Here is a 72,089-nt window from a genome sequence, read left to right as displayed (position 1 = left end):
AGAGCTAGGACAGTTATTGTATGAGGTCTACCCAATGCTAGATGCAGAGGCGCATAATAGATCGATATGAACATCATGAGTTGTCCCGTAATAAAACCAGTTATTGCCGATACCTTCTTCTCGGTTCCTTCTTCCATAACTAGAGCTCAGAGTAGGAAGAGATAAGAGGGCCCTATGGAGAATGTGGTCAGAAATCCATAATAGAGTCCGACCACAATGACCGAATTAAGTGCGGCTAATCCCTTTTACACATATGGATGAAGTGAGGGATTCGTCCATACTCTAGGTAAAGTTGGAAGACCATGACTGATCCTGAAAGGGAATGAATGGTAAAAATAGCATGTCGTATCAATGAAAAGTTCTGAGAATATTTCATTGTTCCTAGATGGGTATAAAACCGTGTTAAAATTCTTGGAACAGAACAAAATAAAGTTGGGTCGAATGAATAAATGGATAGGGCTGCGACTTCAATTAAATTATTAGGTAAGAAAAAACAACGAGCTTTTGTTCTTAATTTGAATGATTCCCGATCTAATTAGACGTTAAAAATTTATTAGAGCCTGATGCGGGCAGGGTTTCTTGTCCCATGAGTGGATTCTCAAATTTTTAATGAATCCTAACTATTACCATTTTCTATTATGGAGATGTGTGTGTAGAAGAAACACTATATTGATAAAGAAAGTTTTTTCCGAAGTCAAAAGAGCGATTAGGTTGAAAAAATAAATGATTTCTAACCATCTTATTATCCTATAACACAATAACATAAACCAATTAAACGAAACGAAAAAAAGAGATGATAGATAATCCGTTGAGAAGTTTACCTGTATCCAAGGTATCTATTCTTACTATAATACCTTGTTTTAACTCTATCGCACTGTGTATCATTTGATAACCCTCAAAATCTTCCATCTTTGGTTCAAATCATTTCAAATGGAAGAAATCCAAAGATATTTACAGCTGGTAGCCCTTCTGGCTATATTTTTTTTACTCCACCCATTTCATAAAGTATTCGACCCGGTTTAACAACAACTATCTAATATTCAGGGGATCCTTTTCCTGAACCCATACGTTTTTCTGCGGGTCTTAGTGTAACTGGTTTGTCTGGAAATATACGTACCCATATTTTTCCACCACGATGTGTATTTCGTGTCATTGCTCGTTGGCCTACTTCTATTTGTCTAGATGTAATCCAAGCAGGTTCAAGTGCCTGAAGAGCATATTTACCGAAAGAAATATGATTACCTCGATGAAATATTACCTTCATTCTTCCTCTATGTTGTTTATGGAATTTGGTTCTTTTGGGGTTATAGTTGATGGTTGTTTCTGAATTCCATCACTACTACAGAATCGGACGTGAGAGTTTCTTCTCATCCAGCTCCTCACGAATAAAAGGATTCAAAAAATTTAATTTGAATTAATCTGGAATAGTCAATCTTAAGTTAAGATATATATGTATTTACTGAGTAATACCTTGAGCGTGTGATTCTTTGAGATTTCATTCAATCTAGTAGTAATTTGTATATCTTGTTTGAATAGAAAACTAAACTTTTTAGTTTTATAAATAGAAATCTAAAAACAAAATTGTATTATTATACCAAATCCTTATTTTGTCCTTTATTGTATTTTCCTAAATTTTGCAATAAAAAAGGTTTTCGCGGGCGAATATTGACTCTTTCAATCCCTATTTCATTTGTAGGGTTAACTAGTGACTTCTCAGATCTCCGAATACATGAATTAATCTCTGGTTCGTTCAGCCATCCCGACCAGTGAATCATTAAGATTCATTTTCCAATAGAATCTTTTGCATTCACAAGTTCCGTCGTTCCCATCACTTCTTACTTAATGGTTAGGTTCGAATCTAAAATGGAGCTCAGAATGAAATTGGTTCTTGAGTCAATCTTTTCAGTCTTTATTGGCTCGAAGCTCTTGATTTTTTGTTCTATTTCTATAAGAAGATTCATTTTATTATGGTATGAAGGCGTATTGATGCTTTATTACACTGCCTTTTATGAGATTACTCATAGACCTTACATATTGGAATTCTATATCATTGGTATTCTTTTTCTCTCTTTCTCTCATCCATAGGAGGCTCAAGGGTAAGGCAACACAAGCAATGGCTTAGGGCCTCCAAATTTTGGGGGCCCCACTTTCCCTTGGTAGTAATTTTAATTTTTTTTTATATAAATTGAGTATCTTAATGTTAAAAAGTAAATAACTTAATACAAAAAGGAAAAGAAAATTTTAATTTGTGACTAGCGCTGATAGTTGAGATTTTAATAATTTAAAGGGTATAAAGATATCTTTAATTTTTTTATTTAGTGGGTAAAATTTGATTTTTTATTTAAAGGGTATAAAGATATCTTTTATTTTTGACAAGAGTGGGTTGCTTTAGTGGTGAGCACCCTCCACTTCCAACCAAGAGATTATGAGTTCGAGTTACCCCAAGAGCAAGGGTGGGGAGTTCTTGGAGGGTGGGAGCCGACGTTAAAGAAAATATAACAAGTAGAAGATAATACTCTGATCCGTATACTCAATAAGATAACAAGAATTAATTTTTGTTAAATACCTATCCTATAATAATTTTGCATTAGGATCAATAATGTATTAGGAGAATCTAAATGGATCGGATTAGCTATATTATCATTTAAAAAAGTTAAAAAAATATGCTTTATTACACTGCCTTTTATGAGATTACTCATAGACCTTACATATTGGAATTTTATATCATTGGTATTCTTTTTCTCTCTTTCTCTCATCCTTCCATTTATCCACATCTTTTTTGTCTATTTTGCTTTACAACTTAGAATCAGATTTCCTTTTTTGTTTATGCAAAAGATTTCAGTTGCTACAAAGATATGACCTATATATCATATCTTGACTGGTTCTTTAGATCCAGATAATGCGAAGTGATGGGTTGGTTATTAGTTCTATAGTTTTTAGTTCATACTATGTGGGCTGGTCTTTTTTAATCCTAACCCTAAAAAACCAACGAGTCACACACTAAGCATAGCAATTATATCAAATGGTCAATCGAATTTTTATTCAACCTTATAGAATTAAGAATTAGAAATGTTTCCCTTGATTGATTAGAAAAAGAATGAATTTGTCTTTTTTTGTTCAATCATTGGATAGAAGGGAAAGACAAGTAGTAAAATTATTCCTCGTCTAGAAATATCCAAATTTTGATGCCCAATACTCCATAGATAGTTCGAACTGTATAAGAGCAATAATCAATTTTCGCTCGAATCGTTTGTAGGGGAACCCTACCTTCTCTGATCCATTCGACACGTGCAATTTCTTTTCCGTCGATACGCCCCGCAATTTGTATTTGAATTCCTTTTGTATCTGCTTGTTCTGTTAATTCAATAGCCTTTTTCATTGCTTTTCGAAAGGAAACTCTATTCTTTAATTGTCCAGCTATAAATTCTGCAAGAATATTAGGGTTTCCATAAGGTTTTGCAATTCTTGTGACAGCAATGTTCAGTTTTCGGTTTACACAATGAAATTCTTTTTGTAAGGTCGTTTGTAATTCTTCGATTCCGCGCGGTCGACTTTCTATTAATAATTTTGGGAATCCCATAAAGATTATGACCTGGATCAGATCGATTCTTTTTTGAATCTCTATACGTGCAATTCCCTCGACGCCAGAGGACGTTCTCATATTCTTTTGTACATAATTCTTGATACAATCTCTTATTTTTTGATCTTCTTGTAAACCTTCAGAATAATTTTTTGGTTGTGAAAACCAAAGGGAATGATGACCTTGGGTTGTACCCAGTCTGAAACCAAGTGGATTTATTTTTTGTCCCATAATCCCCCACTATTATACATATCACGATACGGCATAGCTGTAGATTTTTTTTTCCATCTCGTTTTTTTTAACGAATACATCTCTACATATTCATCATCTAAAGATATATCTTTCATTACAATAGTTATATGACAGGTCGATCTTTTTATTGGAAAACTACGTCCTCGAGCTCGAGGTTTCAATTTCTTCACAGTAGTACCTCCATTGACTTCGGCTTTACTAATGACTAAATTGGCTTCGCTGGAACCCATATTGTAACTAGCATTTGCTGCTGCAGAATAAATCAATTTCAAAATGGGATAACATGCTCGATAGGGCATGAGTTCTAGTATCATAAGCGTTTCCTCATAGGAACGGCCGCGAATTTGATTAATTACTCTTCGTGCTTTGTCAGCAGACATAGATATATGTTCACCTAAAGCATATACTTCTGTTTTTTTCTTCTTTAGCATAAGGTTTGCCTCCTACTACTGAATCATAAGCATCTAGATTTTTTTTATTAATATTAACGACGAGATCTATTATCGCTTTTTGCATGTCCTCTAAAATTTAATGTAGGTGCAAATTCTCCCAATTTGTGGCCTACCATACTATCCGTTATATAAATAGGCAAATGCTCTTTTCCATTATGGATAGCAATCGTATGACCGATCATTGTGGGTATAATGGTAGATGCCCGGGACCAAGTTACTATTATTTCTTTTTCTGCTTTTGTGTTAAGCTTATCAATTTTTTTTAATAAATGATTGGCTACAAAGGGATTTTTTTTTAGTGAACGTGTCACAAGCTTACTCCTATTTTTTTTTTTTTTGTAAAAACGAAGAATTTAATTCGATTTTCTCTCCTATTTACTACGGCGACGAAGAATCAAATTATCACTATATTTATTCCTTTTTCTACTTCTTCTTCCAAGTGCAGGATAACCCCAAGGGGTTGTGGGTTTTTTTCTACCAATTGGGGCTCTCCCTTCACCACCCCCATGGGGATGGTCTACAGGGTTCATAACTACTCCTCTTACTACAGGACGCTTACCTAGCCAACGCTTAGATCCGGCTCTACCCAAACTTTTCTGGTTCACCCCAACATTCCCCACTTGTCCGACTGTTGCTGAGAGAGTAGCTCCATAGGGTGATTCTGGAGTTGGGAGCGCGATTGGAAGTGAATTCAGAGGTCCGTAGGTCATTTTGAAGTCATTTGGCTAAAGATAGAAATTTGAAGGTTTTTGAGAAGTTTGACCGGAAGTGGACTTTTTGATATCGGGGTTGGAATCAGAAAGTTGGAGTAGACCCGTAATGTCGAATAAGACTTGTGTGCAAAATTTGAAGTTGATCGGACGTGATTTGATAGGTTTTGGCATCGAATGTAGAAGTTTGAAATTCTAAAGGTCATAAAGCTCGGATTGGAGGTCGATTCGTGGTTTTAGCGTTGTTTGATATGATTTGAGGCCTCAAGGAAGTCCATAATGTATTTTGGGATTGTTTGGTATGATTGGTTGGGGTCTCGGGGGCCTCAGGTGGATTCCGGGTGGTTAACGGATCGAAAATGGAATTTTTGGAAGGCTGAAGTTGCTGGTATAACCACACCTGCGAGAATTAGGCCGCAGGTGCGAAGCCACAGAAACGGTCAGAGGAGCCGCAGATGTGGTTTGGGCCAACAGTGAAGGGAACCGCAGATGCGGTCGGGCAGCCGTAGAAGCGAAATTGCACCTGCGGCAGTTGAATCGCACAAGCGAAACGGAGGGCCTGGTGAGATATCCGCATAAGTGGTAGAAGTGTCACACCTGCGGAACCGCAGAAGCGGTCAAGGGACTGCAGGTGCAGAAGTGCTGGAGGTAGAATGGGTCTTTTATAAATCGGGGTTTTGGCCATTTTCTCTCATGTTTTCTTTGCTTGGGCGATTCTTTGAGGGTTTCAAGAGAGGATTTTCATCATTAACGATAAGGTAATCTATCCCCATCTATTTTGAGTTAAATACATTGATTATGTTCAGATTTGAGCATGAAATTTGTAGAAACTTGGGGTTTGAGGGAAAACCTAGAAAATTGATATTCTTAAAATTTGACCACAATTTTGGGTATGAAATTGAGAGTAAATTATATATTTGAGTTCGTGGGGTTATGAGTAAAGTTTATCTTCGGAAATTTTTGAAATCTGGGCACGTGGGCCTGAGGGCGTATTTGTCAACTTTTTGATCGGGGTTAAGAATTGCTATAGATTGAATTGTAGTGAGCAATTGAGCATATATTAATGGATTTGCATAATTATTGGCTAGTTTTGGAGCATTGTGCATCGATTCAAGTCTTTGGAAGGGTGTGGAATGCCGATTATGGATCTTCAGAGCGAGGTGATTCTCCTTTCTAACCTTGTAAGAGGGAATTGTCCCCATAGGTGAAATAACTGGTTATGTGCTCCTATTTGTGGGGGCTACGTACGCACGAGATGACGAGAGTCCGTGCGTAGCTACTATCCTGTTTAAGTCTGGGTAGTCTAGGACCCAAAAGCATGCTATACTCGAAATATTTATAATATCACTGACATTTGAATTGCTTAAATTCTATCAAATTGGTAAATGAATTTCTAAAAGGATTAAACTTTATTTTCCTTAAATCATTAAAAGATAATTGGCTTTTATTGGAATAAACATCCCCCGATAAACTCTTAATTGGCTGTTTGACTGTGTGTACCTATGTGTGCTGCGTCACATGTATGGTTCGTGATCGGGGTATTTGTTTATTTATGTTGACCGCGTCTCATGTATGGTTCGCGAGCGGGGTAATAGATGCATCTATGGTTCGCGCCGTTCGACCCTCGGCAGTGCACATTTTACATTTATATTGGATCGAGCCATACGACCTTAGCATGATTTGCGCATGCTTGTATTGCTTACCTTGAAACCTATTGAAGTTGTTAATGCCTCTTCCCGGCTTGAGAATATACATGTAAATGATGGCAAGGAACTTGGAAATTTTCTATAAAAGAAAGAATTGTTTACTTGCTTAATATAAATCATGTTTATAAAAATCCATGATTTAATACATTATTGATATGCCATTATTGGACCATTAGTAAGTATCGAAGTCGATCTCTCGTCTCTAATTCTTCGAGATTAGACGGGATACCCATTGTGTACACGTTGTTTTCGTACTCATACTACACTTACGTGCATTTTTGTTGCATAGACACATACATTTCTAGTGTCCTAGTAAGCATAGCAGCATGGTTGACACGGAGACTTAGGTTAGTTGCATTTCCGAGACGACCTGCACCCAGCAAGTCTCTTTCAGATTACTGTATTTATTTTCTGTCCAATATTGTATTCCGGACAGTTTTTGTAATACATTATTTCTTAGAAATTGCTCATGCACTTGTGACATCGGGTTCTCGGATGGTTATATGATTTTTCAATATTAAATTTGGTTAAAGACATTTCCTTATTTCAATGAATTTCATTACTTGTTGTTTAAATATATAAAAGGAACGATTTCAATAAGTTTTAAAACAAGAAGTTTCTAGTTATTTGTTATTGGCTTGCCTTGACAATGGTGTTCGACGCCATCACGACCCTTAGTGGATTTTGGGTCATGACAACATGGTATCAGAGCACTAGGTTCCCTTAGGTCTCACGAGTCATGAGCAAGTCTAGTAGAGTCTCGCAGATTGGTACGGAGACGTCTGTACTTATCTTCGGAAGGGTACAAGGCTGTTAGGAGTACTTCCTTTCTTGATTCCTCATCGTACGATTTGATTCCTTGAGGCTTATGTCCTTGTTTCCTTTCTACTCAATCTTACGCAGCGCGAACCGCTTGTTAAAAATCGAGAATTTAAGGATTGTAATAGTACTACAAATGTGGTGCGAGGTGTTTCTCCCTGCGGGGTTGTTTGAGCTGATATCGTCGCCTTGTGGAAGGATATTCTATTGTTTCATCCCAATAGCGGTACTTCTGAGAGCTCTGAGGCTAGGCACAGGTTGCTATGATGCCTATGAATGATTGTTCCGCAGTATTGATATGATAGTAGGATGTTTGCCTACTTGTCAGGCAGTGAATGACTTGAAGGGAGGTTTACTCAGTGCATGATCTAGAGATTTGGTATTTTATTCCTGGCAGGGGAAAGTCAATCGAGTTAAGAATGTTCAGATTTGGGCTGACGTGGTGTCGTTGTCCTTATTGAATGTACTAAGTTCGCCGGTGTTAGGATCTTCTACAATTTCCTTTGGAGCAGGATATTGCGGGTCATCATTGAAGAAGCGATGGTCAGAGATTGTGGGGTGCGGTGGTTTAGGATAAAATCGGTGTTGCTAGTGTTGACGGCTTGAGAAAGATGATCTTCAGAAATGTTTAAAGTTAGTAGCGATTGTGGGTTCAAGTGCTACGAAGATAGATTTTATTTAAGGTAACAATTGAGCAGCAAAGTATGGGGAAGGACATGTGGGCAGTGTCAGGAAGTGGCTAAAATTTCTTAGAAGGCCAAGTATAAGAAGCAAATGTCGAGTAGTCGATTAAAGGGATGAGTTTCGCCAAAGGGGGAGAGTGGCGGAGTTGAAAATGGGCATTGTGGTAAAATGACTACACACCTTAAGGAGAGTTTGGAATGATTTGAGAATTTTAGAGATTAGTGATTGGGGTCTAAGGAGTTAATTTGAAGTATGGGCTATTATGCGGCAGGAGATTTGATATAACGGGAAGGAGCTACTTAAATGAAGAAGGATACAACATAACTTTGAATTGGGAGGATGTTGCTGCACATTTAATTGATGTCCACGAAGGGTGAATGGACTTGTGCAGCTGGAGAGTGAGCTCAGACTCAGGATGGGTTATTATGTCATAGTGATTGTACCCCGTGCAACAACGTTGGAAGATGTCAGGAAGTGATTTCCACAGGTGGGTTATTCCCTGTGAGCAGGTTAGCGGTCGCATGGTTGGCGAGGCTTCTGCGAAGAATTCTATTGGTTATACCGCGAAGAGATCGGTCGTGCAAATGTGGTTGATGATTTAGAGTATAACATGAGAGTTTTTACAGAAGTATTCTGAAAATTTTTGGCAGTTGATTGCGCAAAGTTATGTCAATAAGATATGAAGAAGCCTGTTGAATTCCAGAGTTGTGTAATAGTGGCTTCAAGCTAAGTGGGAGAGTCCCAGTGCCTATGATTTGGTTTCATGGTTAACTACTTGCGAGGTTTCCGATTATTAGCATGTTGATGGGTCATTTTAGCTACGGGAAAAGGACATAAGTGGTAATTTGAGCAAAGGAATTGTGAAAGATGTGCTATGGATGACCTTATTGGCTCATGTTCAGACTTGGGGAAGGATTCAGGATCAATACCTTGTATATAAGAGGGTTTAAAGGGGAGTGATTATGTCGGGTGCTCCGTCGAGGGTATGCTTGTGCTAGAAAAATCATGGAGTTGATTATATTCGGGCCAAGTTATAGCGGGCGGCTCTCAACAATGGTCCTAGTGAATTCAAAAGTTAAAGTGTGGTGCCTAATGATTTCGAGCCTATAGGCACGGTTAAGAATCAAGCTTTTGTAGCAGCTTATGAGAAGAGGCCCAGAACATTCTATGATGTTTTGACTTACAGTGTAGCATTTGGGAGGAAAATGAGGAAAGACTTCAAATTCGTAGAGGGATTATCAAAATGGGCATGCCAGTTGGGGATGCGAATGAGCATGCAAGGGAGGTATGAAATGATTCGTGAGCTTTGCGACAACATGGTCTTGTGACTCAAGGTCACTCGGGATGAGTGCGGATAGAGTGTGGTAAGTGTTGAATGGAGTTATTATTGCTTCTATGGAAATCAAGGATAAATTGGTCGAAGATGGATTGGCTAGCCATGGTTGAATTGGCATATTGATCGTAGTGATCAGTTCCTTCAGCGTGATCAAGTTATGCAAGTGATTTGTGAAGGTATGTGTGAGGCTTGTCGGCCACCGTAATTGATGTTATTCAGAAGTATTCTTCTGTTATGGCATGTTATGTGTAGGCGGGTCCCGAAAGGGCTATGGTGTCTTAAACCACTTCTTAGAGATTTCCATATCCTATGGTTACGAGAATTCACCTGTTTGTTGTTAGGGTCCCCCTGAAGTGAGTTAAGTGAAAAGTTTTTGTATGACTAAGTGTTAATCTATTAGTGGTCCCGGAGTTATGATGAAAAACGTGTTCTATCGTATATTGTCCTGTTGGGTGCAGTGAATATTATGGAATTTGAAGTGAAGATCAAGGTTGCAGTTTGGTGTTGGCAAGGATGTCACGATCTCGGATGAGCAGAAAGGGAGTTTCAGTGTTTAAGGTAAGTTGGTATTGTCTTCAGTGTCACTTGAGATCAGTGTTTTGAGAAAAAGGCTTTGCATCCTGGTTAAGGATTCTTGATCGCTTTGCAGCATTAGTGCAGCCAGTGGTTTGGGTGTACAGACCTGTTATCCATTACGAAAGGTTGTGGGAGTGTGCCCCATGGGAAGGTGGTATAAGTGTGGCATGTAGTCACTTGATCGATTGAAGAGTTAAACCAAGTATGAAGATTGTAATGATATCATTGAATTGAGAATTGATGCTTGGAGGGCATTCGGTTTATTGGGTTGTGGACTATGGAGGATTATTCCAGTTATCATGGTTGATCTTGCGTGTTGTGAGAATAGGGGGGTCATTATGGACCTTTGAAGGGTTATTAGACTAGTTCAATGTGATCAGAATTTTCTTGAGGTCTATGGATGGATCTAAATGTGAATATGAGCTCTATATCAGGCCAGATGTGTTCATTTCACCGATGCGCTCCTTATGGAAGAGTAGTCGGGGTATTATTTTGTCGTCAGCTATTTTATGTAATGATATATTGCGGCGTATGAGTTGCGAGATGGCTTGGTGAATTTCTTATGTATTGAGGTTCCACGCAGAAAATGATGTTATATGAGCAAGATGGCTCTCGAGATTCAGATCGTATATCGCACCCCAGTTGTGCTTGAGTTTTTGTATCCTATGGAACTACAGGTCTCCCCAGGGGTGGAATTATGCACTTAGCGTGCTTGTGGCCAATATTCGACATTTTATGGTAAGGAGCAATCTAGCTCAGTGTGTATCTCCTTATGTGAATGTTATGTGTCGATTGGGTGGCACACCGCCATGGTTATGTTGTTTGGATCGGGTTGCACGCCTCAACAGTGTGATGCTCAGTACAGTTCCCAGTATCTGTTTTTATGTGTTTTATTTCCTATTTTTCAGAGGAAAACTCATATTAGCTGTGTGCCCACGTCGCATGTATGATTTACGAGCGAGGTGTTTGTTTAATTATGTTGACCGCATCGCATGTATGATTCGCGAGCGGGGTAATTGAATTCCCTTTTCAGAGTTCGTTTTCCTTTTGTATCGCATTCGAATTGGTAGCCTATTGGCACATTGTGGCATCATATGAGACTTTTGATCATGTCGGGGTGGCTTAGTGCCTGAGCAGTTCGTCTTGGGTAATACAAGATCATTGGATTTGGTATCAGTGCAATCTGATTATATGAAGTATATTAAGGTACTAAGACCATTATTTAGTTCAGGATGAGGTGATGGTTCTTGTCAGGAGTATAGACCCAATGATTTGTTGATCCGACAGTTGGTTATGAATTTCTGCACATCTCCTCCATCATGGCGGTATTGTAAGAGTTAGAGCAAGACCTATGTATGTCATGAGGTGCAATGGGAGCATCAGATTCGTGGAATTTCGACTATTGTGTTTAGAGGATGTTATTGTGGTCCTGTGAATAAAGCGGTGCAAGGTATGAATTCAGCAAAGGTATGCAGTCATGTTCTGGTACATCGTGTGGTGATTGATATGGTGTTTGTATGTTGGAAATAGGCATGGCGGAGAATTCCGGATGTTGGAATTGGGGTCTGCATGAGGCTAATCCTTGCCTCCATATTTGCATGAGGCTAATCCTTGCCTCCATACCTGCATGAGGCTAATCCTTGCCTCCCTATTTACATGAGGCTAATCCTTGCCTCCCCATTTACATGAGGCTAATATGTGCCTTTATATTTGCATGAGGCTAATCTTTGCCTCCGTATGTTGCATGAGGCTAATCCTTGCCTCCCTATTTACATGAGGCTAATCCTTGCCTCCATATTTGCATGAGGCTAATCCTTGCCTCCGTATCTTGGATGAGGATAATCCTTGCCTCCATACCTGCATGAGGCTAATCCTTGCCTCCACATCTGCATGAGGCTAATTCCTGCCTCCATATTTGCATGAGGCTAATCCTTGCCTCCATATCTACATGAGGCTAATACTTGCCTCCATATCTGCATGAGGCTAATCCCTGCCTCCCTACATGCATGAGGCTAATCCCTGCCTCCACATTTTCATGAGGCTAATCCCTTCCTCCCCACCTGCATGAGGCTAATCCTTGCCTCTATATTTGCATGAGGCTAACCCCCGCCTCCATATTTGCATGAGGCTAATCCTTGCCTCCATACCCGCATGAGGCTAATCCTTGCCTCCACACCTGCATGAGGCTAATTCCTATCTCCACATTTGCATGGGACTAAGCATTGTCCCTCCTTATATAAACATTACTCTATTCTAATACTATCTATTTGCTTTTCAATTGGGCTAAGCTCTGCCCTTCATTTCACAAGACTAAACCTTGTCTTGGTAACACCATATTACCGCATCTCATGAGCTAAAATATCGCTAATCTATCCAAAGGCTTCATAGTCTAAAAGGCATCATCCTCATAGCCGGAAGACACCATGTCATTGCCTGAGGATCTCTCAAATTCGCATATCATTATTCAAAGGTGTCATGGTTCGAAAGCACCATATGCATGGCCCGAGAACATCATTTCATGGCCTACGAATCCCTCACTAAACAATTCATGGCCCAGGGCATCATGGTCCGAGGACGTCATCTTTAACCGTCCGAAGACAACTTTCATGGTCCAAAGGGAATCTGCATCATGTTTAAATTTTCACACAAATACATGTTCGTAGTATCTCTTTATCTGCAGGTGACAAGCAAGCAACCACTATTCTAGCAGGAGTGGCCTCGCTCCAGTTCTTTCAACTATCTCAAACCTGGACCGTCCACCATAACCACTCTTGTGTCCGCTCCAAAATCTCGCGTCCGTTCTTGTAACGACTTCATCGGTATATCCCGCCAATGAATCCAGAAATACACGTGGCCTGATTCCTATAAAACCAGGGATATGTAGGCAGCTCAAAGACCAGAGTCCGGCCTCTGACTTTCAAAACATCCTATCCGGTCAAAATTGGCCATCATTTCTTTACCCGAAAACTCTTTCATCCTTCCTGGGTAAAGAGGGGCAGCTGTTGATACCCAATTTATCCCATAATATTTTCAAAACTATACTCGGGCATCAATTAGTATTTTTCATAAAATTTTTGTATTTTTAAATATTTTTAACTAATTTCTCCCAGCATTTATTTAATAAAACAATCATTAGATTACATCACAAAATAGTTTTAATAATTTTGTGGCTTAATTTTATCATTTGCATTCGAATTAAGTCTCAGTTATTGCACAAATAGCCATATATGTATTTTTAGGATACAATTGCAATTACTTTGCAATTATAGCCTATGCATGCATTATTATATTATTTTATCATAAAATGGTCTTTTATATTTTTTAAATATTAAGAAATTACTTTAAAATAATTCCATGCATTAAAATCATTTTTTATAATTTATTAACCATTATTAAAATTATTTTAGCAATTAATTACGTATTTAACAAATAGCCCTTTTATTTAAAACTTAGCCTATTAACTAAGCCCAATTTTAACCCCTTAAACCATGCCCAATACCCATCTGAGCCTAACAAATCTACCCGACCCGACTCTTGTTAGATCCTGGTCGTTGATCATTTTGATCAACGGTCCATATCTCCCCTTACCTGAAATAAACTAACCTATAACCCCAAAACCCTAATCATTTTCCTCCTAACCTATACGAAGCCTCTACTTGTCTCTTATCCTCTTGGATGTTCGATTATGTGGTTTTTGTGGAAGAACCTTGAAGAGACCTGGTCCAGATCTCATTCAAAGCTCTTCAAGGGTTCGTCCATGGTTTGCGAGTAATTTCTACTGAAGTTTCATGGTTCAAATCTCTGGTTCAAAACCAGGTTCTTATTACTCCCCTTTCTCCTCAAAACCCTAATCTTTGGACATAAATCCATAATGATCTCTATAGATCGGGAAGGATTATGAGTTTGTTAGTAACTTTTCTTTAAAGATCTCTTGTTTCTTTACTGTCAACCGATTTAGCACTATATCTTGGGTTCTTTGTTGTCTACTGTTTGAATCTCTGCATACTTGAAATGTTTTTCAAATTTTTGTGATTTTTCTTTAAGTTCCTCTTATTCCTCTACTACTAAGTAATATTAAACACTACAATACTTCAGGTTTTGATTTCTATGACTAGGGTTTCCCGAAATTTTCTTTCTCCAAAACGTTTGATGATTTTGAGTGTTTAATCTTCTTTTTCTTGTGTGTTTAACCGATTTCATGAAGATTGCTTTAACCCTAACTTGTTTATACTAAAAGCCCAAATTTTTTGACATTATTATTTGGATTCTGAGTTTTTCTGGGTTACTTGGGTACTGACTTTGTCCTATGATTTGGTTTCTATGATTCTTCTTAGCCTAATTCGATGTCTTTTGATCCTAATGTGCCTCTATTGATGTTCTTAGTTCGACTCTTCTACTGATTCTATATGTCTATGTTCATGTTTTACCTATTCATGGTAAACCTATACTTTTCTCCTTAAATCAGTGACTGATTTGGATTCATGATTTATCAGTTTGTTTGGTTAAGACCTATTCCAGACTATTTCCTTATTTACAATCTTAAGTAGCTTTCTTACCTTGTTTGATTAATTGTGATATTTACTGATTCCTCAACAATCATTTCCTTCATTAAAATTCTATCTATTTACCCCTAATTGCTCGTTTGATTTTCTTTCCTTAAATGTATTTTGCCTTTATCGTTGGTTGATTACCTTTAATTAAGGGAGAATAATACTAACTGATGTATGATTGATTCTATGGATTCCTTCTTGAGGAGTCTGTGTATTTGTTTTCCATCACTAAGATTCATTCTAGTGTCCCCCTATCCCTTTCTCCTTGTGTGAAGTCTGTTCTGAAACTATGTGTTCTGTGACCTGTTCTCTGATTTCAAAAAAAATGTTCTTCATGTTTTCTCAAATTGTTTTTCCACTCAAACTAGTACAAGTTTCAGAAAGCTCTTTTCTTTCCTAAGACCTTCTTTATACTATTTGCCAAATTCTTTCAAATCATTATGCACTCTCACGTTACTCCTAGATTGCTAAGTTCTGCCGCTCTGATATGTGTGCTGCCTTGAAACCCTTGAGATTTCTCTGAACTCTGGCATATTAGGGCTGTCACTTCCATGCTGCACATAATCAATATATGTTTGAGCAAAGTCTGGGTGTGAGCACTGCTCGGGATCCTTGAGGTCTTTAGGGAACTCTAACACACCTAGACATGAATTGGACTATGGAGTTGTGGGCATTTGAGACTAGTAAAGGCTTGGTACACCTGATTTGTGTTGGGCCTGCTTCAAGCTCCCTATAGTTTAACTTCCACTCTATTTATATAAGTTATATTCATTTCTTGATCCGTAATAATTATTGTAAACAAACAGTGGGGTGATTAGTGAAAAGGGAGGATAGTTATATATTATGGGTAAAATTGGGTAGATACCATGCCTATAGGGTCCATGTTGATTCAAATGTGTTTGTTAGATAATATGCCTATAGGATCTACTTTGGTTTGAATAAATTCTGCATGTTTTACTTTCACACAAATAGAAGCCATGCATATAGGATCTAAATCAGCTTTATAATTAGATATCATGCCTATAGGGTGTAAAGTAATCGAAGTTCAGTTTCCATTACAACATGTATTCAAATTCGTCTCCTTAGAAATTATGCATATATGATTGAAATCAGTTTTAATAGAAATCATGCCTATAGGATCAGTTTAGTTAGATCTAAAATCAGTTTAACTCTAAACTTATACTGGTAAGTTTTGAATCAGTTTAATTAAATAACCTACTATTTTCGTGTTACTCAATATCACTAGAAAGCATGCATATAAGACCCAAATTGCCCGTTCAAAAAATTGTTTACTGTTTTGCTGCATTTCTAATCACTAATAGATACCCTGCTCATAGGACATCACTGTTATATGCCTAGGCGAGCCTATAGGACGATTAAAAGTTCTATAACTGTAAAACTGTGTTCTGTTATCTGTGATTGCTCATAATCAACAAGTCTAAAATCAGTAGGCAAGCTAAATAGGTCTTTGACACTTTGGTCCTAATTCAGTACTGAATAATCTCTGCTCACCTAGATATCGTGTCCTAAGGTTTTCTCTTAAATAATTGAAACTGTTGTTTGAGACGTGCACTTACTTATTATGTTTTGTGGAGGTAAATGTGAGCCTTTAATTGTTCCCTCTTTAAATGTAGTCTTAATTATTTTGATTGACGCCTAGATTTTTCTCCTTTAAGTACTTTAGGATGGTCTAGAGCTACCAAAATAAGAGGTCCTAAATACATCCAGGGACACCAGGAAGGGACGGGTAGTGCACGCATAGGATATCATTCAAGGCTGCTAGAACGCTTTAGGCTATGACCAAGGAAGGGAATTGGGTAGTAAGGATATTATGACTACGCGCTAATGTCACGTGTAGCCCCTCATTGAGGAGTGATTATCGAGCATTGTGTGGGTATGATCCTGTAGGCTAACCAACCTAGGACCCCTTTTCCAACTCCCGTTGTTTAAATGAATTTACTTTCTTTACATATGTGCAAATTGTTTAAACCCTTTTCCCTTACTTATATTACTTGAATCATACATGTACATGGAATGTCAAAAACATACCTTTATTTGCAAATAGGTGTTACTAATGTTTATTTGTTAAAATGACTAATTCACATAGTTTAAGTTTGGTCGGGACCCACCGTTGTGGACCGTGAGGGGTGCCTAACACCTTCTCCTCAAGGTTATTTCGAGCCCTTACCCTAAATCTCTCGTAATTCAAACTAGTCCAAGAGTTAATTGCTCAAGGTGCCCTAACACACCATAAATCCGTTAGGTGGCGACTCTTCGAATACCCAATTCCCAAAAAGAAATGAGTTATTTCTCCCATGAATATCAAAATCCGGACTTTCCCATCAAAAAGGAAAAAAAGGGGGTGCGACAATGACACGCCTTCCCAAACACCAATTTGTATGGCGACATGCCAATTGGAGTTTGTCGCGCCCCCTTTTTTTCCTTTTTGACGGGGAAGTCCGGGTTTCGACATTCATGGGGGAACAACTCGTTTCCTTTTGGTAATTGGGTATTTGGAGAGTCGCCACCTAACGGATTATGGTGTGTTAGGGCACCTAGAGCAATTAACTCACGTAACTAGTTTACATTATCAGAGATTAGGGTAAGGGCTCGAAATAACCTTGAGGGAAGGTGTTAGCCACCCCTCGCGGTCCACAACGGTGGGTTCCGACCGAATTTAAACTATGTGAATTAGTTTACAAGTAAATAATTTCAACATATATTTGCAAATAAAGTCATGTTTTCATATTCTAAACATATGTATGATTCATATAATGTGGGCACCTAGTCATGTATGTTTTCATATATATGATTCATATATATATATATATGTAAAGAAAAGGAAGTTTATAAAATTTAAACACATAGGAATTGGGAAAGAGGAGTCCTAGGTTGGTTAGCCTACAGGATCATACCCACGCAATGCCTGGTAATCACTTCTCAATGAGGGGCTACACGTGACATTAGCGTGCAGTCATCATATCCTTTACTACCCAATTTCCTCCCCTTAGTCATAGCCTAAAGTGTTCTAGCAACCTTAAGATATCCTATGTGTGCACTACCCGTCCCTTCCTTATGGCCCTAGATGTATTTAAGACCTCTAATTTAGGTAGTTCTAGACCATCTTAGGTACTTAAAGGAGAAAAATCTAGGCGACAACCAAAACAATTAAGACTGAACTAAAGAGAGAACAATTAAAGGCTCACGTTTTACCTCTACGAACAGAACAAGTAAGTGCACGTCTCAAACAACAGTTTTCAGATGTTTAAGAGAAACTCTAGAACATGATATCTAGGTGAGTAGAGAATATGCAGTATTGAGTTAAAACCAAAGTGTAAAAGAACTTAATCCATTTGTCTACTGCTTTTAAACCTGTTGAATATGAGCAATCAAAAATAACAAGGCGTAGTTTTACAGTTCGCAGAATTTTAGTCGCCCTACGGGCTTGTCTAGGCGTATAATAGTGATATCCTATGAGCATGGTATCTAATCATTGATCCGGAATGCAATAAACCAGTAAATTGATGACATCATAGAATTTATGATTTTCAATAACCATTAACCTTCCATAATATTGTGGATCCTGTGCTCTGACAAAGAACTTGTTCATCTGTTCCTCGTCCAAAGATGGCCTGACTTTGGCTGCTTCTGACCTCCAATGAGTAGCGTACTTGCAGAAAGTTTCGGTGGGCTTTTTCTTAAGGTTCTGAATGTAGAAAACATCTGGTACATTTTCTGTGTTGAACCTGAATCGGTTCATGAAGTCAGACGCCATACTCACCCAGTTGGACCATTTCTTAGGATCATGGCTGATGTACCAGGACAAAGCATCTTCCGTAAGACTTCTCATAAAGAGCTTCATCTTTCATCCTTTCGGACCCCAACAAGCTGATAACTGCGATTTCTGCATGTTTTTTATACCCATTCTTACCTGAGCTTTGTGCATTTATTGCCATATAATAGTCCCAAAATGCTTACAAATGACACTTGATTGCAGGTTTGAGCGACAAGATGACAAATACTAAAGATCGGCTCAAAAAGGAGTGAAATCTGCCAAGTGTCAAGAGATAACTGAAAGGGGAGATCAAAAGGCCCTGCGCGGTCCGCACTGTTCTGCCACTAGGCCGCGCAGGAGAGTTCAGAAGCTGGGTATATCCAAGTTCAACCTGCGCGGACTGCACTATTTTGCCACGCGGCCGCGCAGGAAAGTTCAGAGGCCATGATGTTTTTAAGATAAGCTGCGCGGCCCGCGCCCAGTTCCAACGCGGTCCGCGTCCCTTTTTGTGCGGTCCGCGTGGATGAAATTCATGCGGCCGCACGTCACTTTTGTGCGGTCCGCGCTCCCCAGTACCAGATGCAAGTAATGAAGACCCAGAGCCCTACGCGGCCGCGCGTCATTTGTGCGCGGTCCGCGCCAGACCCTCAGGGGTATTTTTGTCCATTTTTTCCTGTGAAGTATAAATAGAACATTTCACTTTTTAGCAGAGGGGGAGGGAGAGCGGTTCGAGGGCAGAGAGCAGTTGAACTCGTGTTACCCTATTATCAGCCTATTTTGGGCCATTTCTTCTAGTTTTAAAGTGGAATCAAGTAGATTAACATTGTAGTTAACTATTATGTCAATTTCATCTATTATTTCTTTGATTTTTGTTACTACTATGTCTAGCTAAACCCATTAGCTAGGGTTGTGGCTCAACCCTAGTGTGGGAAATTGATGGGTGTGATTGTTTAGTGCATGAATGATGTTGGGTGTTTGCTATTTGGATTAATCTTAAGTTTTCACTAAGATTTGGTGGTTGCAAACACTAAGTCTAGCTTAGTGGGTCTTGACTCTTCTTGAGAAAGAGAGTCTATGACCTCAAGATTAACTCCAACAAGGAATCGGGATGGACCCATGAGAATGGTAGTCCCAATTAACGGGTTAAACCTCGAGAGAGTAATTACCCAACTTGAACCATAAGTTGCTTGGGCAAATTAGCCTACCCAATTGGTCTCGAGAGAGTCAATTGGGCAAAATCACTCTCTCTACCGAGAGGTGTGAGAGTGGGTGTAAAAGGTGCAACGGTTATAGCATAAGCCCCATATTCGTCATTCTTGCATTAGGAATTTCTACCCGTTAGTGGACCACCTAGGTAAATGCTGCATCCCTAGTGCTTTTATCTATCTTGCATACAATTTAGAATCATAATTTTAGCATAACCTAGTTTTACAACTGTAGTTGATAAATTGTAGCTCTTAAACAAAAGAAAACCAAAAATGTTAGAAGATCAATTATGAGCTAAAACACTATCCTAGACCATACAAATACTCGACTCCAATTTGAAGTTCCCTGTGGAAAATCGACCCCGATATCGCTATTGGGTAAAAGTATTAGCGCCCACTCATCCTTAGGTTGAGTCTGCTGTGATCACTTTTTGGCGCCGTTGCCGGGGAACTTTACGGTGTTGACTATCTGTGTAGCTAGTATTGTGTTTTGCTTCTCTTTCCTTCTTATTTACTAATTTTGTGTGTTGATCAATCAGGTACCATGGCTCTTAATGCAAATGACCCTCTCGGCAATGTGATAGCGGGGGAGGAGGTAGAAGATCTAGAACAAGATGAGGTCTTACCTCAACTTCCACGGAGAGGCCGGAATGTCAATATAAATGCAAATGAGAACAACAACATTCCAGACCCTCCTCCGCAACCACCGAGAGTGGCTCCCAGAGTTCTACCAAATCAAGGATACGCCAGTGCTATTGTTCCTCCCCGAATCCGGGTGGGGAACTTTCAAATCACAAATGTTATGCTGACCTTGCTCGAGCAACGAGGTTATTTCACGGGTGCCTCCGATCAAAATGCCTACAAGCACTTGAAGGGGTTCGTGGATACTTGTTGGGGTAGCAAGCAGACAAACGTGTCCGAGGACGCGTTGAGATTGAGGCTTTTCCCGTTCTCTCTTCGGGGTAAAGCATTGGATTGGTTAGAAAGGCTCCCCAATCATTCTATCACAACATGGGATGAATTGGCGGACAAATTTATTGCCAAGTTCTTCTCTCCAAGTCATATGGCGGCTCTTCGGGATGAAATTCTAGCTTTCAAGCAGGAGCCAACAGAACCTTTGCATGAAATATGGGAAAGATATAGAACAATGGTGAAAGAGTGCCCTAATAATGACATGACCGAGGCTATGATTCAACAAACTTTTTATCGGGGCATCAACACCACAAATCAATGCATTGTGAACCAATTGGCCGGAGGGAATTTTATGAAACTTTCTTACCAAGAGGCATGTGATGTACTTGATGAAATGGCCGACACCTCTTCGGCATGGCAAAGCCGAGCAAACGTGCCACAAGGTGACCCCACGGTCATCCATTTGCACAAGGAATTGCACGATCATGGCCAAGCGATAGCCGAACTTACAACAACTATGAATCAATTAGCAAAGGCGCAATTGCAACAAGTCCAAAACCCGCGCCAAGTCAATGCAATGGAAGGTGTTTCTATGTTGAAAAGGAGGCAAAGAGGACAACAACCTCAAGGTAATTGTGAACAATATGACAACAACAATGATGGTGGTGGGTATTCGAATGAAGGTTTTGATGACCAAAGTGAGGAAGTCCAATATGTCAACAACTACCAAGGGAATAGAGGCAACCAAGGGAATCAGCAATGGAGACCCCAAGGTAATTGGGGCAATCAACAAGGCGGCAATTGGAATTACAACAACAATCAAGGAGGCAATTGGGGGAACAATAATTCTGGGAATCAAGGAAATTGGAGCGGGAACAACAATTGGAACAACAACAATGGTGGTCAAGGTAATAGGGAGCAAGGCTATCAAAGGCCCCCAATGTATCAACAGCCCAATAACCTGCCTCCGTTCCAATCTCAAGGGTCGAGTTCGTCGGGCAATGACATGAGTCGAATAGAGAGCATGTTCGAACAAATGATGAAAAAAAGTCAAGATTCCGAGGTCCAATTAGCTTCGTATAACACATCTATCAGGAACTTGGAAGTGCAATTAGGCCAAATCTCTCAATCTTTAAATACTCGCCCAAAGGGTGCTCTACCAAGTGACATGGTAGTAAACCCCAAGGGAGGGCACAACAATCATGTGATGGCAGTGACAACACGAAGTGGAAGAGGCGGTGATGTGCATGCCTCAAGAGATAACCGAGTTCCGGTAGATGAAGATGAGTTGCAAAATGATGAGATTCCATTGGTAGTTGAGGATGTTGTCGGACCAAGTGCAAATGATGATGGGAGAATTGCAATTGATGAGGGTGAGGAGGAGACTCAAGAGGCTGTGAACCCGTCTAGGGAACACGTCATTGATATGCCCGAACCGGTGGTGCCAAAAGCCAAGGCACCCTTGCCTAGACCTCCTCCGCCCTACCCTCAACGGTTGGCCAAGCAAAAGGGTGACAACCAATTTAAGAAATTTATTGAAATGATGAAGAGTTTGACTATCAATGTGCCTTTGGTGGAGGCACTCGAGCAAATGCCGGGATACGCAAAGTTCATGAAAGATTTGGTTACAAAAAAGAGATCAATGGAGTGTGAGACAATCAAGATGACCCATCAAGTGAGCGCAATTGTGCATTCTATGGCTCCAAAACTTGAGGATCCCGGCGCATTCACTATCCCATGTACCATTGGAAGTGCCGACTTTGCAAAAGCCCTTTGCGACTTGGGGGCAAGTATCAATTTAATGCCATATTCGGTCTTCAAGACCTTGGGAATCGGACAACCTCGTCCAACCTCTATGAGGCTTCAAATGGCGGACCGATCAATGAAGCGGCCTTTGGGAATTATTGATGATGTCCTTGTTCGTGTTGATAAGTTCATATTGCCAGCCGATTTCGTGATCTTGGATTGTGAAGTGGATTTTTAGGTGCCTATCATTCTTGGGAGGCCCTTCCTAGCTACGGGAAAGTCCTTGGTTGATGTGGAAGCGGGAGAATTGACCTTCCGTGTTGGTGATGAAAAGGTGGTGTTCCACGTATGCAAATCAATGAGGCAACCAAATAGCAACGAGGTGTGCTCGTTTGTTGACATTGTCACGGCAGTGATAGTGGATGACACAAGCGCTATGGCTAATGTTGAGGACCCACTTGAGGCCGTGCTATTGAACATGGATGTTGATGATGATGCTAGAAGGGTGGAGTGTGTGAATGCATTACATGGCATGGGCTCATATTCTTATGAACCGAGGAAGTTATCTCTTGATCTTGAAAATCGCAAAACTCCTCCCACCAAGCCATCTATTGAGGAGCCACCGGTGTTGGAGTTGAAACCACTTCCTCCTCACCTCAGGTATGAATTTCTCGGTCCTAATTTTACCTTGCCAGTTATACTTTCTTCTTGCTTGACTAACGTGCAGGTTGAAGCCACTTTGGTGGTTCTTCAAAAGCGCAAGCGGGCAATTGGATAGACCTTGGCGGATATTCGGGGTACTAGCCCCGCGTTTTGTATGCACAAGATAATATTGGAGGATGATGCTAGGCCGTCTCTTGAACATCAAAGGAGATTCAATGAAGCCATGCAAGAGATGGTTAAAAAGGAAGTCATCAAGTGGCTTGACACCGGTGTGGTGTATCCAATTTCTGATAGTTCATGGACTTCTCTAGTACAATGTGTGCCAAAGAAGGGAGGAATGACTGTGGTGACTAATGACAATAATGAACTTATTTCGACTCGCACTGTGACGGGTTGGAGGGTATGCATGGACTACCGGAAGTTGAACAAGGTAACTAGAAAGGATCATTTCCCATTGTCGTTCTTGGACCAAATGCTTGATCGTCTTGCAGGCCGGGCTTTCTATTGTTCTGGATGGGTATTCAGGCTATAACCAAATTCTCATTGCCCCGGAAGATCAAGAAAAGACAACTTTCACACGTCCTTATGGCACATTCGCCTTCTCTCGAATGCCATTTGGGTTATATAATGCACCGGCGACTTTCCAACGATGTATGATGGCAATCTTCACCGATATGGTGGAAGACATTTTGGAGGTCTTCATGGATGATTTTAGTGTGGTCGGGGACTCTTTCGGTGATTGCTTGCAAAACTTGGATCGTGTATTGGTCCGATGCGAAGACACAAACTTGGTTTTCAATTGGAGAAATGCCATTTTATGGTAGAAGAAGGCATTGTGTTGGGTCACAAAATTTCAAAAGGAGGGATTGAGGTTGATAAAGCGAGAATTGAGGTTATCTCGAAGCTCCTTCCCCCTACTTCTGTCAAAGGGGTGAGGAGTTTTCTTGGACACGCGGGTTTCTACCGAAGATTCATCAAAGACTTCTCTAAGGTAGTTAACCCGTTGTGTAAATTGCTTGAGAAAGATGCCAAATATGTGTTTGATGAGAAATGTATGGAGGCTTTCGAGCTTCTAAAGCAAAAGTTGACGACTACCCCCATTATTACCGCACCAAATTGGAGCTTGCCCTTTGAGCTCATGTGCGATGCTAGTGATGTTGCGGTGGGGGTGGTTTTGGGCCAAATAATCAACAAGATGTTCCATCTGGTGTACTACGCAAGTAAGACAATGAATGAAGCTCAAAGGAACTATACGGTCACCGAAAAGGAATTGCTTGCCATTGTTTTTGAAATGGAGAAGTTTCGCCCATACCTTATGGGGGCCAAAGTGATTATTCATACCGATCACGCCGCCCTTAGGTATTTGATGACGAAGAAAGATTCTAAAGCGAGGTTAATGAGATGGGTGCTTCTTCTTAAAGAATTTGATTTGGAGATCATTGATAGAAAAGGTAGTGAAAACCAAGTGGCGGACCACTTGTCTCGATTGGAGGAGGAAGGGAGGCCTTTGGACGACCTTGAGATAAATGATGCTTTTCCGGATGAACAACTCCTCTCGGTTTCAATGCTAGACATGTCATGGTTTGCCGACATTGCCAATTACCTTGTTACCGGTGTGGTTCCGTCTGAGCTCTCTTCTAACCAAAGGAAGAAGCTCAAGCGGGATTGCTTGGATTACTATTGGGATGAGCCGTATCTTTTTAAAATCTGCACCGATGGTGTAATTCGCCGGTGTGTTCCTGAAGAAGAGCAACTGAGTATTGTGGAAGCTTTTCACTCTTCGCCCTATTGTGGCCATCATGGCGGGGCAAGGACGGCGTCTAAAGTGTTGAGCTGTGGTTTCTATTGGCCTTCGTTGTTCAAGGATGCCGGCGACTTTGTGAAAAGATGTGATGAATGCCAACGTGCCAGAGGGATTTCGAAGAAAGATGAGATGCCCCTTAACACAATTCTAGAGGTTGACATCTTTGATGTTTGGGGGATAGACTTTATGGGACCATTTGTAAGTTCCTGTGGCAACACTTACATCTTGGTAGCGGTTGACTATGTGTCGAAATGGGTTGAGGCCATAGCTTTGCCAAATAATGAAGCTCGAAGTGTGGTGGCATTTTTGAAAAAGAGTATCTTCACGAGGTTTGGCACTCCACGTGTCATAATTAGTGACGGGGGTTCTCATTTTTGCAACCGGGCTTTTGACTCTCTGCTAGCCAAGTATGGGGTAAATCACAAGGTAACCACCCCTTATCATCCTCAAGCGAGTGGCCAAGTTGAGGTGTCCAACCGTGAGATTAAGAGTATTTTATCCAAAACTGTCAATGCAAATAGGACTGATTGGTCGAAGAAATTGGATGATGCTCTTTCGGCTTATCGTACAGCTTTCAAGACGCCGATTGGTATGTCACCGTATCGGTTGGTGTTTGGGAAGGCTTGTCATCTTCCGGTAGAATTGGAACATAAAGTTATGTGGGCGCTGAAAAAGTTGAACTTAGAATGGGATGTAGCTGCAAATCTTCGAGTGGAGAAATTGAATGAACTTGATGAGTTTAGGTCTCATGCTTACTCCAGCTCGTCCTTGTATAAGGACAAGATGAAGTACCTTCATGACAAGTATGCCAGAGGGAAGGAATTCAAAGTGGGTGATATGGTTCTTCTTTTCAATTCCCGGTTGAGGTTATTTCCGGGTAAGTTGAAGTCCAAGTGGAGCGGCCCTTTTGAAGTGGTTGGGATAACTCCCTTTGGTGCCATTGATCTCAAAAATAAAAATGGTGAAGTCTTCCGAGTCAATGGGCATCGCGTCAAGCATTATTTGGGAAAGATTGATGACAGCCACGTGGTGGCGCGCATTCATTTGAAATGACTGTGATGGTAACATGCGTCATACCGCGACGTTAAATCAGGCGCTTCGTGGGAGACAACCCATGTCTTTTTCCTTTTCTTTGTTTTACTGTTGTAGAGTAGGATTTTTGAGCTGATAATTTATGAAGTGTTGCAGGGATTATGTTGAACCAATGCAGGGAAGAAGTACAAAAAAAATGATCAGTCCATGGAAATTGCCCCACGCGGCCGCGCATCAAAGTAGTGCGGTCCGCGTGGGCTTGAGCAGTAGTGAGTTCATCCTCAGAAAAAAAATTCAACGCGGACCGCGTCCCTTTCTGTGCGGTCCGCGTGTGAGAAGCTGGAATTACCAAGTCTCTGATAAACTCCCACGCGGCCGCGCATCAAAGCAGTGCGGTCCGCGTGGGCTGAGTAGTCAAAATGTGACTAAAAGAAAACCAGCGGACCGCGGCCATTTTTGTGCGGCCGCGCTGGTAGGTAAGCTGAAAGCCCCAGGGTTTTTCTATAAATAGAAGCCTTGGGCATCATTTGAACCTTTTCGCAAATTTTTATCTGGAGCTCTAAATTTTCACTGTTCATCCGCACTCCCTGCTCATTTAGTCGATTTTTCACTAATCCCTGGTAACAAATCTTGTTCATTTCACGCATAGCCTAATTTTTTTGTTTCTTCTCATTACTCTCTACTAGTATAACTTCTTATTCTCATTTTTTCTTCTTAATGTCTGTTAGTTTGGATTTCTATTGTTTAGTGAGATTTAAGGGAATAAATCCATGTAATTAATTGAGTAGGGACACTGAGGGGTCAAATTCCGATCAAAATGGGACTTAAAGAAAAAAAAAATTCCGCCTCAGTTAAATCTGCCCTATGTGGCCGCACAACATTTTTGCGCGGTCCGCGTGGTTTTTTTTGTGTGCTATGATGAATTGCCTCCATGCGGTCCGCGTGACATTTCTATGGGGTCCGCGTGAGTCTAGCGCGGACGCGGTCCAAAACAGTGCGGACCGCATGTGAAAAGTTCAGAGAAGTCACCATTTTGGCAGTTCACCTATGCAGTCCGCATCCATCTCTATGTGGTCCGCGCTGAAGCTAAGTGGCCGCAACACAAAATAGTGCGGACCGCGTCAGTTCATTCAGAGAAACCATTGTGTGAATCAGTAAACTGCGCGAACCGCGTGCCTTTTGGTGCGGTCCGCTTTCCTCTGTCTGTGAAACTGTGTCTGCAATTCTTTCATTCAATTGAACTGTCCATTTCATATCATGTGCTTTTACTAACAATACTAGACATGTCTTCCTTGCAGGCAATGGTTCAAAAACATGTGGCTAAGAAGCGAACGGGGAAACAAATACAATCCGGGAGAGGTGGTTCCTCCCGTGGGGGAAGGGGAAAAGGAATTGTAAAGCTAAATCCTAAGACCAGGGAAGCAGATAAAGCTGCATATCACTCCACGGGGAGTGAGTATGCTCCGTCACGGAGCATTACCTCGGAGTCATCTCCAACACATAGGGCCACTTCATTCCAACTCCCCGACCCCCCTTCCCCGGATCATGATGATATAGCCTCTTCCAAGGAGTCGGTCGATGTTATCTCAAACTCGTTTGATGAGTCCAGAGCAGAAAAAGACAAGGGGTCACTTACTCCACGTCTCGCACAGCTTCAATATCAGGGGATAGTGGAGGATATGCCGAAGGGGGTGAACCACAGGTTGGAGGTATAGAGAGAACCAGGAAACCAGAAGCATGGGAGGATAGGTTTGTCCGCGAGGTCGCTTTCCACAAATTCAGGGAATGGTGGCCGAAGAGAAAGTTGATTCCGGAAAGGCGGTTCATAGACGCCGATCTTGTCCCACTCAACCCTCACGTGCAAGCACAATTCCGCACTAGAGAGGGTTGGGGATTCTTCAAAGAGAGAGTCGAATTTGCAAACGAGCATATGGTGAAGGAGTTTTATTGCAATGTTCACCACACAGTTCGGAACTCCAAAGCAACAAAAGTGAGGGACAAGATAGTAGTCTTTGATGGGAAGTCGCTGAATGACTTTTTGGGGTTTGCAGATGAGGACGAGTCTCAATATCTTGAGAAGTTGGAATTGAAAGAGGAGGTTCGTCCGTGGTTGGCCGAGCATTTAGCAGCTCCAGGTACAGTCCCTGTGTGGTTGAAGCCACAGGAAACGATTTTGTGGAACACCCTCAACTTTGAAGCAAAAGGGTGGTTAACCTTTGTGTGTAGTCGACTTAACCTGTCTACACACGATCACTCCCTCCCTCTTCCTCGGGCTGTCTTGGTGGCAGCTATCATGGCGAGCTTCCCTCTAAATGTGGGAAACATAATGTCGAGGGTGATTTATCAAGTCGGGAACAAAACAAAAACAAACTTCCCCTTTCTGAACACACTCTCCCTTTACTTCAGAGAGTTGAAAGTGAAGAAGAAAAGATATGATGTTACGGTACCTCCAGTAGCCCCCTACTCATGGTATGATCAGTTGGGTCCGGACAACCCAAAGAGAGGACAGAAAACTCCAGCTTCTACCTCCTCTGCACCTGGCCAGTCTGAAGAGCCAATTGCGACAGAGCAGCCCTCTGACCTTACTCCTGATGAGACACTTCCCCCAGGTCCTTCCTCCACAGTTGGTCCATCAGTTGCTTCTGATCCGGTGATTCCTTCATCAAGACTCACCAGTTCACTGCCAACCAGCTCGCACACTCCCTTGCCAGTTTAAACAACTGGATGTCAGTTGCGACATCCAAGTTATCTTCTTTGACCACTGTTGTGCAGGCACATGGAGCACTAGCTACTGTAGAGATTCCCTCCGCCATTGAGGATGTTTTGAAAAAGATCCTGGCCAACCAGGAAAAGATGATGGCAACACAGGATACCTTAACCAAGGCGGTTGGGGAACATGGAAAAGCTTTGGAAAAATTGGCTCGGGAGCACAAAAAGCTAAGGAAACAGAAAGCTTCCAAGGAGTCAGTTGCACAGTTGAGAGGGGATGTGGACAAGCTGCTAGCGGATCAGATGCCATTCGACTTATTATTTAGAGATCCAGCTGGAGAGCCAGCAGCAGAGCAGCCACAAGAAGAGGAGGATAGGCCAAGGAAGAAGAGGAAGCTCCCTAATACAGAGGGAATAGTGATCGAGGTGGCTCCCCCATCTAGTACATTAGATGTTGAGCCCTCTTCAGTTCCACCAGTTTATGAGCAGGATCATGAGCAGACACCTGTCCCAGCAGCACAGCAGCAGCAGGCTGGGGACCAGTTTGATGAGGCTTGAGGGGACGCTCTATATCCTTTGCTTATTTTTGATTTTTGATGTCTTATTTGGTAGTTAGCATTGGGGACAATGCTAGCTCTTATTCATGGGGGTGTGGCCCTACTATTTGGATTAACTGTCAGGATGACTGTATATATTATTTTACCTTCTTTTAATTTCTATACATTAGTAGTGGATAGATGGTTTGTATATAACTGTTCATTCCAGATGATCTTCAGAGTTTATGTATATATTCATTTCCCCCTGGTTGTATATTCTACTCCCCGTTTGTACATATTCATTAGGTTTTCATCTTGATTTTCTATTTTTCGTTTTAGTTGCAAAGTTAGTCTCGTAGCCTTTGTGTTTTGTTTTGGCGTTTGAAATAAGCCATTGGTTTTCTTAATGCCACGGTTCTTTCCAAGGGTAGATATTGTGCGAACCGGGTGGCTCTTCCCAATGATAGATGGTGTGACAACCTTCTTAAGAGTTTGAGTCCGTTTTTTAGTTTTCTTTTTTTTTTTTGATCTTCAAGTTTTTGTAGTTAAGGATACCTCAGGCAAAGACTCACTTGGGCCTAACACATTTGCCTTTGATCCTATGGTCGAAGACATTATGTTGTGTTGAGGATGGTGAAAGTTGTGGCCTTGAGACTCTTGTGTTGACCAAATAATTATCACGTGGTCATTTTGGGCCATGGGGCGCTTGAATCATATCTAAGGTTGTTGTGGGCCCTCGACTCCGTCTTAGGCAACCCTTGAGTGTGTGTGGTGAGAATTCGAATCGCGAGCCCAAGTACCGAGCCGATGGTCTAGAACTTGCCCTGAATGTTTGTTGAGGCGAAATCATAGGTAGAACTTGACTTGAGACGTGAGTATAGGCTCTCCTTGATCCAAAATGCAAAATTTGAACACTTTTCATGACCTACCAATGAAATAATCCCTAGTTCAACCCTTTTGAGCCTTAAATCTTTTTCGTTCATGAACCAAGCTAAAAACCTATACCCGTTCCTAACGAAACCCCCTCTTGGCACCCAAATCTTCCCTTGAGTAAATGACAAATGTCTAAGTTTGGGGGAGAGAGACAGGAAGGGCATCAATGTGCTAAAAAGATGCAAAAGCAAAAGAAAAGGAAGGCAATGAAAAAGAGAAAAAGACAAAAAGAAAGACAAAAATGAATAAAAACCAAAAAGGGAATCCAAGGACGACAAAAAGAAGTGAAAAAGGTGTAGAAAAGTGATAAAAAGGAGAAAGGATTTGAATTGCAAAAGAAAGAGTGACAATGTGTCCCTCTAACCCCTTGAAAGAAGTGAACTACTCAATTGAGTCAAGAAAGTGTGCCAAAATAAATCAAAAGAAGGGCTTAAGGGAAGATTAAACCCATTTGAACAAAAACACGTCCTACCTTTACCAAAAGCCTTCACAATGACTCCTCAAAAGCCCTATATGATCTTGAGTTGAGGGAAGCCTACATTAGTGGATACTTACATAAGGGGCAAGCATATGGTACTTAGAGCCGGACTCAGGGCCTCTTCTTTGTGAGAGACGAGAGAGAAATCCATTCATCTCGATTTGTGTGCAAATACCCTAATAGGTGAGATTCACTCAGGGAAAGTCAAGGATGTGTGAGTTCGGGTTCCATGATGACCAAAGAAATTGAGAAAGGTTCCGTGATGAAATATGTCAACTCTTGATGCTCTTGTGTCGCACTTGATCCACAAGTTTGCAAGTTTAAATATGTTGAGGATGCATTTGCATTGAGGGCAATTGCTAGTCCCAATTGATGCCTGTTGAGGTTACTTTAGGACAAACAGGAATTACTTGGTTGTTTTCCATTGAGGGGTAGGTCTCATTTTATTTGCTTGAGGACAAGCAAAGGTTTAAGTTTGGGAGAGTTGATAACTGCGATTTCTGCATGTTTTTTATACCCATTCTTACCTGAGCTTTGTGCATTTATTGCCATATAATAGTCCCAAAATTCTTACAAATGACACTTGATTGCAGGTTTGAGCGACAAGATGACAAATACTAAAGATCGGCTCAAAAAGCAGTGAAATCTGCCAAGTGTCAAGAGATAACTGAAAGGGGAGATCAAAAGGCCCTGCGCGGTCCGCACTGTTCTGCCACGCGGCCGTGCAAGAGAGTTCAGAAGCTGGGCATATCCAAGTTCAACCTGCGCGGACCGTACTGTTTTGCCACGCGGTCGCGCAGGAAAGTTCAGAGGCCATGATGTTTTTAAGATAAGTTGCGCGGTCCGCGCCCAGTTCCAACGCGGTCCACGTCTCTTTTTGTGCGGTCCGCACCCCCCAGTACCAGATCCAAGTAATGAAGACCCAGAGCCCTACGCGGCCGCGCGTCATTTGTGCGCGGTCCGCGCCAGACCCTTAGGGGTATTTTTGTCTGGTTTTTTCTGTGAAGTATAAATAGAACATTTCACTTTTTAGTAGAGGGGGAGGGAGAGCGGTTCGAGGGCAGAGAGCAACTGAACTCGTGTTACCCTATTATCAGCCTATTTTGGGCCATTTCTTCTAGTTTTAAAGTGGAATCAAGTAGATTAACATTGTAGTTAACTATTATGTCAATTTCATCTATTATTTCTTTGATTTTTGTTACTACTATGTCTAGCTAAACCCATTAGCTAGGGTTGTGGCTCAACCCTAGTGTGGGAAATTGATGGGTGTGATTGTTTAGTGCATGAATGATATTAGGTGTTTGCTATTTGGATTAATCTTAAGTTTCCACTAAGATTTGGTGGTTGCAAACACTAAGTCTAGCTTAGTGGGTCTTGACTCTTCTTGAGAAAGAGAGTCTATGACCTCAAGATTAACTCCAACAAGGAATTGGGATGGACCCATGAGAATGGTAGTCCCAATTAACGGGTTAAACCTCGAGAGAGTAATTACCCAACTTGAACCATAAGTTGCTTGGGCAAATTAGCCTACCCATTTGGTCTCGAGAGAGTCAATTGGACAAAATCACTCTCTCTACTGAGAGGTGTGAGAGTGGGTGTAAAAGGTGCAACGGTTATAGCATGAGCCCCATATTTGTCATTCTTGCATTAGGAATTTCTACCCGTTAGTGGACCACCTAGGTAAATGCTGCATCCCTAGTGCTTTTATCTATCTTGCATACAATTTAGAATCATAATTTTAGCATAACCTAGTTTTACAACTGTAGTTGATAAATTGTAGCTCTTAAACAAAAGAAAACCAAAAATGTTAGAAGATCAATTATGAGCTAAAACACTATCCTAGACCATACAAATACTCGACTCCAATTTGAAGTTCCCTGTGGAAAATCTACCCCGAAATCGCTATTGGGTAAAAGTATTAGCGCCTACTCATCCTTAGGTTGAGTCTGCTGCAATCACAAGCTTGTTGCAATAAGTCCTCAAATGAACCCTGGGATCACTTGTACCGTCAAACATCTCGAACTTCGGAGGTTTATAACCCTTTGGCAGTTCTACACCTGGCTGTATGCATAAGTCTTCATAGTTCAAACCTTCTATTCCTTTGCCGCCTTCGACACCTTGAACCCGGCTTGTCAACTTTTTGAGTTCTTTAGCCATGTTTTTAATGAGCAGGTCTTTCTTGGAGGATTCTGGTATATAGAAAATTAGTTGGATAGAGTGAGGTACAGTTTCTACGTATATGGGGTTGTTCTGGTGAGTGCCAGGTGCCTGGTTGTAATGGTGGTCATTGGGTGAGTTTTGAGGATCAGGAATGGGTTGTGGTATGTTCTGGGGAGTGTGATAAGTGGAGGTTGGTGGGTACTGAATTGGTTGATGGTGATGTTGTGGCGGAGTTGGTATTGGTAAGGGATTGAGATTTTGGGGTGGGGTTGCGTATTGATGTGGTGCAGGAGGGTTTTGTGGATGTTGGTTTGGTGTGTTTTGAGGAGGTGCTGGGTTCTTTGTGTTTTATAGGTTGATGTCGGGGACATTCAGGGTGAGTGATAAGTTTTCCAAGTTGCGAACCTACTCAAGCTCTCCTTGTAGCTCCAATATCTTTTGTTCCAATATCAAGACTAGATCATTTGGTTCTGGAGTACTCCGACCGTCTGAAGTTTCTGCGTTCTCAGCATTATCCTTTCGAATACCACTTAAATCGTCCTTTTTTTCTTTTTCTTTACCTTTTGTATTACTTGGAGGAGGAGGTGGTGGAGGTCCTCTAGATCTGGTGTGATATGTTGATGATGCCAGTATGAGCGAACCAACCTTAGGCGATGGGAATAAAGAATAAAGAAAAACAAAAAGGTAAACAAGTTAGTATGGATTCTGAAATATTTGCAATATTTAAACACATATTGTGGGAATGTAAATTCGTGTCCTAATTTTGGAACCTCGTTGTGCCCGAGGTAGGTCTAGCGACAAATAAATTTGGAGAAATTTAGCACCAATAATTGCCTCATTTCATTAATGTAAAATAAATGCCCCAAAAAGAAACTAAACAAAATAATGTTGCTAATGGCACTTGGCCTTATTACATTTGAAATGAAAGCAATTAAATCCAATCTACTTGGTCCCAGAAGGACCCTCTCCAGACCGGATGTTGTTTTCGATCAACTCTCCCAACTCACGCAGGTTCAACAGTATGAATGCCCTTGCCAGATGCCCTCCTTCATTTCCTTCAGTGTTCTGGCAGTCGTTGACCCTTTTTCTCATCTTCCCCTCCAATTCTATCAAGCTATACCCCAGATATTCCAGCCTCTCGCTGGATTTGACAGCTCTTTCTTTCCACTCGTTAGTCATCTCCATGTCAGCCTTATGTTGCGCTATATGCTCAGCTTCAGACTCTCGAACTCTTTTCTGTAGCTTGTTGTACTTCACCTCTGCTTCAGCAACCTCGTCTATGACCATGTTACCTGACCCATCCCTTGGCTCAAAGACCCCGGCTATGTTGTCCTCCAACCACGAAGGGTAAAGGTACGAGTGGCCCGCATGATATTGGTCTAGATCAATATTATCCTTCTCCACAATAATCTTCACGGTCCACATATGTTGTGCTTCGTTCTTATATGTGATGGCGTCACCTTGGAAATTGGCTCTAAAGTGACACATCTTAGCGACCTGTGGTATGATTTGTCTCATGCCTGCTTGTCTCATAACCTTGAGAGGAGCGTAAGGGTATATTCCCCTCAACCCAATCAACACCAAGTGTGGAAAATCTCTGGATCTGATGATGAACTCATCAGTAGGGAACCACTCGAACATCCACTGGACTTGATCCTCGGTCAAATTTTTAAAAAGCTGTACCCATCCCACAGCGTCCTCCGGTTGAGCAAACATGTCTGGAATGTAGTTCATTCTTTTAGGATGATGGAAGGCTATGCGATCATTCCATGGCCTTCACGGAAATTCTTGACGGTATTGTCCTTTTGGAGATGTTCCAACAACCAGACCTATAACAACAAGTTGCAACCCTCGAAGAACCTGAACCCCTTCTGACATCTCTCTAAAGCCCGGTACATGTTTGCAACGATCATAGGGAAGATAGTGTATGTTTCCCCCTCGATCCCGTCCATTAGAGGTTTGGTCACCATAGCCAACCTAGTATGGATTCTATCCCCTTAGATTGGGAATACCAGCATGCCCAAGAAACACATAATAAACACGAAGACCCTACGATGAATCCAACCTAAAGAAGTGATTGAGAACTCATCATCAAAAATACAGTAAGAGCTGCTATGGCCGTATCTTTCATAAGGAAATCAAAGGGTATGTAGGAGTCCTTTAGGCATTTCAAGTTGTCATTTTTCTTCAGCCCCATCATCTTCAGAAATCCCCTAGCAGTGCGATTTTAGGTGATAACAGATTAGGGCTATCCCAAGGAAACCCAGCAAATCCTCTTATTTCTTCTAGAAAGGGAGGCATTTCTATGTTCCCAAAATAGAACATAGCCCTTTCTTTGTCCCAAAACATAGTTGCAGCCTCGATCAGCATTTTGTTGGGCTGAAGATTCAACAGAGAAGGCAAGTTTCCTAAGACTCATTTCATATGGTTTTTGTCACATGAAGGAAGATCCCTCCACCAATCTAGCAAGAGTGAGGGTATGCTACCAACCATACCAATTCTGGGGACTTCGTGCCTCATTTTCTGCAAAACAAAAGAGAGTTAGGCCCTTTACCCCTCCATGTTCATCTATTTATACAGTAATGATTAACATATTGGCACTTATTTCTCCAAATTAATGCACATAATCATGGTTACATCCGTTGGGATTATGAAAAATCTGATGGACTTTTGGACAAGGCTTGTCTTAAAGGGCTATCATGCGGATAATATATTAACCCGGCTAGGTTTGACCATGATGCATGTACAATTAATCAGAGTAAGGCTGCTATAGAGGTCTGGACTGGGACCATCAAGCGGACAACTTGAGGGGGAAAGGCACGGAACCATCGAACGCATCGCTGATCGACTAGTTTTATCGCAAATATGCCTTTCTAAATTTAAAGGGTGATATATAGGAAGAGCGCAAATACTCATCAAGTGTTGCTATAGGATTAATTACGCACGAGTGGAATATGATGTTAAGCATGATTTATGCAGCAATAAATAGCATGTTGTCAAGTATTTGCGTGTAAAAAATGATAACTGCAGTATTTAAATAATTGAAAGACAACTACGGAAAAAGTAAACAAAGAGACAAGTCAATTTCAGGAAAATAAAGAAATCATAAATGCTTGAAAATAGACAGTTAAATTCAAATAAGGGGAAAGGGTATGTGGGATAGAGCATGCTTGGACTAATTCACAAAATAAGTTCGTTATGGTAAGAGCCTAAAAATATCCCCAGTAGAGTCGCCATGCTGTCACGCCCCCTTTTTTCCCTTTTTGATGGGGAAGTCCGGATTTCGACATTCTTGGGGGAACAACTCATTTCCTTTTGGGAATTGGGTATTTGGAGAGTCGCCACCTAACGGATTATGGTGCGTTAGGGCACCCAATTAACTCACGTAACTAGTTTATATCACCAGAGATTAGGGTAAGGGTCCGAAATAACCTTGAGGGGAAGGTGTTAGGCACCCCTCATGGTCCACAATGGTGGGTCCCAGCCGAACTTAAACAATGTGAATTAGTCATTTTACAAGTAAACAATTTTAACACATATTCGCAAATAAAGGCATGTTTTCACATTCTAAACACATGTATGATTCATATAATGGAAGCAAGGGAGAGGTTTGAACAACTTGCATATATATGCAAAGAAAAGGAAGTTATATATATATATATATATATGTGTGTGTGTGTGTGTGTGTGTGTGTGTGTAAAGAAAAGGAAGTTCATAAAATTTAAACACAAAGGAATTGGGAAAGAGGAGTCCTAGGTTGGTTAGCCTACATGATCATACCCACGCAATGCCCGGTAATCACTCCTCAATGAGGGGCTACACGTGACATTAGTGAGCAGTCATCATATCCTTTACTACCCAATTCCCTCCCTTTAGTCATAGCGTAAAGCGTTCTAGCAACCTTAAGATATCCTATGCGTGCACTACCCATCCCTTCCTTATGGCCCTGGAGGTATTTAGGACCTCTAATTTAAGTAGTTCTAGACCATCCTAGGTATTTAAAGGAGAAAAATCTAGGCGACAAACAAAACAATTAGGACTGAACTAAAGAGAGAACAATTAAAGGCTCATGTTTTACCTCCACGAATAGAACAAGTAAGTGCACGTCTCAAGCAACAGTGTTCAGATGTTTAAGAGAAACACTAGAACATGATATATAGGTGAGCAGAGAATATGCAGTATTGACTTAAAACCAAAGTGTAAAAAAACTTAATCCGTTTGCCTACTGGTTTTAAACCTATTGAATATGAGAAATCACAAATAACAAGGCGTAGTATTACAGTTCGTAGAATTTTAGTCGCCCTACAGTCTTGCCTAGGCGTATAATAGTTATCTCCTATGAGCATGGTATATAATCATTGATCCGGAATGTAGTAAACCAGTAAACAATTTCAAAGCAGGCAATTTGGATCCTATAGGCATGCTTTCTAGTGATATTAATTAGCACAACATTGAAGATGATTAAAGAAACGAATAGGTTAGTCAATTAAACTAATTCAGAACCTACAGGCATTATTTATATAATTAAAAGTGATTTTAGATCCTATAGACATGGTTTCTAATCATGTAAAGTAAAGCAGGCAGAGTTTATTTGAACCAAAGCAAAAACCTATAGGCATATTATCTAACAAAACATATTTGAACCAAAATAAAACCTATAAGCATGTTATCTAACAAAGCACATTTGAATTGAAATGAACCCTATAGGTATGTTATCTACCCAACTTTCCCACAGTATGCAACTACCCTCCCTTTTCACTAGTCACCCCATTATCTGTTTACAATAATTATTACAGACCAAGGATTGAATAAAAAAATACATAAATAGAATAAGGTAACCTATAGGGAGCCTGAAGTAGTCCCAAAGCAAATCCTGGTGTACCAAGCCTTCACTAGCCTCAAATGCCCAAGATTCCATAGCCCAATTCATGTCTAGGTGTGTCAGAGTTCCCTAAGGACCTCAAGGATCCCGGGCAGTGCTCACACCCAGACTTTCCTCAAATAAAGACTGATTATGTGCAGTGTGGAAGAGCCAGCCCTGATATGCCAGAGTTCAGAGAGACCTCAAGGATCTCTAAGCAGTACACATACCAAAGGAGCAAGACTTAATGAACTAAGAGTAAGTGGGAGTGCATAATTTAAAAAAGGTTTTGGTAAATAGTGTAGGGAAGGGTCTTAGGAGTGAGAAGATATTCTGAAAATCAGTACTAATTTAGAAGGTAAAAATAGTTTGAGGAAAGTATGAAAAACAATTTGTAATCAGAACACAAGTCACAAAACAAACAACTTTAGAATATACTTTGGCAAACAGTCTCCACACAAGGAAAGAGGGGTTGGGAACACATAGAATACACCTTAATGGAGCATATAAACAACAGGGTGCATAGAGTTCTCAAGGGGTTCTACAGAACTAATAGGTTAGATATAATGCAGGTCATTGAAACATGAAGCAAAGATCACAACAGAAACATATTGAGGACATATAAACAACACAACTAGAGTTACCCTACGGAGACTAGATAACTTAGCAGGAGTAAGGCAGAACATGTAAGGACTTAAATGGACATGCTAGGCAAGTATTAACAAGTATAGACATGCTAATTACACAAAAGCAAAGTTTAGGCATGCTAGATAAACAGTAGTCAGTCAAACAGGCTAGTTATATATGTAAGACATGTTAAACAAGATAGTGAACAGACAAGTAAATTGGAGACATGCTAATTACATATATGAATAAAGCAGTATTTGGCATGCTAGGTAAGAAATAAACAGAGGAAGGAATGAACTCAGGATTGATGAACTAAGGCATTAAATAAACACATAGGTTTGGATTATGAAATTAATCAGAAGCATACCAGTTAGAGAAAGAAAACACAAGATGTAAGACAGCTAACGAAGTAAGAATCAGATTGAGTAAAGAAGTAAGAATCAGAGGCCTTATTAAGGAAAGGAATTCAAATCAAACTAAAATAAAGAGCTTCAGAATAAAATAGTCAAGGGTTTAATTAAGGAAAGAATCATGTGAAGAATCAGTAAATATATAGGTCAAATAAGGCAAGAACGACTAGTTAAGGTCACAGATATGGAAATAACCAAGATTCATGCACACGAATTTTAACGGAGAAAATCACTCAACAATTTCTAGAAAGAATGTATCAATTTTCATAAACAAATGGGTTGAGTAAAACCCTTAGGAACCCAGAGAAATTAGACGGAAAATAATTCAAAACCCTAATTTGAAAATACTTAAAGAAGAAGAACTTGAAGGCATGTCAACACATAGAGATTCGAACAAACAAAAATCATAGATATCAAAACCTGAAGTATCGTAGTGTTTAAAAATCGGTTAGTAGTAAAGAAGTAAAAAAAACTAAAAGAATAGCCATGGAAGTTTGAAAACGCTTTAGATACCCAAAGTTTCGACCAACAAATAACAAGAAAACAAACCCTAATATAACAAAAATGTTTAGAAATTGATTAACCAGTAAAGAAAGTAAGGGAATTTCAAAAAAAGATCAGCGATGAACCCATGATCGCTCCAGATCTATAGAGATATGAACCAATTCAAGTCTAAACTTTAGGTTTCTTGAAGAAAGGAGAAAGGGTAAGGAGAATCTGGCCTTTGAATCAAGGATTTGAGCCGTGAAACTTTGATAGAAAGTATTTATGGACCATAGACGGACTTTTGAAGGGCTTAAAACAAGATCTAGACCAGTCATTGCATGAAACCATATAATCGGGCAACCAAGGGAGATAGGAGTGTAGAGGCCTCGTACAGCCATAGGACGCCATAGATCGGACAGGGATTCAAGGGATTAGGGCTAATTTTGGGTGGCGATGGCTAGGGTTAGGGTTAGGTCTTAGAGAGAATGAAGAGGAGAGGGTTTCAGGGCGTCTGTTTGGTGAGAATGCCATGTTTGGGGGGTCGTTTGGAACTAAAAAGGAAAGGGGTAATTGGGGTCGTTGATCTCTGCGATCAACGACCGAGATTGAAAGAATTTGGGGTCGGGTTGGATATTATAGGTTTGGGTTGGGTATATTTAGGCTGGTTTAATTGAATTGGGGGTTAAAATTGAGCTAGGTAATTAGGCTAAATCCGAAATAAGAGGGCCATTTATTAAATACCCTAATTGATAAAACAATTTTTAAAAATAACTAATAGGCTGTAAAAATGATTTTAATGCCTGAAAATATTTTAAAATAATTACTTAATATTTTAAAAATAAGAGGCTATTTTCTGGAAATATAATGTAATAATGCATGCATAGGTTATAATTGCAAAGTAGTTACAATTGCAACCTAATATACAAATGTGGCTATTTGTACAATAATTGAGACTTAGTACAAATGCAAGTGATAAAATTAAGCCACAGAATTATTATATAAAAATAATTATGAAGCAATCAATGATTGTTTTATAAATAAAATGCTAGGATAAATTGGTAAAATATTTTAAAAACGTAGAAATAGTATGAAAAATACTAAACTATGCCAAGGCATAGTTTTTAAAATATTTTGGGGAAAAACTGGGTATCAACAGAGTTTTGAAAGCGGCTCGATATGCCCACAGTGCATCGTCTAACTTCCTCGCCCAATCTGTTCTAGTTGCATTCATAGTTTTTGTCAGCACACTCTTTATTTCTCTATTTGAGACTTCCACTTGCACGCTTGTTTGTGGATGATATGGGGTGGCCACCTTGTGGAATACATCATACTTCTCCAACAACTTAGTAAAGGCTCAATTGAAAAAGTGAGTGTCTCCGCCACTGATTATTGCCCCTGGGGTGCCAAATCGGGTGAAAATGTTCTTCCTCAAAAAACCAATTGCCCCCTTCGCATCATTTGTAGGGAGTGTTGCAGCTTCCACCCATTTGGACACGTAGTCTACAATGACGAGTATGTACTTGTTTTCATATGAGCTGACGAACGGCCCCATGAAGATGATCCCCCATACATCAAACACTTCTACTTCCTGAATTGGGTTCATGGGCATCTTATGTCTGCGGGAAATGTTTCACGTTCGTTGGCATTCATCACAACCCTTTACCCATAGATGTGCATCTTTGAACAGTGTTGGCCAATAGAACCCTGACTCCAAGACTTTTGCAGTTGTCCTCACTCCCCTGAAGTTCCCACCATATAGTGACGCATGACAAGCCTGCAAAATAGAATACTGGTCTATCTCGGGGATACATCTCCGGATCATGTTATCAACACAAATCCTGAACAGATAAGGCGCATCCCAATAATACATACGACAATCACGAAAGAACTTTTTCTTTTGAACAGAAGAAAGGTCATAAGGAAAAATACCGCTCGCCAGGTAGTTTGCAATATCTGCATACCATGGCGCTTCCTTGAGACTCATTGTTAGTAGTTGTTCATCTAGAAAAGTTTCCAGAATCTCTTCTACCTCAACCTTCTTTTCAGCTCCTTCCAGCCTGGATAAATGGTCAGCTACTTGGTTCTCCGTTCCCTTTCGATCACGGATCTCCAAATCAAATTCTTGCAGCAGTAGCACCCATCGAATCAGGCACGGTTTTGAATCCTTCTTTTCAATTAAGTATCTGAGAGCAGCATGGTCAGTATAAACAATTACCTTTGAGCCTATCAAGTAAAATCTGAACTTGTCAAATGTGAACACCACTACCATCATCTCCTTTTTGGTCATAGTGTAATTTAGTTGGGCTCCACTCAACGTCCTACTTACGTAGTTTATTGGATTCATGATTTTATCTTTTCATTGTCCAAGCACTTCTCCCACATCATAGTCACTAGCATCACACATCAGCTCAAACGATTGCTCCCAGTTGGGAGCAACTATGATAGGTTGTGTCACCAGTCTCTTCTTTAATTCCTCAAAAGTTACCCTGCAGTCATCAAAAAATACAAAATGGTGATCTTTTTCTAGCAATTTACACAAGGGGTTAGAAATTATGGAAAAATCTTTTATAAATCTCCTGTAGAAACCGGCGTGCCCAAGAAAACTTCTGATTGCTTTGACTGTGGTGGGCGGTGGAAGCTTTTCTATCACATCAACTTTTGCACGATTCATCTCAATACCTTTTCTTGACACTAGGTGCCCCAAGACTATACCTTCATGTACTTTAAAATGGCATTTCCCCAATTTAGTACCAGATTAGTCTCTATACACCTTTTCAAAACTCGCCTCAAGTTCACAAGGCAATCATCGAATAAATTTCCCACCACTGAGAAGTCATCCATTAAAACCTCCATTATCTCCTCTACTATATCTGTGAAGATGGCCATCATGCACCTCTGGAATGTGTCGGGTGCATTGCATAGGCCAAATGGCATTCGCCGAAAAGCATAGATTCCATAAGGGCAGGTGAACGACGTTTTCTCTCTATCCTCTGGGGCAATGGAAATCTTATTATACCCCGAGTGCCCATCCAGGAAGCAAAAGTGAGGCCTCCCTGCCAATCTATCTAGCATCTGATCAATGAATGATAGTGGGAAGTGGTCCTTCCTGGTGGCCAAGTTCAACTTCATTTAGTCCATACAGATTCGCCATCCTATGACTGTTCGTGTATAGATCAACTCATTCTTTTCATTTTTCACTACCGTCATCCTTTTTCGGTACATATTGTACTGGGCTAACCTAGTTGTTGTCAGAAATGGGGAATATGATTCTCGCATCTAACCATTTAATCACTTCCTTTTTCACCACTTCTTTCATGTTGGGGTTTAGCCTTATTTGATGTTCTCTGAAAGGTTTGTGCCCATCTTCTAGCAGAATCTTATACATACAGAAGGCCGGGCTGATCTCCTTAATGTCTGCAATGGTCCACCCAATTACAGTCTTGCACTCAGTTAGTACCTGCAAAAGCTGTTCTACCTGCACATCTAACAAACTGGATGAAATAATAACATGCAGAGTTGAGTCAGGTCCTAAGAATGCATAACTGAGATGAGATGGCAATGGCTTCAGTTCCAGCTTTGGTGGCTCTTCTATTGATGGCTTAGCTGAAGGAGTTTTTCTTTCCTCCAAGTGCAAAGGCTCAAATTTCAACTCCCTTTTCCAAAAACCTTGGCCTTCAAGAGCGAGTACCCACTCTGCCAAGTCTTCACAATTATCTTCGTCTAAGTTCATGAGACAAGCTTCTAGAGGATCTTTAAGGTTCAATGTTGCATCGTCCTCCACCAACACTACATCCACTACATCTATTAGATATCAATTGGCAAATTCACTGGGTGTGTGCATAGATTTCTACATGTTGAATGTTATCTCTTCATTGTTTAATCTCATTTTGAGATCTCTAGTTTCGCAATCAATCAGAGCTCTCCCAGTGGCCAAGAATGGTCTTCCCAAAATTATAGAAATTTCCTCGTCAACACGACAGTCAAGGATGACAAAATCTGTTGGAAACACAAACTTCCCAACCTACACCAATACATCATCTAGAATCCCGGAGGGCCTTTTCACAGTTCGGTCAGCCAGTTGTAGTAGCATAAACATGGGTCTAGCTCTTCCAATGCCTAGCCTTTTGTAGATAGCTAGGGGCATAAGGTTTATGCTTGCTCCCAGATCACACAGTACCTTAGCAAATGCAAAGTTGCCTATTGTGCAGGGGATTGTGAAACTCCCTGGGTCAGACAACTTCTCATCTATGAGTCTCGTCACAACAGCACTACAAGTTTGAGTCAGTGTAACCGTGGCCAAGTCTTGGAAGTCGAACTTGCGGGACATTGAGTCCTTCATCATCTTTGCATACCCTGGAATTTCCTTTAAAGCATCAATCAATGGAATGTTCACCTGAATCTGCTTCAACCTCTTTAAGAATTTCTTATATTGCTCATCTTTTTTATACATAGCCAATCCCGTGGAAATGGTGTTGGAGGTTGCTTCTTCCCTGTAATTTGGTTTTTTTCTTGTTAGGGCATTGCTTTTACTGTTGATTCCGGTGCAGCTTCAGTCTCTTTCTCAACCACATCTTCCTTGTTGGTGTTTTCTTGCGCATTCTTTACCGTCACCTTAGTTAAACCTGTTGAACCATCTATCTCAATGGGTACTGGCACTAGTGTCTGAGTAGGCCTGCTTTCGCGAGCAATTTCTTGCTCCAGATCTAAGTCCCTACCATTTCAGAGACTCACTGCCATCAGCTGATTTGGGCTCTACTCTTTTGGATTGATTTGGTGTCTGCAGGTAACATCCTATGAGGACGATTATTTAGGGCCATGGAAATTTGTCCTAACTGGATCTCAATATTTTTAATCGCTGACTCAGTGAGTCTACTCTGCAGCTAGCTTTCCAGTGGACCCAATCACTTGTTGCATCACACCCTCGAGTTTAGTAAACCCATCTTCATGTCTCACAATCTGTTGTTATGGAGGTTGTTGATAAGTCTGCTGCTGATTTTGCTGGTTGTACCCTTGTTGCCTTTGGTAAGGCACCATTTGTCCTTATGGTCGCATAGCATCATGATTATTGATTTTATTGTACTGTTGTTGAGCTGGTCTGTATTGTTGATTTTGCTGACCCCAATTCTGACCATCTAGTCTCGGTCCCCCGTAGTTAGCCACATAATTCATGTTCTCCTGATATTGTTGATTATCACTTTAGCACTCCATGAGCAAACATATGGCTGATTAATGCATGATGTGCATAGACCCCTATTAGTTGCATCAACTATGTGTACATGATGCTTCTGGCCTGATTCTTCCACCTTTTTGGTGAGGATTCTCATTTGTGTCATCAAAGTAGCCATATTTTTAGCTATGGAGTTAGCTGGGTCTAGAGCCACTGCGTGAACCACATGAGTGATTGGAGCATTCCTTGTTGTCCATCCTGAGTTTTGTGCCATCTTGTCAAGCAGGATCTTGCTCTCTTTGAATGTCTTGCTCAAAAATGCTCCACTTGCTGAAGTATCAACATTAGCCTTCAAAGTATCTGCTAAACCCATGTAAAATCTCTGCCCCAACATCTACTATGGAATACCATGATATGGAAATGTAACCAGGAGACCCTTGAATCTCTCCCACATTTCATGCAGCGTCTTAGTGGGTCTCTGTTTGAAGCTCAATATCTCATCAATTTGTTGAGTCTTGTTGGGTGGATGAAATTTGCTCAAATATTTCTTGACTAATTCCTCCCAAGTAGTGATGGAGTTGATAGGAAGTGAATTAAGCCAAGTCTGGGTTGCTCATGTCACTGAGAATGGAAACAACAACAAACGTATTGCTTCCGATATCACATTGTGTTGTCTCTGCGTGGCACAGATTGAGAGGAAGTTCTTTAGATGCGCCTGAGGATCTTCAACGTATGACCTAGAGAATAGCCCCTTGTTGTGAAACAGATGTAGCATATTGTTTGTGATCTGGAATGAGTTTGCTTGTATCTGAGGAACTACAATAGCAGTTGCTAAGTTGTTAGCTGTGGGTTGTGCCCAGTCATATAGTACTGCTTCTGGCACAAGAGGTGCCACACCCTGATCATTTGGGTCATTTGCATTGTTTCTACTATTTGGGTCATTTACGTTGTCTCTGTTGTTTATATTATCATTTTCCATGTCTGATTCAATTCTTTCGGTTGAATTTTGTTGTTGTTTGTATTTCCTGTTTGCACGGTTCAATGCTTTAAACACCTTCTCAGGATCTGATAATGCTTTGAACAATTCTCCAGTTCTTGAAGAATTTCTAGGCATGCACCTGTGACAACCACGACTACAAATGTTAGAATTTTAATGATCAATTTAAATTGAAGAAAATTAACTACATTAAAAATTTATGCACTTCTTTTTAACTGCAATCAATAACACCGTTAATTCTCTGGCAACGATGCCAAAATTAGATTACGCCTAACTATGCCTTATAAAAATAACAAAGCGATCACTACAAATATATTCCGGTTAACAGACCGGAGTCGAATCCCAGAGGAAATTAACCTATCAATCTCAGCTATTGGATTCACAGAAATTCATGTATTCAATCTTCAGAGATATTTGATTAACAATTCGGGTGTTTATTAACTAAATATTATGTAATAAAAATGCAGTAAATTAAGACTAGCTATAGACTAATTATAAGCAAGAATGAGAATGGTCTAAGGTTATGATTTCCCCTCTTGTCGGAATCCTTTCCGCTATGTTTTCTATAAATTTGCCTAAGTCTTCTTTATCGATCATGAGCACTCTGATTGTTGTAACTCTCTCCCGAGTAGCTACAACAGTATACTAGATATATTCTCCCGAATTACGCTAGCTAGCCTTAGTTACAGCTCACTTAGATCGCACCCAAGGTTTCGTTATCCCTAATCCCATCTTTAAACCCTTTATATTGATCCCTCATATACATTAGGAGTAGTTTTGTTCAACAACTACCTAAATATAAACTCTCCTGAGTAATACATACTAAATAGGCACAACCGATTGATGGCCCTTCAATCAACAGCAATCACAATATAGTTGAACAAGCAGAGAAATTATTAAGGCCTAGATTAAATGTTTAGCTACGCATAATCGTTTTCACAATCACAACAATAAAATTCATCATTAATGATCAAAACAAGAGGAAGAAAGGTAAAACTCTATGCCAAATCTTCCGCCTTGCCTCTTGCCTTCAATAATCCTTCAAAAACCTTGATACCCTCTCTTTGGGCGACCTGGGCTTCTTATATGTTCAGGAGAGTTTCCCTCGAAGTTACGAAATTACCCCTGAATATAATGTTCCTTGAGGTGACGAGCGCGGCCGCGCATATCGCGTTCTATTCTGCCTGATGAGCGCGGCTGAAGTGCGCCCACGCTTGGCCCGCGCTCATGAAGTTAAGTTGTTTTCTATTTTTTTTTCCTTCTTCTTTCAAGCACTTCCACCTCCGATTGGCTTTCCTTGCTCCAAATTAGCTCCAAACATTGTTCAATGTCCTTCGAATCAAGACTTGCTCCTGCAAAGCACAAAGTTCATAATTAGAGCCATTTTTGTCATTTAGCCTTCATATAACAATAAAGCATAGCTAAGTTGGGGCGTAAATGGTCGCTAAACTACATGAATATAGCCTATTATCAGCTAACTTGCGCCGAGAGAGAATCATGCCTCCTTCAGTTGCGTTCATGTTGGTTTTTTATATCTTGAGCTTTAATAGTATTTAGTTTGAATTTTTTACATATAAAATCCTAGCATAATGTGTTGGAATTCATAATGTGCTAGAATTCCAACATAATATGTTAGAGATTTTATACACAGGAGTTTCAGAATACAACATATTATGCACTAACATAATTCACTATTTGTTTTGTCCAAATTTTATCTGCGTCTTAAATAGTGATTATTTCTCAATTTCTTTGTAATTTCAAATATCAAAAAACTTGTGGCTCATGCTGTTTTAACAAGAAAACGTAGGTAAAAGAGACGTACAAATTTTGAGAATTTTCACACAGGAATTTCCTAATTCTTGGGTGATTACGACACAGAAAAACATTCTCAGATGTTTGAATTATTTAGGTCCATGACGAGGACGACATGGCTAGCCTATTTCACGACACAGTATCCACTACAAATTAATTGCTTGAATTTCTTACTACTACTATTTCAATTGACATCATCACAGAAAGATAGGACACTAGCAAGATAAAACAAGAACACTAAACTGTTGACAATGACAAGTCACAATATATAATTACCACTAGTTCATGCAAAAAAACCTTATTAATGCGCTTAAATAGTAGATTAATGTAAGTGGTAGGTACTCTAATCTTGATTTTGAGGCTCATTAAGTGTCTCCTCACAATAGGACAAAGACACTTTCAAAAGTATATAGGCAAAATGGGAACAGAAGTATGTCACAAAGCAAAGTTATGTGGAGAATCGATGTTGCATAAAATCATATCTGCCCACCAACCCATCCTAGTGACTTCCAGTAGATTAACCAATATATATTTTGGAAAAGTTGTGACCGCGGAGTCAGAATTTTTATTATGGGAAGTCAAAATATAAAAAATAAATACACAAAACATTAAGGGTATTCAACATATAGTATGCATACGTCAAAATATTTTATCTAGCCACATAATGTAATTTTTCGGTGAAGAATTGTCACTTGAATGAAGGTGCCTCTGTCACTAATTATCAATATTGGCAAGCATTTTTCTTGAAAAAATATTTATCAGCACGCCGATGTTTACATTGAATCATATTAACTTATGTGATTTAGTTATAACATGGTATTAGAATTAACTATAGTTAAGTGATCGAAATTTATGTACAAATACGTCTCATACATCTAATAATTTAATGTAAATACTATTTAGGTGCAACTGAAGGGAAGCCTTGGAGCAACAATAAAATTATCTCCGTGTGACCTGTAGATCATAGGTTTGAACTGTGAAAGCAGCCGTTAATACTTGCATTAGGGTAAACCGTCTACGTCATACCCCGGATGCGATTCTTTTACTATCTAGGTGCGGCTAAATTTTTTCCTTTCTTTTGTCTGCAATGGAGATAATTGGAAACTTATTTTTATCTTTAGGCTACCACTAGTCCCCAGTTAGTAAACCTCATGTCAAACGGAATTCTATCCAACATTTATTAACTAAATGTAGAAGAAATGCAAGCATTATCGACATTGACAAGCTTAATAGAAATATTTAGGAAACTTTTATATATCTTTGATTGGCTGCCAGTCAGTAGTTTCCTAAAAGGTCATATCAAGTGGAACTTTATCCAATTTTTAGTAACTAAATATAGAAGTAAAGAGAGAATATGTTCTAGCCTAGTGAATAGTGGATGCTCTTATCTTATGTCTACTCAATTCACAAGAGATCTCGTAGTTTTGCAAAAAATGTAGTTTGAAGATGGAATAGTTTTGGATTGCAGTAAAAAGGAAGAGATATGGTTTCACTATTTATGTAGTAATGGTAGTACAAAAAAATGGAATATGCTCAAGATATACTTACTTCCTTGTTAATTTTTTTCACCCACAAAAAGACATGTTTACCACCAATTTCCAAATGTTTTTAATTTTAAGTTTTGTATACTAAAAAAATATTTACACGATCGGATTACTCTTAGATAATTTTTATGATTAATATAAATTCTTAACTTAATAAAAATAATAATTAATCTGTTACAATGTGTTTGTTTTTTTGGCTAACGTGTTACAATATGACCAAAAAGTATTAAACTTTTTGTTAAACTAATTAATAAGAAAATAGAGGATAAATTCTGACCAAAGATAATTAACTCTAGATCAAAGCGCATTGAATAGGAGAATAAGATATAGTCAAGCTCATAAATTTCTAAGACTTATAAAAGATATCGAATACAGATGACATGGTTACATTCATGATGTACTATTTCGTAATGCAAGAATAAAGGAGGAAAAGAGGGAATGCCATTAATAGTTGCGGGATCTATCTTTATTGATTCAAGAAAGATGATTACAAAGATTTGCCGCCTAGATCCGAGACTTCTCTTGTTTTTCTCTTGTAGCATTCTCTGGTTCTTTTGCCTCTTTTTCGTAAAGGAGACAACACCCTTTCTTCTTATCTTCCCCCTGTATATAGTAAGTATTCCCTTTTATCCAACGGTTCTTAGCCAGAATGCCTTAATCTTTTGATTGTACGTTGGGTCGTTCCCTTAAATTTCATGACATATGCTTTGACGTACAAGCTTTCTGATAGTTCGATCCCGGCAGTGGCCGAGATACTCGTTGTATGACGTCTTATGAATACGACTAAGGCTTAGCCGACCCCTCGCCATTCCTTTTAACGCTGATCCATGTGTGGTCAGATTTCGACCCATACAGTTAGTCCCTCCGCCTATCGAGGTCGCCTCTTGGCGAGCTCGATGGGCAGACTTTGTTGATTCGAGAAGAAGAGATCTGAATGCTTTGTGCGAGAGACGAGCACCTCATGGCAAAGTAGAGACGTGACATTTCTAGAACTGCGTCAGACCGTTACGTCAGTTTAGAATGTTATTAATGTTTCTCATGCATCATTATGGCGCAAATTTACTATGCTTTGCATCGTTTCCCGTGCCCTTTCTGTTTTCTAACTGGCAGCACTTGGTTTTCTCGCTCAGGACATTTATATCCCTATAAATAGGGTAGAATCTCTCATTTGAATGTTACACTTCTTAATCGCTCAAGAGAGAACTTTGCAACTCTTCTTCTCTAGTTTCTTAAATTTCTGTTTCAGTTAGGATTTGATGTGATCACCACTTTTTTCCATTATTATTCTCATTTCTTTTGATCAAAGAGAAAACGGCTAGTGCTTCTTCTCACCCTGATAGAGTTGTTAGTGCTCCGATGCCGGAAGATAACATACCCCTGCTCGGAGAGGGAGTGGAAATGGCGGAAGACGAGGGTTTTCTGATGATGGATGAGGTGGTTCCCTGCCCAGGGAAGGCAAGGACTGACTTTAACAGCATTGCCGGAGATGAACTGGAACTTGTTTTTTCTATGATGGATGTTGCGGCGCTCACGACGTTCAAATCCAAATGAGGGATCCCTGATCACATTGAACTGGTTTCGTCGGATCAGTACATAGTGCATATATACCGTGCGGGCTACTGTGCATTTTATGTGTATCCCTTTGTCATTGGGTACAGACTTCCCCTACCTTCCTTGGTGGTGGATTTATGCCGCTTCTATGAGGTGTGTCCGGCTCAACTCTTTCCATACGCGTACAAGCTTTTCCTTATGCTCATCAAGTACGCGGAGCTGGCCGGCCGAGGGATTTCTCTATGACATATTCTTCACCTCTTCGCCCCCCATTTTCTTAGGGGTACGATGATTCACATACGCCACCGAGGAGCCAAGAGTTTGATGGTGAAGATGGATGACAAGGTAAATCTCCGCTTTTGGGAGAGCTTCTTCTACGTCCGAACATAGGACGTCGTGTCAAACCCGGCAGGGTTTCCTGAGACGTCGAATTTTGCCCGTAGGTCTCCCTTTATTTTTATGTTATGCATTATACCTTAAGATGGTCGTCGGTCGTTTCCCTTTAATGACCTCGTTGAGGGTTTGTTTTTGTTTTCGTAGCAGAGAGAGTACCTTCTCCACTAGTTGCCGATATTTGCGAATGGGTGAGCGTGATCCTCCCCCATACGATGTGGATTCGCGAATGAGCCCCTTTCCATGAGAAATTTAGGCGCAAGCCTCTTGTTGGTGAGTCGGCTCGTCGTGGTCTGTTACTTTGTTCTTTGCTCCGTAGTTTCTTTTATCTCATCTTTTTTTTATTAAATCCTCATTAGTAGGTCGGAAAGGAGTAAAAAGGACAATGGCTCCTACGCTTGCTTTCCGCCAGCCCACTTCCTCTACCCGATTCGTTCAAAAGGAAACTACGGGTGTGAGCACCCAACGTTTGGTTGCACGGTAGACCACGTCAGTGATCGGGCCTGTTTATTTGGAGGTTGCTCTCTGGTCAGATACTCTGGTTCTAGTAGTCTGTTCAATGGGCGAGCCTTCTCGCAACAGTAGCGAAGAGGCACTGTCAAAGAGGCAAAGGTTGTCAGAGGGAGCCTTTTTGGTTGAGACGTCCTCGAGGGGTGACCCTACTTTGGCGGTATCTGGAGCTGGCGGTGACACTGACTGAGGTGTGAAGGTGACACCTATTCTAGTTGCGGAAGAGACCACCGTGGGGGGGACAGAGTTCGGGGGATGCCGCGATTGTTTCGAGCAGCCCATCGTCATCTCGGCAGAACCGTGCCCCCTCTTCGGCTAATGATAGGGGGGAAGGGCGTGGTGGTGGATGATTATGAATCTGATTTCGATATCGACCATGAGGATATGAGGATGTTTGAGGAGGGCTTTACTAGGGTCGATGTAAAGGCGGAAGGTCCTTCTCGTGTGCTCGAGATTCCAATAGAATTTAACCTTTTGGAGGACGCGGTGGAGTTGGTGCCTCAATTTGACCTTCCGTGTTCTGCCGCCGAAAGTGAGTCTCTTTGGGAGATCAATGATTCCTCTTTGTCACGAGGTGTGGCCGGGATGGCCTTGAGGGTGAGTTTCTTTTTGCCATTTTATTTATTTTGTGCTATTTTGCCTTCGCTGATTCCTCCCGTCTTTTTCTTCCCACTCCCTTTTTCTTGTAGACTTACATTTTGGAGATCTAGAGTGCTCATAGGGATGAGACTAGGGCCGAAGTCTTTCTGAAAATGGCCGCAAAGTATCATCGGTACCGCAACAAGTGCCGTGAGATGCACGTGCAGCTTAGGGCGGGCGGTAATACTCAGTCCATTAGGGAAGAGTTGGAGAAAAGGGATAAAAAACTGATACGGTCTATCCGCAGATGCAGCAATCTCGAGGAGTTACTCCATACCAAAGACGGGGAGCTCGAAATGGGCAAAGGGGTTGCCGCGGAGTGTGAAGACCTTTAGACAAAGGTGCAGTCTTTGCGGGCCGAGCTTGAACAGAACGCTACTAGACTCGCAGATTTAAGTGTTGAATGGACGGAGAAGGTGGCCGAGCTAGAAAAGAAGGTGATCGAGTTGGAGATAGCCGAGGGGGCTCGGGTGTTAGCTTTAGCGAGGGCGGTGGTGCTAGAAGACACTATCCGTGTTCTCAGGTTTGAGCAGGAATCTGAGAAGGCGACGGCCATACTTAGGGAGGCGCAGCTCGAGGAGAGGATTGGTGAACTTGATCGGGAGGCTTCGAACCTGGGAGATCGAGTTGCAGCCCTTGAGGGCAAGAAGGCACAATTATTGGCTCAGGCTACCCTTCAAGAATCCGCCTCTACTACTGTCCTTGCCGTTTGTATGAGCTATAGGTCCATGTTGATGCCCAATGAGATATATACAAGGGTTTCTTAGGAGGTGGGGAGCGTTCCTGAGACCTTTTTTGAAGATGCTCGAGCGAAGGCGTGTGAGGCTTGTATTGCTAGCAGTTACGACCCTGCGACACCGGAGGTCCGCAAAGGTGCTGAGATTAAATATGGGCTTCCTTTTGATGACAACAGTGATAGAGAGAACGACGGTGGAGATGATACCGAGTGAAATTTTTTGTTGCAGCTTTTGTACTTAGTTTTTTTGCTTGTTTTCATCTTTTTCTTTGGGGCCTGATTTTGACCTTTTGTAAGGACGGAACTGTTGTGTATGTATATATGAATAAAATAATCACTTCGCCTTCGGTTACGTACCTTTTAGATTTCTCTCTCATTTCTCTTTTTTTGAAAAAGACCTTCGAATTTCTAGGTAATGAGTCCCTGATTTTTAATTAGGAATTGGAACGAGGTCAAATTTAGTTTGCTTGATCTGAGCGAGGTCGAATCTCGTTTCATGAGTTCGAATGAAGTCACCTTTGATCTGCAAATTCGAGCGAGGTCAACTTCTGATTTGCCAATTTGGGCGAAATCAGTTTTGACTTGTATATTCGAGCAAGGTCGAATTTAATTCACCGACTTGGGCGAAATCAGTTTTGACTTGTATATTCGAGCGAGGTCGAATTTGGACTTGACAATTTGGGCGAAGTCAATTTTGACTTATATATTCGAGCGAGGTCGAACTTAGATTTGCCAACTTGGGTGAAGTCAATTTTGACTTATATATTCGAGCGAGGTCGAACTTATATTTTCCAACTTGGATGAAGTCACTTTTGACTTGTATATTCGAGCGAGGTCGAATTTAGATTTGCCAACTTGGGCGAAGTCAATTTTGCATGGCGAGTTTGGCGATGGCAGGGGGCCGTAAGGGTGTAAACTCGTATGAGGTCTAACTATGACCTGTTATGAGTTCGATGGGGTCGAACTTTGATTTGTTGATTCGGATGAGCGAATTTTTACTTCCACTTGGCGATGGTCGATAACCGTAAGGGTGTAAATTCGAGCGAGGTCAGAATTGTAACCCATTGTGAGTTCGAGCGAGGTCGAACTTTCCCTTTACTCGGCAATGGCTGACGGCCGTAAGGGTGTGAATTCGAGCAAGGCCGAAATTGTAACCCGTTGTGAGTTCGAGCGAGGTCGAACTTCCCTTTTACTCGGCGATGGCCGATGGCCGTAAGGGTGTGAATTCGAGCAAGGTCAAAATTGTAACTTGTTATGAGTTTGAGCAAGGTCGAACTTTGATTCACTTGGCGATGTGCGGGTTTGGTGAGATGACAAGATTTGCATGTTGTATTACTTTTGTTGGATAACATTACTCATTTCTGCATTGTTTATGTGTGTGTCGGGGTGAGTCTCGGTTTATTTAATTTTATTTTCATTGGAGAGTATTGCGCGTCGGGGTGAGTCCAGATTTGTTTGCTTTTTCGTTCATTGGGGAGTACTGTGCGTCGGGGTGAGTCCCAATTTATCTAGTACCTTCGTTACTTGGCCTGGAGAGGTTGTTGATGGGATGGGCGGTGTACTTATTGCTTGGGCTACTAGGCACCCCAGGACCATTAATTCAAATAAAGTTCAAACGTGATTCGTAGTGTCTAGTCGGCTGAATTGGCATAGGATTGTCATGGTGAGCATATGTGCAAGCTTTTCGAGTTCTACCTGTGTTGGAGGGGCCTCACATTCCATGGGCTCACTACTCAGTCCTAGGTTATGGAGATTGTTTCTTAATAATGTCGGCATGTTCTGAGCCGTTTCTGTTATTTGTAATATGGTATGGCGTGGAGGGTTTTGCTTGACCGTCGCCTGCGAGATGATATGGTGCGGAACGTTTTCCTGGTGTTTGGTGGCATTTGTTTCTTGTTCGTGCACCTGTGAGAACGCTCGTGTTCCTATCCCAAATGTGGGAAAGAAAAATAATAAGTTAAGACTCAATACGAAATTTCCCGTTACCTTGACCTATCAAGTCAGCGAGGGAAGAAGGACATTGTAGGACAACTCATTTTATCCCGTACTTGCTTGGCGGTTTCAGATTTGGCAGCCTCGTCCTTGGTTTTGCTGTTAGTCGCGTTTAGGCTTCTTATGGGTTGAACTTACCTTGCCCGTCAGGATCTCGAGCTTGGGTCCCGGTCCGATCCCGTCCGATGTGTGCAAAAATAAGGGCAACACAAGCTATACTCCATACATAAATTACTCACTATGCATACGGGTACAAAGATGAGGCAGGATAAGTCGGTTAGTTCAACGAATCACACAGTAGGCTATCGCCCTTCTCTAAGAGGTGGAAGTATAGATCGATATATAACTTTAATGTAGCAAATAGGATTGCGAACGTGATAAGTGCGTAGTGGCCGTAATCCTACTTTGAGCACTCGTACGATGTGACAAACCCCTCGCTACATCGAGACGCGGATTTTGTTTGGATATCAGACATAATTTCGATTTCATGCAAAGATCTAACCTTGACTGGTTTGGTTATTTCTAAAGCTTGTCTACCACTTTTTTGAGTTAGTGTTTATAAAGAGATGGTGAGGCTATGACAACCAGGAAGTGATACTTTGGCTGGTTTTAGATCTAGAGAAAACTAAAATTTTAGCTAAGAAATCCCCACAGACGGCGCCAAATTGTTTGACCAAAAAGTATTTAGCTTTTTGTTAAACTAATTAATAAGAAAATAGAGGATAAATCCTAGTCAAGGATAATTAACTCTAGATCAAAGCGTATTGAATAGGAGAATAAGATATAGTCAAGCTCATGAACTTCTAAGACTTATAAAAGTTATCGAATATAGATGACATGCTTACATTCATGATGCATTGTTCCGTAATGCAAGAATAAAGGAGAAAAAAAGGGAATGCCATTATTAGTTGCGGAATCTATCTTTATTGAATTAAGAAAGATGACTACAAAGATTTGCCGCCTAGATCCGAGACTTCTCTTGTTTTTCTCCTGTAGCATTCTCCTGTTCTTCTGCCTTTTTCGTGAAGGAGACAACCCCCTTTCTTATTATCTTCCCCCTATATATATAGTAAGTATTCCCTTCTATCCAATGATTCTTAGCCAGAATGCCTTAATCTATTGATTGTACGTTGGGTCGTTCCCCTTAAATGTCACGACATATACTTCGTCGTACAAGCTTTCTGATAGTTCGATCCCGGCAGCGGACGAGATACTTGTCGTTATGACGTCTTATGAATACGACCACAGCTTAGTCGATCCCTCTCCATTCTTTTTAATGTTGATCCATGTGTGGTCAGATTTCGACCCATACAATTCCCACGATAAAGAGAGTAGTTGTAACTTATACATTACATTCTCACAAATTCTAATGACTACAAATAAGAAAGGAAAAATACTATGTTAATCCTTTCTCTTTTTCCATCATTCAATTATAATAGTTGTGTTAATGATTTTCTTGTTATTTAGAAGTCCCATTCAAAATCAAAGGTAGCATAACATTTTACTAATTATTTGGGGGTGATAGAAACTAAGGTTACACCAAATTATATAGAGAATCAGGTTCTCTATTAGTTCCCACAGAACACACGCACGCAGTAGTAAATAAATGACACAGTGAATTTTTACGTGGAAAACTCTCAGACCACGGGACTAAAAATTACGACCTACCGTTGTAGGATTTCAACTTCATTACTGAGCAAACTTCAGATTACAATCTATTGTAACCTAGGAATTAACCTCTTAATCCCTCACTAACTTTTAACAACTCTATTACAAGCCTCTTTGTAATAACTCTGTCACAAAGCTTACAACTCGACTAACTCTAGCCAAGAACAAACACAAGGTTTATGATTTTACAAAAAAATTCCTACAAAATGCCTCTAACTAAGCTAAGTAGGAATTACATGGAAAGTACTTTAACAAATGTGCAACACAACTAAGGATATGTAATGACTCAATACAGAAAATTGGTCCTTCGTTATGTTGTTCTTTGTTCTTGATACCCTTGAGAATCACTTGCAGAATTGACACCCACTTAGAGAATGCTTGATCGATTTTTGAATGTGCAAGTATGTTGTTTTGCCTTTGCTTCAATGTTAATATTACATAGGCGACGTCACTTGAATGATGCAAGCATGTTTGGTACAAGTGTATTCCCTCTGTTGTTTCTTTGATTCTGAAGTGTTGAACCACGTCCCCGACTTGAGACTTGTTATTTTAAGTACTTGAGGATGTGTAACAAATTTCTTATCAAGTTCTTATCATTAAATTTGTTAGATCATCAAAACATAACAAGGATGCATATAACCTGTCATGGGCTCTAACGGAAAAGTCAAAAATATTTTTACCTACCACCACATTTATCCATTTGTCTTTCGCAATTTGCAAATTCCGTTTAGCAAAATCTTGTCTTTTTGAAAACTTTTCTGTCACCAAAGAGACATAATTTTGTCTTCTTATGTTATTTGCAAACAAATGGACATCTCGAAATATAAAAAGCAAAACTTTTACAAAAAATACGATAAAAGACGTCTCACGTCTCTGTAATCAAATTCAAAATCTTGAGATGAATATGTCGTTATATCACATTGTGTATCTCTGTTAAGGTTCTTGAATTACTTTTGTTTTTAAATCACCATTGAATTAGTTAAGCAATTTGGATGAGCTCTGCTGAAAAAAGGGGGTAATGATTGACAAGAAAGAAACGACAAATATTAGAGAGATCGTGGGGTGATTTCACAAGAGATTGTTTATTAGCTTTTGTAAAGAACGTTGTAGCATTGCACATCGCTTTTGATGTAATCAGAGATAGCACTAACCTTCAAATATTGGGACTAATTAATAACCAGCGGCTGATCTATAACATAAGTTATGATTTTGGTAAAACTTAATAACTTTGACATTGATTCTGCACTTGTGTTATGAAGTTTGTTTAATATGTATAAATAATCTATTTGGAATTCAGTAAATTATTAGTATATTTTAATTTTCAGAATTTATAAACTTAAAATTTTGAATATATTTACCCTAATATCAGGTGTTGGAGGTATGTTAAATTTTTGTAGAGTATAGCATACACTAAAAAACTTAAAAATTCAATTTAAAATAGAGCTCAAGACTCGAACTTAAACCTCTAATTAAGAGTCTATCTATTCCACTACGACCCTAATTGGTTTTTGCCAACTTCCTTTAGTAGTGCCTTCTGAAAGGTATCTAATAAAAATATACAATCTTCTAGATGGCGGATCCAAATATAGCTCATAAATTTTTTAGATTAAACTACAATATAATTCTTCGCTACGTACTCAAAGATTAGCATATATTCACCTGTTTTTATCCTCTCTCTTTAGTTTTCTTTTTCATGAAAAGACAGTTTCATATATTGAAAACTTTTCCCTTATCCATGTTTCAACAAGTGAAGCTAATATAGCAGCATGAAAACTAAAAAGCTTGAAATATTCCAAAATATTTCCATTCAGAAAAACGAAAAACAGAATATCTCGCAAAGCTCTTAAAACCCTTATCAAGAATGTGATAAAAGAGAATCCATAGAAATGTTTTTTCGAAAAGGGAGTTTAACCCAACACATCATTTTTCATACGGAAAAAAAAAAGATTACGTAAAAATTACTAAAAATTCGAAAAATATTGAGTTTCGAGCCAATAATTCAAAAAATTTAATAGGTTTGAATGGTAGAAGTTTAAAATACAAATTCATCAAGTTTAAATCCTGAATCCGATTGTGATAATAGTCAGCGGTTTACAATTGATATTTAGCTACACGCATATTTATCTGATAAGTCATATAATTAAAGAATAGAAAACAGAATATAATATAAGAGAATATTTATATATTATGATTGGCATTCTGTTGTCCATCGTCTCAGCAGCCAAACAGGTTTGAATTATTTTCACATTCCTTGTCGAGTGACGTTTTATCATAAAACTTGATTATGAGATCAGGAACTTAAAAGTAGAAAATAGAACACTAATTTAATACAACATGTGCAAGTGAATCAATAAACAACTAATTGTCTTTTCTTTTCTCTCTCTTCTCTTCTTTCTGTATATATTATTTTTGGATTAGAATCTAATGCTTGATATTATTCTTTGAGCTCAAACTAATCGAAAAAAAAAAAAAAAAAAGATCCCTAGAATGAGAATAAAATTTCGTTTCTATCAATCTTAAAAATTGTATGGGGACAAATTGAGGACTAGTTTAATCTTGATCATGACATGGATAATGTTTTTTTTGTTTCCCATCCGGTGTCCGGTAACCGCATTAGAGCCCGACTATATTCGGATTCGCGCCAGGTAGAGCCCCATTCGGGGGTAGCACTCCCTAACAAGGATTTTTCAATACCCAGGGCTCGAACTCGAGACCTCTGGTTAAGGGAGGAACAACCTCATCCATTGCACAACATCCTTTGCTTGGTTCCAATTAATGGCAGAAAAGAATTAATTATATCAAATATATAATTCAAGAATTATCGTTATTCATCACTTTGAATAATATGACATAATCAAAGGCATCAAATGCTTATTGCTGATATTGTTGTGAAGTAACGTAAAAGTTTATATAAATCGTTCGATTTTACCTGTATTAAGTAACTCAATTTTTTAACTGTTTTCCTAGAATAAATTCATTCTCACCTTATGACAAAAAGAGGTTGTAATAGACAACTTAATCGGTTAATTCGTATAATATCTATATTATATTAAAAAGAGAGTAGTATTCATTGTGGTTAAGCCAAGTGACAAGCTAAAATGAAGCCACTTGGCAATTTTAAGACAATATCTATAATTACAAAGTATAAATGAAAACATAATTAATGAAAGTAGTTGAATGAATCTTATACATAATTTAGATAGATCTTAGACAAATTTAATCTATTATCTATATTTATATTTATATGTATATTTATATCCATATCTACTATATTTAGATCATATAATGATCTACTCATAGATTTTCTTCTATATTAGCTAGAAATATGGAGGTAAAAAGTTAATTTAAAAACTATAGTAGAGAAAAATAAAAAATATAGAAAGACGTAAACTCTGATAACGTAGGACTATCTATACTTTGGAGTAAGTTAAAATATAAAATAAAACAAAAATTTACTTAAGATATTATAGATTTATTGACTTAAAAAAATAAAAAAATTCAAGCAACAAAATAAGATCTTACATAAAATATACAAATTATATACAATGTAAAAAAATTAAATAATCAGTAAAATATATTTTAATAACAAGAATAATAAAGTCATATTAATATTGACAAATCGGGCAAAATGGATATTTTATACATAAATAAATATTTCTTATATGATTAAATAAATTGAACTTAAGAAGAACAAATCTTAACCACTCAGATAAAATTTAAAAATATTTACAAAATCTAATAAGAATTAGGGCAAAACAAATTTGATCAAATTTAACTTAAATGTATAAATCAACTAATAATGACTTCTATTTTCATTGTAAATAGATTTCAAAACTTTCTAAAAATAAGAATTTCTATTTTAGAATTACTAACCACATGATCCTTTTTCTTCCATTTCATATATATATATTAAGTAGAAATAAATGATAGTGGAAACATTGTTGTAAACATTTGAGATAAGATTTTGTTTATAAAGAAATATGATAAGAAATTGAGCCACATGACAATATAATAATATTAAGTATTGAATAATATAATAAAAATTTAATAAGAATTAAGGCAAAACAAATTTGATCAAATTTAACTTAAAGGTATGAATCAACTAATATTGACTTCTATTTTCATTGTAAATAGATTCCAGAACTTTCTAAAAATAAGAATTTGTATTTTAGAATTACTAACCACATGATCCCTTTTCTTCCATTTCATATATATTTTCTTTTTAGAAATATTATGTAGAAATAAATGATAGTGGAACCATTGTTGTAAACATTTGAGATAAGTTTTTGTTTATAAAGAAATATGATAAGAAATTGAGCCACATGACAATATACTAATATTAAGTATTGAATAATATAATAGAAAATTTAAGGAACAAATAGAGGAAAAATTATCAAAAATTTCATCATACAAAAGAAAAAGAATAAAACTTATTGAAATTTGAGGTGATAAAATTTTGCTTAAGTATAATAAGAAATAGTATGCATGTGCATAAAGCCACATAACTAAAGTTTATAGATAAAAAAAATTAAATAATAAATAATATAAATAAATTAGAGATCATGTAAGGATATTTATACTAAGAATTACTTAAAAAAAATAAAACAATGCAAGTATACAAACTCAAAAATATTATTAATAAATTTAAGTAAGTTAAAATTTTCAAACAATAGTTTAAAAATAAAATAAATATTTAATTTAATATAAAAATTATATATCTATCTATATTATATTAAAAAATACCAGTGGATAAGAATATTAAATAAATGTAAAGTTAATAAAAAATATTACATGAAAATGTGATAATATTACATATTAGATGACATTATAGCGGAAATAAGAAAAATAATTAAAATTTTAAAAAATTATATTAAAAATAAAAAGAAAAAACTATTTAAACTTGAATTAGAAAGTTCTTAAAGTTATGATAAGAATACTTAAAATATGGATATGACCACAAAATTGAAGTCTTGCTAGATAAAGAAAAACAAAAAATTTATACCAAATTAAATATTTAAACATATTAAGTAAATATCTCATGTAGGTAATTCTATTAATAAAAATTAAAAGTTAAATTTGTATCTTGAAACTAAAAGAGAAAGAAAATTTAATTGCACATAATACAAAAATAATTATAAGAAATTCAATAGGTTTGAAACGTTATAAAGGAACTTATGTATTAATTTTAAACTAATTCAAAGTAATAGTTTAAAATAAGACGTGATATTATTGAGTTTGGGTCAAATATTTGTGTAAAAGCTAATTAAATTTTTTTAGTAGGGAAGAGAATGTATAAAGAGGAAAATAGAGATAGTGCAATGATACTTATATTATAAATTTATTTAAAAAATATATAAATTAAATTATTAAATAATAGTAAAAAAATATTATTGATAGATTTGCATGATGAAAGAGTTATGAGTAAGAGGATGATAGTATAAATATATTAAATTTTAAGAATAAAAGTTTACATTTATTGATGATTATTAATAGGGTAATAAGTAAGACATTAAGTTAATTTATAAGCTAATAAATATTCACATTAAAGTATAACAATATTAAGTAATAAATATTGCAATAACTATAAGCAAAGAACAAAAAAAAAAGAGAAAAATTATGTCTAAAAATGTAGAAGGATAAGACTTATTTTTATTTATAATTGCATATAGAAGGTTTAATTTTAAGATTATTTGTACATAATTTAAATAATCCAAATCATAATTTGATATGGTTTATACCGCGCATCGCGGGTACTAAAATTAATTTTACTTAAAAAAAGATATTTTGGATCACTAAACTCTTGTTATTGTTATGTGTAAAGTCGAGATATTTGTCGTACCCAACATCAAAAGACTTAATAATACCCGAGCATATGCAACATCAACAATTTTTTTTGTATCTAAACCAAGTGGATACTACTTTTTCTTATTCTTATTCTGTTTACACTAATTTTTTATTTTTTATTTTTAAGAGGTGGTATTCTCCCTAACAGCTTAACATAAGCAAATTGATTTTTTTGTTAGTGTTGTCGATGGATGTTGGAATCTTAATATTTCGAGATCTGTTCCAGTTGAGTTCTTAATTGAAATATTATATCCAGTCACCACGTGAGAAGCAAGTGACATTTAGCTTCCAAAGTCTTGATCAAATTAATATTAATTAATTAATTAATCATGCACAAGGAATTACTTAAGATGCTAAGTTCTGCCAGGTACAAACTATGCCAAGTACTTAGTGGGCGTTTGGACATAGGTGAAAATGGTATTTGAAAATTAAAGTTGTGTTTGGTTCAAGTGAAAATCGAAAATTCCATGGCCAAAATTTCGAAAAAAGTGAAAAGAAAATTTAAAAAAAAAAAAAGAATCTTTTTATGATCAAACGAGTCCTTAATTTGGTGAAACCCCGTAAAGTACAAGGATGCAGGATATAAAAAATTCAAAATGGAACAAGTAAATATGTCAATTAGGTTATTCAGCCTATTAATTTTTGGACTATACGTTTAGACTTGACATAAATATATATTACAAATAATAAATCTCCGATTGAAATACTATATACAATTTGACTCGAAAAAACAGTAAATATATCTGAATTCCGCGTTGATTAGTTGGCGGTGCTCTACAGCTCTTATAACAGTGTAAAAAGCTTAAAGCTCCATATATATGCTTACCCCCACTTACCATATCTACTGTGGCATACACTTATTCTTGAGTTGCCAAACATAATAAAGAGACAAAGAAAAGGAATATATTTAGAGTTAAAATCCATTTTCGTTTGCCATTCAAGTCGGTAATTGTAATGATATCAATTTGTCTTTTATTATAATCTGCAACTTGTTTAAAGGTAGACAACTTTATCGCCAACTCGATCTTTTTTAAATCGTCATCTATCCGTTGCTACTTACTGTTTGAAGTGGCAATCACAATTGAAAAACGCCATTCATTATAACTATTTTGAGAACATACAAATGCTCGGTAATTGGGATGGTTGAACTATTAAAGTTGTATGGGTTAAAATCTGTCCACACGTGGATTAATACTAAAAGGAATGGTGAAGGGTCGACTCAGTCGTGGTCGTACTCACAAGGCATAACAACGACAAGCATCTCGGCCATTGCCGAGATCGAGCCATCACCAAGCCTGTACCGCAAAACTTGTGTCGTAATGCTTGAGGGGAACAATGAAAAGTATAATCAAGAAAGGATATTCTGGTTAAAGACCGTTGGACAAAGGGAAACGTTGGTAGTATAAATGGAAGATAAGAAGGCAAGAAAAGGGAACTGATTCCCTCAAGAGAAAAAGGGAGCAGAAGAACAGGAGGAGACCTCCAACAACAAAGCAAAAGCCTAGATTTTAGTTGCAAACCTTTGTAATCATCATCGCTGAATCAATAAAGATAGTTCTCATAGTTGTCAATGGTATTCCATCCTTCCTTCTTTGCTCTTACAAGTATGGAACAATGTATCAAAGATGTAAGCTTATCATTTATGTTTGATGTCTTTCTATAACTTTAAGAAGAGCTGTATAAGCTCGACTTCATTCGATTCTCGTGTTCACTATGCTTAGATCTAGAGTTAATTATGTTTGGCTAAGATTTATCCTCCATTTTCTTCATTAATTAGTTTAACAAAAAGCTGAGCATTTTTTTGTCAAACAAAAGTGGTTTCACGAGAGATTAGATAGACAACAACAGTATTTTACCCAATTTCACGAGTAGGGTCTGAGGGGATGAGGTATACACATATCTCCTCTATCTTGCGTGAGGTAGAAAAATTGTTTCTGATAGACTATCCGCTCAAGAAAAGAGTTTTCAAAATCAATGAAAAATATAAAATAAAATAAAAAAGAAAAAAACTAAGATGAAAATACTAAAAAAACAAAAGAAAAGTAATGACAGCAAAATAGTAACGATACCAAAGTAAAAGAAATATCAGTGATAATACAATTGAAGAATAAAGAACAATTGACATAGTTCATTAATATTTCTATTCACTTGTTTAAATTTTTGTTAAAACTACAAATATTTTATCAACTTAGTATTCGAATCCGAACTTGAATAAATCAGGCGTCTGAATCATAACCCATTCCGTCAAGTCTGCTGTGGTTTGCCAAGAGAAATAATATGGCATCCAATGGTCCATACAGACGTAAAGTTAAAATAAAAGAATTTGACATAATAATTCCAGTAAATAGATGTAAACCTTGCCATAATAATTCAATATTCTCCAGAAAAAGTAGTTAGTAATTGGTAGTAAGACTACATTTTCCCATCAAATACTCTGGAATTAGTATAAAGATAACGCCGAAAAATTACATAGCACCTCCATTATTTACCCGGCCCATAACAGAAAAGGGGAATAAAGCAAAATACCCTCTTCTAATTCTTCCTTAAACCACCTCATAAACTCTGTTTTTATTGTGTTTTTTTTTTCGTCTTTCTTTTTTCACAACTTAACTCAAGCTTTTGGTGCTTCCTTAGCCAACATTGGAGGCTGTGACATTGGAACACTAATCGCTACTGCACTGCTTTGCATTTCTATGTCATTTACTTCTCTATCTTCTAACCTCATCATTTGGTTGTTCTCTGTAATTCCTTTCACTGGTTCAGGAATTGCAGCCTCAATTTCTTTCTCCTTGTATTCCTTGTATTTTCCCCATAAAACTGAGTATAGTCCAGCCACAATTAGCACTGCTCCTAGCACACTGAAACCCAAAAATATAAAACATGTCATTCCTTTTAGAACAGACTGAAAAATAAATACGGACATGTAAAATGGACCAGAGAGAGTATGACATAGAAAGTTAAACTTACCCTCCAAGATAGATTTTTTCAGCAAGAATGAAAGAGCCCATAATAGCAACAATGATCATCATCAAGGGACTGAAAGCAGTGACAAAGACAGGTCCTCTTTTCTCCATTACAAGACCTTGAACATAGTATGCAAGACTTGATGATACAATACCCTGAAATTTGGTAAAACAATATCCATAATTATATTTTGTCATTCTCAATGGTTGTTGGTTTTAGGATGAGAAGGGGCAGAGACACATGATCCGAAGGAGGTTCAATTGAATCGCCTTTGTCGAATGGTTATACTGTCCAAATAGGGTTAAGACAATTCTTCTATATATATATATATATATGAATTGTTGAATTCCCTTGACATAAGAGAATATTCTAGTGAAGTGGCAAGGTGGCTCTACTACTAAGGTGTAATATTCTTGCAATTTTTTGAATCCCTTATTTACAGAAAGGGGATTCTTGGAGCAACAGTAAAGTTGTCTCCGTGTCCTATAGGTCATGGGGTCGACTCATGGATTCAATGTTTGCATCAGAGCAGGCTGTCTACATCACACGTCTTGGGATGAGGGTCCTTCGAACCCTGCGTGAAAGCGGGATACTTCGTGTACCGAGATGTCCTTTTTATTAGAATTTATACGAGGGATGAGGAATAAAGAAAGGAACATACAGCATAGGCAGCAGCAAGAAGATTCATGTCAAAACCAATAGCCCAAGCAGAAGCTTTATGTTCCATCACTAAGGTGACAGCAATTGATTGCAGAGTTCCCATAAAGCAAACAAGTGCAGTTAGAGAAAGTGGAGCAGTGTATTTCCTCATTGTAACATTCTGTCACAAAACATCAGACAAAAATACATTAACAACAACTATTCCACAACTATTTAAAAATAATAATTAGTGTATATATATTACATACCTGAAGTATAAAGAAAGAAGCCCATGCAAAAGTGGCAAGAATTAGAAGGATTGAACCTTTAAGCCAATCTTTATCAGTAGGTTCATTGGATTCAGGAACATTAGAAGTATTTGTATGGATATTATTTGACCAAACCAAATTAATAACATGTCCTTTGTACAATGTCATCAACATGGCTCCAGCCACTGTCACTATAGTACCCACAACTTTTGCTTGGCATCTCAACTTCTTTATATGCACCTTCTCCATTCTGAATTCATTCTTTGTTTATTAGTTCAAAATTTTGGAAAAAGAGTAGAATAATAATTAAGAAATATTAAATTGAAGATATTTGTATATATGTACCTGCAGAGGACAGCCATGACAAATGTCATTGCAGGAAGCATGTTGCTCATGGCACATGAGAATGTTGGAGATGTAAACTTAAGTCCCATATAGTAGAAGTTTTGATCAATCACTGGCCTGATTGAATCAAATCATAGGTTTAAATTTTTTTAAATAAGTAAAAAAAAGATTTAAGCTATATAAACTAATCGTTTAAGATTTCTTTCCGTTATCAGTATAGTTTAACATGCGATAACACATTAATTATCATTTTTATCATGTTATCAGTAACTACTTTGGAAGTGACTTGATCGTATAAATATATTGTTTATTCAAGTCAGTGTATAAAACTTAAACTTATGTAGAAAATCTGAGATTTGAGTTTCATAAATAGGACATAGAGAGAGAGACACTCACCCTAGAAGGCCCAATACAAAAATTTGCAAGAACATCATGAAAGTCATCTTTGGTCTGAGTTTTCTGTACAAAACAAAGAAAATTTAAAGACTTAGCATTATTTTCATTTTACAGCAAGATAAATCAAGAATGGTAATAGAAGTTTTAACTATTTTCTTGTGGGCAATTATATTATACCTTTCAAGAACAAGAGCAAAAGGAGCAATAGCTGCAGTAGCAAAGGCATGTCTATAAACAACCAAAACATAATGACTCATTCCTCCATTAAGGGAAACTTTAGTAATAACATTCATTCCTGCATAACCAAATTGCAATGAGATCATTGCTATATAAGGCTTTGCCCTTTGGAAAAAACTACTTAAACATCCTGCTTTGTTCTCCATCTTTGTTTTGTTATGTTTTCTTTCAGCTAAATATATATATATTGTATTCTCAAAGAGAGGAGAATTAAGAAGAATTCAAAGGAGAACACTTGAAGTACTCTTAGAGGATCTTGTGTTTTTCCTAAGGAAATGAAGTGAGACCAATTGCCTATTTATAGACAACATTGGCAAAGGCCTAAGGCAGAACAAAAGGCCAAGGGCATTTCTGTTATCCAAATAGTGGAATAGAATAAATATATAAATAATTAAATAAATACGCATGTGAGAATCTATAAGTGTAATTTGCACTCTCCCTCACGTCTCATATATTCATTAGTTTGCTGTAAATACTAGGAGGCCGGGAGTATATACAGTTTTACCTTATATATAAATCCATAGAATTTATGTTTTATATGCTAAACAAAATTTTCAACACAACGTCTTGTTACTATGTCAATCGCAAGTAAATATCTATATTAAATAAGAATTTAAAAGATAAGTAATTTTCTTCCTTCTATTTACAACAATAACAACAAAAAAACCTAATCCAGTGTGATCTCACAAGTGGGCTCTGGGGAGAGTAGTGTATACGCAGACTTTACCCCTACCTTATGAAGATAGAGAGGCTGTTTCCAATAGATCCTCGGCTCAGCAAAAATATATAGTCGTAGTATTATTAAAAAGAGATACAGTAGTAAGCATAATAATGGAAAAGAAGCAATAACAAAAAGTATTAGTAATAGCAAAATAATAAGGTAACCGAAGCATCGATTTATTTGATGGAATAATATTTATAATATAAAAAAAAATCTTTATATTTTTAATGTATACTGTCTATGATGAAACACATTAATCATGTTGAGAGAATCCCACTAGGGGAATTTGCTAAAGAAATTCTTGTTTTTTTCTCAATCTTCCTAGTGGTAAAGTGATTTGAGAGCTACCAAAATGAAAGAAAGGTAAAATTAGTGCTATGCTGATGCTACATTGATCAAATGGGAGTTGGTGGTGGGGTCCCCTTTTTAACATGGACCCCACCAGGCTATCGTCATTCCAATATGCGGCATTCCGACATCGGTGATCGGTCGGAATTATGGTGTCATACATCGGACTTTCAATAGTAGTATTATTGTTGTTACCATAAATAAACAGTTGATTTTTTTTTAAGTTTATGGGATTTGCTGATGTAAACTAAAGTAATGTGCTTTTGTTTGGTGTGCCACTAGCTAAGCACGCTAATGTTTTTTTTGGTTTTGAGTTTTCTATCCCATCGTAAATAAGGTATTTCGCGTTCACGCAAGGTTGGGAAAGGACCGCACCCGAAGGGTGATATAGATAGTCTATTCCAAGGTAAACATCAATGATTAGTTCCACGGCTCAAATCCGTAACATATAGATTACACGAAGATTACTTTACCGTCAATTATCCAGTAATAGGACGGGACTTGTAGAATATCTTTGATTAATCTATTATTAATTATCATTGATAAAATAGAATTATGTCCAAGAAATTAATGGGTTAAACTTGAGCGGTTTAGCCAACCATTGTTTTGACAACATAGGATGCAAACAATGGTACTTCTAAACGAAATAAGATTTTGAATAAAATAGAGGCAAAATGATTAACAGTTTTTTTTTTTTAAAGATTATGGGATTTGCTGATGTAAACTAAAGTAAGGGTGTGTTTGGTCTAAAGGAAAATGTTTTCCATGGAAAATGTTTTCCATGAAAATGTTTTCTTGGAACACAAGTAGTAAACTTACTCATTTTCTGATGTTTGGTACGCAAATTAAGGAAAATATTTTCTCAAGAGTATTCATAAATAATTTTGATACAATAAACATGAAGCCATAAACTTTCGAACCAACAACCTTCTGAACCCACAAATTTCATAAACTTCTGAACCGCAAAACTTTCGAAACCGCGAAATGTCGATCCCGTAAACTTTATAATTTCTAAACCCGTAAACTTCGAAACACATAAACCTTGGAACTTGTAAAATTTTGAACTTGTAAACCGAAAGATGAAAAAAGTAAAACTGAAAATAGATAAAAAAAAAAAAACATATTTTTTCCCGGGGGTGGGGGCAGTAGGGGGTTGCAGAAAAGAAAAAGAAATTTGAAAATTACAAAAAAAGTAATAAAAAAAATTGTGGTGGAGTGGGGGCGGGGGGAGCGGCAGAAAAAAACCAGAAATTTGAAAATTAAAAAAAAAGTAATTTTTTTGCGGGTGGGGTGGTGGGGCGGGGTTGGGGTGTGCAGAAAAAAACAGAAATTTGAAAATTACAAAAAAAGTAAAAAAACAATTGTACGGGAGTGGGGGCAGCGGGGGTAGGGGGGGGGCAGAAAGAAAAACAGAAATTTGAAAATTACAAAAGATTTTTTTTTGGCGGGGTGAGGCGTAGGTGGGTGGTGACGGAAAAAAAAACCTTTTTGAAGAGAGGGCATGGGTGGGGTTAGGTGGGTGGGTGTGGGATGGGTTGGTGAGGGTAAAGAATAGGGTGGGGAAGCTTGAGAAGAAATTTTGGAAAATGCTTTTTCTTCTCTTGATAGGGAAAACATTTTGGAGGAAAATGAGTTGATGAGGAAAATGTTTTCCAAAACATTTAAGCCAACTAAACATGAGAAAATTGAAAAACATTTTCCGAAAAATGTTTTCCTTCATACCAAACACACCCTAAATGTGCTTTTATTAGTGTGCCACTAGCTAATCACACTAATGGTTTTTGGTTTTGAGTAATCTATATCCCCTCAATTATCCAATAATAGGACGTTATAACAACAATAACCATATATCCAGTCTAATTTTACATAGTGAGATTTGGGAGGAAAGTCTATATGCAGACCTTACTCCTATCGTATGAAGATATATAGAGAAGTTGTTTTCAATGGACCCTTAGCTCAAGAAAAGCATAAGTAGCCGTGAAAAAGAATAACAGGACGAGACTTGTAAAACATTTCTGATTAACGTATTATTAATTATTCATTGATTAAATAAAATTATGTCCAAGATGTTAATGGGTTAATTAACTTGAATGGCCTAGCCAATCATTGTTTTGACAACGTAGGAGGCAAATGATGGTAATTCGAAACGAAATAAGATTTTGAAAATAGGTGAAGTATTTTATTTGTGTTTTCCTTTTTGCCTGAAAAAAATAAGAAAGAGCAGCGGTTCAAGAAAACAAGATACAGTGTCGATAAATTTTTAAAATTTTGCATTTGCTATATACTGTATTTTAATTTGTTAGGTTTTAGTTTTAATGATGAAAAATAATATAATTGCTTTTGGTATAGGGACTCAAGGAAAGCATCCAAGATCCGGCAAGGAAATCAATCCAAGATTGATTGAAGCGGAAAAGAAGTATCGAAGATCCTGCAAGATGATCAATTAAACTGTTATTACTGGAAGGACCAAAAATCAAGGAGAAAATCCGGCGCTATCAAGACCTGTAGAAGAAAAGCTATTAAAGTCCTCTCATCAAGGAAGAACAACGACAAATAACCTTATTCTTGGAAAGAATCAATTTCTTTCCAAGGATCAAATCTCTTAGGTTAGCAGATCTCTTCAGCAACGGCCTCCTACAAAGCATTTATACACATCCTTAAGCCTTAGACAGACATACTTTGATCAAACCAAATACTCTCTCTTTGTTCTACTACAAACAAATATTGTAGCTCTACTAGATCTGTTGTGTAACAAGTTAGAGAAAAATACTAGTAAGGCATTGTATCAAAAAGAAACGAGTGACATAGAAACTGAGCCATTTGTGTAAACCACACCATTCACGTTGTACTCGAGAAACTCATTTACTAAAAGAGAACTCCCTTGCAACCAAGGAGACTGGACTAGAATTCACATTGAATCCGAACCACTATAAAAATTCTGGTGTCTTTAATTCCTGTATTTTATTTTTGCATCTTAAATTCTGCTCTTCTTATTATCTCGTTATTACATCTAGTCGACTAATTAGAAAACTAATCAACTTGTAGCGATTAAAATATAAAATAAACAATTCCCCCTCCCCCCTCCTCTTGTACTTTCAGTTGGTATCAGAGCAAGGCTCACATTTTTCTTTTGCTTAACAGCTTGTGAGAAAAGATCATGGCAAATCAAGTTATTATCAGAGCACTCTTCCAAGAAAGAACGTCGGAAGTGAGGCTACCGTATTTTAATGGACAACATTTCTCTCACTGAAAGTGTGTATGAAAATATACGCAAAGGCCTATGATGTCAAAGTCTGGAGAGTTATCAAGAAGGAAAACTGCTCTCTGTCGGTCGCCGCTCAACCACCTATTGATCCTGAAGATATAGATGAATATATCGATAAGCAAATGACAGTTGTGCAAGTTAACAATAAGGCAAGGAATCTGCTATAATGCTATAAGTGGTGAGGAATATGAAAAATTCTCTAGTTGCGATACAGCCAAAGAGATGTGGCATAAACTTGAAGGAACCAGTAAAGTGAAAGAAACTCATATCAACATGTTGGTTCATGACTATGAACTCTTCCTGATTAAAGAAGGAGAATCTATTGAAGAGATGTTTGCCAAATTTAGCAAAATCATTAGTGATTTAAAACTTATGGCAAACCATACTCAAGTGGTGATCAAGTTAGGAAAATTCTTAGAAGTCTATCCACTACTTGGCTGACAAAAGTGGTTACACTTGAATCACATGATTTGAACAAACTATCATACGATGAACTTCGAGGATAACTCATAGCTTTCGAGAAAACTCATCTCAAGAAAATAAACCAGGAAGAAAAGAAGAAAACAGTTGCATTCAAGGACACAACTGAAAAAGCAAAAAATGATATTGATGATGACCCTGAAGCTCTTCAAGAAGAAATTTTCATGGTGTCAAGGAGTATGGATGGTTTAATGAGGAGGTACAGGAATGCAAGAAGAGGAAGGATACCACCCAGGCGAACCAGGTAATATAACGAATAAGACAAAAATGATGGCAAATGTTATGAGTGTGGAAGATTTGGGCATGTTCAAGTTGAATGTCCCGATCTTAAAAGAAAAGTTTCCAGAGGCTTCAATAAGAACAAATAATTTGGAAGCTGGAGTGATGAAGACAATTCAGAACACGAAGATACAACAAATCTTTGCTTCATGACAATTCTGGAAAACGACATAAACAAACTCTCAGGGTGCTGGACAGATGAGGACACTTCAGACGTTGAATGCAAAGATGACAATGAGAACTGTTTCATGGCACGAGGTGAAATAAGCGAGGTAAGATCTTATAACTGTT

At 38.5% G+C, this 72,089-nt stretch overlaps 4 protein-coding genes across 4 annotated transcripts; all 4 read right to left on the bottom strand.

The window, feature by feature from the left end:
- Positions 1-40,632: 40,632 nt before the first annotated feature.
- Positions 40,633-41,289, bottom strand: LOC138884057 (uncharacterized). The gene has a single exon (XM_070164797.1). The coding sequence runs from the start codon at positions 41,287-41,289 to the stop codon at positions 40,633-40,635; it is 657 nt and encodes a 218-aa protein (XP_070020898.1).
- A 69-nt stretch (positions 41,290-41,358) lies between these two features.
- On the bottom strand, positions 41,359-42,732 carry LOC138884056 (uncharacterized). The gene is made up of 3 exons (XM_070164796.1): positions 42,284-42,732; positions 41,725-42,108; positions 41,359-41,488 (listed from the first exon to the last, which is right to left on the bottom strand). Exons 1-3 carry the CDS (start codon positions 42,730-42,732, stop codon positions 41,359-41,361), a joined length of 963 nt encoding a protein of 320 aa, XP_070020897.1.
- A 117-nt stretch (positions 42,733-42,849) lies between these two features.
- Positions 42,850-43,452, bottom strand: LOC104238287 (uncharacterized). Its single transcript, XM_009792609.2, has 2 exons — positions 43,180-43,452; positions 42,850-43,023 (listed from the first exon to the last, which is right to left on the bottom strand). The coding sequence occupies exons 1-2, from the start codon at positions 43,450-43,452 to the stop codon at positions 42,850-42,852; spliced, it is 447 nt and encodes a 148-aa protein (XP_009790911.2).
- A 20,738-nt stretch (positions 43,453-64,190) lies between these two features.
- Positions 64,191-66,974, bottom strand: LOC104238285 (WAT1-related protein At5g07050-like). The gene is made up of 7 exons (XM_009792607.2): positions 66,646-66,974; positions 66,469-66,531; positions 66,073-66,189; positions 65,728-65,977; positions 65,481-65,639; positions 64,823-64,974; positions 64,191-64,713 (listed from the first exon to the last, which is right to left on the bottom strand). Exons 1-7 carry the CDS (start codon positions 66,849-66,851, stop codon positions 64,467-64,469), a joined length of 1,194 nt encoding a protein of 397 aa, XP_009790909.1. The 5' UTR covers positions 66,852-66,974; the 3' UTR covers positions 64,191-64,466.
- Positions 66,975-72,089: the final 5,115 nt, after the last annotated feature.

The sequence above is a fragment of the Nicotiana sylvestris genome, chromosome 12 (assembly GCF_000393655.2).
Source record: "Nicotiana sylvestris chromosome 12, ASM39365v2, whole genome shotgun sequence".
NCBI classification, from domain to species: domain Eukaryota; kingdom Viridiplantae; phylum Streptophyta; class Magnoliopsida; order Solanales; family Solanaceae; genus Nicotiana; species Nicotiana sylvestris.
Note: the sequence above shows the minus strand (reverse complement) of the source record. Positions and strands in the feature narration are given on the sequence as shown.

What these genes read in the sequence shown, in the direction of transcription:
- LOC104238285 (XM_009792607.2), bottom strand. Translation starts at nt 66,851, where the DNA reads ATGGAGAACAAAGCAGGATGTTTAAGTAGTTTTTTCCAAAGGGCAAAG. An exon ending in TTTGCTCTTGTTCTTGAAAG is followed by an intron (nt 66,532 to 66,645) that starts GTATAATATAAT and finishes TGTTTTGTACAG; the next exon opens with AAAACTCAGACCAAAGATGA. An exon ending in TTCTTGCTGCTGCCTATGCT is followed by an intron (nt 64,975 to 65,480) that starts GTATGTTCCTTT and finishes ACCAAATTTCAG; the next exon opens with GGTATTGTATCATCAAGTCT.
- LOC138884057 (XM_070164797.1), bottom strand. Translation starts at nt 41,289, where the DNA reads ATGACCAAAAAGGAGATGATGGTAGTGGTGTTCACATTTGACAAGTTC.
- LOC104238287 (XM_009792609.2), bottom strand. Translation starts at nt 43,452, where the DNA reads ATGTATAAAAAAGATGAGCAATATAAGAAATTCTTAAAGAGGTTGAAG. An exon ending in GCAACTTTGCATTTGCTAAG is followed by an intron (nt 43,024 to 43,179) that starts GTACTGTGTGAT and finishes GTATTGGTGTAG; the next exon opens with GTTGGGAAGTTTGTGTTTCC.
- LOC138884056 (XM_070164796.1), bottom strand. Translation starts at nt 42,732, where the DNA reads ATGAACTTAGACGAAGATAATTGTGAAGACTTGGCAGAGTGGGTACTC. An exon ending in AAAAAGGAAGTGATTAAATG is followed by an intron (nt 42,109 to 42,283) that starts GTTAGATGCGAG and finishes CTTGGCCACCAG; the next exon opens with GAAGGACCACTTCCCACTAT. An exon ending in TGGGGAAATGCCATTTTAAA is followed by an intron (nt 41,489 to 41,724) that starts GTACATGAAGGT and finishes TGATGACTGCAG; the next exon opens with GGTAACTTTTGAGGAATTAA.